General features: G+C 30.2%; 5 protein-coding genes and 1 pseudogene across 5 annotated transcripts; 4 read left to right on the top strand and 2 right to left on the bottom strand.

Moving 5' to 3' along the window:
• Positions 1–9,674: 9,674 nt before the first annotated feature.
• On the top strand, positions 9,675–10,792 carry LOC126554321 (E3 SUMO-protein ligase KIAA1586-like). Its single transcript, XM_050209401.1, has 2 exons — positions 9,675–9,894; positions 9,964–10,792. The coding sequence occupies exons 1-2, from the start codon at positions 9,861–9,863 to the stop codon at positions 10,779–10,781; spliced, it is 852 nt and encodes a 283-aa protein (XP_050065358.1). The 5' UTR covers positions 9,675–9,860; the 3' UTR covers positions 10,782–10,792.
• A 7,208-nt stretch (positions 10,793–18,000) lies between these two features.
• On the top strand, positions 18,001–18,643 carry LOC126554326 (uncharacterized). Its single transcript, XM_050209406.1, has 2 exons — positions 18,001–18,313; positions 18,381–18,643. Exons 1-2 carry the CDS (start codon positions 18,001–18,003, stop codon positions 18,641–18,643), a joined length of 576 nt encoding a protein of 191 aa, XP_050065363.1.
• Positions 18,644–19,997: 1,354 nt separating this feature from the next.
• On the top strand, positions 19,998–24,781 carry LOC126554325 (zinc finger BED domain-containing protein 4-like). Its single transcript, XM_050209405.1, has 6 exons — positions 19,998–20,094; positions 20,545–21,816; positions 21,864–21,959; positions 22,038–22,118; positions 24,276–24,476; positions 24,762–24,781. Exons 1-6 carry the CDS (start codon positions 19,998–20,000, stop codon positions 24,779–24,781), a joined length of 1,767 nt encoding a protein of 588 aa, XP_050065362.1.
• A 251-nt stretch (positions 24,782–25,032) lies between these two features.
• Positions 25,033–26,287, top strand: LOC126554322 (uncharacterized; annotated as a pseudogene).
• An 11,430-nt stretch (positions 26,288–37,717) lies between these two features.
• On the bottom strand, positions 37,718–45,210 carry LOC114125805 (zinc finger protein 862-like). Its single transcript, XM_050209404.1, has 6 exons — positions 45,051–45,210; positions 44,258–44,314; positions 43,807–44,175; positions 42,188–43,752; positions 40,577–40,611; positions 37,718–37,889 (listed from the first exon to the last, which is right to left on the bottom strand). The coding sequence occupies exons 1-6, from the start codon at positions 45,208–45,210 to the stop codon at positions 37,718–37,720; spliced, it is 2,358 nt and encodes a 785-aa protein (XP_050065361.1).
• A 12,912-nt stretch (positions 45,211–58,122) lies between these two features.
• On the bottom strand, positions 58,123–59,346 carry LOC126554324 (uncharacterized). The gene has a single exon (XM_050209403.1). It carries the CDS (start codon positions 59,344–59,346, stop codon positions 58,123–58,125), a length of 1,224 nt encoding a protein of 407 aa, XP_050065360.1.
• Between the last annotated feature and the right edge of the window lie 3,816 nt (positions 59,347–63,162).

Below are 63,162 nucleotides of genomic sequence, written 5' to 3'. Positions count from 1 at the left end.
TTAATTGATCGATAATAAATGGTTGCTCCGATATATTTACTATATTACTTATAATTTTATCGCCTTTTACTGGACTGATACTATTAGCTATAATTACGTCCTCGTTAATCTCGTATTTTTTTATCGTAATAAATTCGTGTTTAATTTGTTCGTCCGCTCTAATTTGTAAAACGCAGTTACTTCGCGGTGGAATAATTAACGTGTTATTATCGATTTCTTTTTTTTCTGGTATTATTAATATTTCCTTATCTCAATCTAATACGACTTTGTTTAATTTCAAAAATGTTATGCCTATTATACCTGCTTCAGGTATTGGAAAATCATCGTATACAATATCGAATTTAACTGTAAAAAGTTGTTTGTTAATGTAAATTGGAATTACCACAGATCCTACTGTTTCTACTGGACTTGCATTAATACCCTTAATCTTTTTTTTATCTTTTTCATTCACGATTATGTGACCTTTTAAACTTGAAATTTTTATAATGTTCATTTCTGAACCACTATCAATTAAAAATTTAATTTCGTTTTTAACAAATTTATCCGAAAAACACGTAATATGCTCTTGTGTTATTGGTGTTATAATACGAACGTTACTTCCCGATTGTATTTCACTGATAGACCTATCGTGATTTTACTGACCATTTCTTTCGACGGTTTCATTTTGTTCGTTACGTTTTAATTTACGACACTCACTTATATCGTGATTCTTTTTTCTACAATATTTACAGAATTTACTAGAATATTCGCGTTTAAATTCGGTCTTTGGACTTTGTCCATTATTCGGATTTTTAAAAGTAGCTAGCTTATGTTCGCTTGTTCTACATTCATTAGCATAATGACCAAATTTCTCACAACGATGGCATTTAATCGCGATTTTATCTCTAGTGTTTTTTTTATCAACTTTATTATTTTTATAATTCGGTGTTTTGTTATACCCGTTTATGCTATTATAAAATTCTTTTGTTGTTTCCTCTTCCATTTCAATTAAAACGGCTTCTTCGAAACCTTGTATGTTACGCGCTTTTAATAATAAACCGATAGTTTGTGGGATACCCGCTATGAATACGCTTAGTGCATGAGCTCGCACTAATTGCGCTATTATTTCTGATTGTATTGCGTCCCTACCTACCGTTAACGCGTTCATTAATTCATGGGCTGTTTCTTCAATTCTAATAGAAAAATCTTTAACTGATTCCTTTGCGTTCTGACGCATTTGACTTAACTGTACTTGTAAGTAAGACACTGAATGTGTCGACCCAAAAACGGTTTTAAATAATTTTTTTAATTCATCCCAGGTAGTAATTTTTTTATACCTCACGGCCGATAATGCTTTACCCGTTAATTGCGCCAGTATCGCTTCTAATATATTAGGTTTAATAGTATCGGAAATATTATTAAAAATGAACTCGCATTTAGCCACGAAAGAAATTAAATCGGACTCTGTTCCTCCCGAAAAAGCAGGAACCAATGCGGTTGCCCCTTGTAAACTTAATTTTTCTGGATTAATCATTTTTATTTTAAATGTTTCCGGATTATATGATACTACTTGCCAATTTGTGGGATCTCTGTCAGACATACAATATACTATAACAATATATTATTCAAATGACTTACAGAGCTTGCATCTTTATCCGTGGATCGTTTGAAAAGTTGACTTCCGTCCTTCTGGAATTTGATTTCTGTCCTACCTGGACTAGACCGTTTGATTGAATTCTCTCTGTTCTCCTTCCTGTCGTGAACGTGGTTTCGTCGGTGGGTCTCAAAGTACTTATTTTTTGATTTGACTCAAAAAATTTTCGTTTGATGAAGTATGACCCCACACCTGACACCAAATTTTATGTAGTAACCAGTGATAGTTACTGCACGCTTCTTTTACGACGAATGCACGTTCCGTCGTAGGTTGGAGAGTTGAGGTATATAAGTTAACAATAAATTAATATGACAATTGATACGTTTATTAACTTGTTAAAACAATAAATGAAAAGGCTTTCGTTAGCGTAAGCACAAGTAATTAGCTACCGGAGAGCAAGTGACAACACTGACTTAGTCTAACTGACTCTTAACTAACTCTAATTAAATCTATGATGAGGACTCATATTTATATGGAACATGCCGTGATGGAGAATCGGATGATCTACGTCTATGAAGTGGCGTGATGTGTCTAATCCAATCAGGAAACGGCATTAGTGGTCCGACTCGGTGGCGTGATATAGTCATAGGCCACTGGACTTCGGAACTACGTTTTTATACTAAAAACGTCGGTTTACTACACTGGTTATAGATTATATATGTCATCAATAAAAAGAAATCAAAATGACGGTATAATGGTCTTTATTAGAGAGAACATTAAAATAGAAATGCATGAGTATAAGCATTACATGGCTAACATCTTAACACTGAACTTCAGAGTTAACAATAATCAATTAAATATTTTATGTATATACAGATCCCCATCAGGTGATGTAAATGAATTCTTGACTACGTTTGATAATATACTAAAAGCTGAAAGTAAAGTAAATGGATATGTTATGATAATAGGTGATTTGAATATTAATATTGTGGGAACGAAAGCAATTAATAATGAATATCTTGATATGTTATCTGGTTATGGGTTTAAGTCATTTATTAATGTGTATACAAGAACACCCATAACATGTAATCACTCTTGTATTGACCATATATTTGTTAAATATAATAACTACGATAAAAACAGAATAGAGGCGGGAGTTATACAAGTATATCTGATCATTATTCAATAGTATTGGCAATCGAATTAGATAACATACTATTAAATAATAATTGTATATATAAAATGGTTAATTATGAAAAGTTAAAAGTGATTTTAACAAAAGAAATCTGGACTGGTATATATGGCGTGGATGTTAATGAATGTTATAATAGTTTCATTGATAAAATTATTAGCGCAATAAATAAATCAACAACAAAAAAACCTCGAATTTAAAACAAAAACATTTAAAGGAATGGATGTCAACGGGTTTGTTAAATTCGGTTCGCCATAAAAATTATTTATCTCTAAAAGTAAAAAAACATCCAAATAATAAAAAATTGCATTCTTACTATATAAAATACAAGCTGTCCCGACACGGCGTTGCCCGCGTATTAGTTGGTTTTTTTTGCATTTTCGTAGGCCATGTATTAGTGTTATTATGTATGAGAAAATTTAAAAGTAATAGGTAAAGTATCTAAATGTTGAAATTAAGTACAAACCAACATACAGGGTGCGGCATAAGTCGGTTCCCGCTGTTTTGTTATCGCAAAACTGCTTATCAATTTAGTATTCCTTGTCATCAGTTCGAGCATAACCAGTGATTTTTTGTAATTATTTAATAATATAAATAAAATCTATTATATCTAATAATATAGTCGGGGAACCAACTTATGCCGCACCCTGTATATATTTTCTGAATTTACATTTTATTCATCTTATATTAAATTATTGTTTGTAATCAGTGACCTACTTACAAACTATCGTTCACTGTTCGCAAATATTCGAAAGATGTTGGTCCGGGAATATTCACCAGCAATAAACGCAAAAAGAAGCATTCACGTTGTTTAGGATGTACACTGTACAAAAAAAAGTCGTCCCAATATCTTAGCTTTAAATATGCCTGGGATCGATGTATGTGGTTTTCCTTGCTTACGGGGCTCCCACTTTTTCTCTATTTTATTCCATGTAAAATAGCGTGGAACATCGGTATATAATAATGTTTTTACAAATTGGCCAAATACATCAGATTTTTGACATAATGTAAAGAATTCAGTTAGTGTCATTTTCGGTGTCTCAAATGCTCTTTGGAGAATATTTTCTTCGGTAAAATATACTCGTTGACCGTTTTCAAGATGTACTGCAAGATGCTGGACAGAAGGTTCTCTTTCGTGTATTGGAAAACTGAAAATACGCCAGATAGCTTCGCTGCTGCTTATATAGCTACCCATCTGGTATCTTGCTATTTCGTCATTTTTGTTTATATTTTGTATTTCAAATACGGCCAAATCACTTCCTTTATTAACATATTTACAAATGTACTTAATTGATTTGACGGAACTGCAAAACTCGACATTAATATGAGCCTTATACGCTTTTGACAGCAATGGTGAGTACGGAACTACCCACCGATTATCAATTTCAACTTCATTTATAGAATTCGACTTTCGAATTGTAAATGTGTGACCACTATGCTCAGGGTCTCTGCGGCGATACAATGGATAACCATCGATATTCGTAATAGTATCATTGGTAAAGAGTTTCGGGAAACGTTTCTTACACCTTCCTTCTTCCATGCATGGTGATGCCATGTTAAAGGCACCGCATGGTCCGTGGATCATGTGACTGGTAACAATATCGAACAATTCTGAGTCAGTTAGTGGATCCGAAATTTCGGCAGAAATTATTTGGTCAATTTCTTCTGGACGGATTTTATCTTCAAGCCAAACCAAAATATGAGAATGAGGCAAACCTCGCTTTTGTCACTCAATAGAATACAGCCAGCAACGTGTGTTACCAAAAACTGAATATTTTACGATTAAATTAATTAAAGATTTTAACTTTTGTTTAAACACACGTGTAACGATATCGTGACGATGTATTGATTGTTGGCCTGGTAATAACAAACTTTTTATTTCTTCCCAATTTGGATTACACGTAAATGTAAAAAACAAATCAGGTCGACCGTAATGACGTACATAAGTCATCGCATCTTGTATGTATTCCTGCATGCTCCGTGGACTGCCGATGTAGCTTGAAGGTAAAATACATGCAGTTCCGATGTCATTGGCGTTTAAATTTTCATCGATGTTTCCGGTGATAGCATCTCGTAAATGGATGTATTCTTCTGATCTTAATTTAGCCTGGTTGTATCTAATATACCGTAAACGTTCACTTTCGATCTTAGCAAACATATCCACAACGTATTGATGGAATAGTTGACGATATCGAAGGATATAATTATCTTGATTAAGTCTAATCATCAATTGATGCTCGTAGTAGTTCATTGAACTAACTTTTTTATTTATTTCATTACCTAAAAAAAATGAGTTATTAAATGGTTATAAAAATTAAGAATAAGAAATTAAAATCACCAAAATAATTTATTAAATAGTATATATTATTAAACGTACCATTGATTGGATCACGCTGTTTGATGTTGATGTGATATTCATCCTGCCCTTGCCAGAATATTAGGGGATACTGAAGTGAGTCATACGAACGATGAAGGTCTGTAATTATATGAACAGTGCTGTGTCGACGTATGATTTTGAGGTCGCTGTTGTTAACTGGATCACCAACCATAATAACAGCAACTTCATCTACGGTTGGCGCGTTGAACCTTCCAGCGTGTTCTCCTGAAGGTACTTTGTCGGCTTTGATGACAATTTGATAATTATCATTTCTTAATTGAGGCGATACTCTTTTAAATAATTGGATAAGTTGATTATAATTTTCAAAAAAGTTTTCCAAAGATTCCACAATTGCTCTCTCTTCTGCTTGTTCGATGAAATTATGCAGGCACCGAGTTGTTACGCGTTCCTCACAACTGCCCATAAAATAAATTTGGAGAAACTTTGGATCATCATTAGGCATTGGCATTAATGACCCAATCTTGTGGTACACTTGGCCTTGGATTTTGAACGTAGTTACAAAATTATTTCCATCAGATGTGAGGTCGCAAATTTTAGTTGCGCCAAAGGACGTCATTTGGAAGCAAGAATTGAATTTGCGTGTCTTACGTAAAATTAATTTCGAATCGTCTGATTCGCCAGCAAGAAATGATTTTAAAGGTTCCGGTGGAATAGGAAGAGGTGCCAGTACAACTTTTCCAGATGCATAACACATACCAATCGTTTCATTGCGGAATTTAACGCTTGACAATATTGGCATATTTTATCCATTGCACCAATTATAATTTTAGTATCTGCAGAGTAATTGATATCTGGTGCATATTCGAACGCAAGGCGAACGAATGATGCACGTGTTAATACACGGTTGGTTTGTTGTCGCTCTCTGTCAAGTTCTCTAAATGTGGCTATGTGCCGTTCTCGCGCCGATCTTGTTCTCAATATATTTTGTCGTAGACGTTCATCACGCTGTTCTCGAGACTCTTGTCTGCGAATTTCTGCTGTTCTGATTTGTTGAGCTGCGTTTCTTGCTGCAATTTGTTCTTCCGATTCATGAGCTCTATTAGCACGCATACGTCGTGCATTTTTACTATACTGATTGTGTAGGTTATATTTCCGCGGCATTATACTAAATTTTAAAAAAATTAAAGAATATTCAATACTGAACACTGCACATAATAACACAATACCAAGTATTATGGTTAGTGTGTAGGTAAAGTAAAATACGAAAACACTAAACCGATACAAATTAAACTGTATAAATAAAAATAACAAACAAAACTCCTAACGACGCGATTAACTCGATAATGACTGACTCGGTCAGATGGTTACCAAATGTTATCAAAATCCGTAATTCATTATATTATTTTATATATTACCATAGCAACCACAAATAAATAAATATTATTCTCAAATCTTATAACCCCCATAGCAACCATTTATAAACAAAAATTTCTATCGTAAATCTCAATATTCCTGTTTGAGCACATATTATTAATAATACATATTGAAAAAAAACTATTCTATATTTTAAGTTGGACCATATTATAAATGGTTACCAAATTTTATCAAAATCCGTTCAGTAGTTTCGGAGTTTATCGCGAACATACATCGTGACACGGAATCTATATACATATAGGAGACCGCCCCGATTCACTCATCAACGCCCAGACTAAACCGCTGGTATAGGGACTTCAATTTTGTACAGAGGTTCCTTAAGCAACGTATAGGCGTACTAAGAAAGGATTTTTCAAAATTCGCATTTTAAAGGGTTGCTAAAACGGGGATTTTGTGATTTACGATGGAATTTTTGTTTATAAATAGTTGCTATAACAACCTGATTTATGTGTTGATACATTTACATTTAGTCATTCTTGTCCCAAGTGGAAGAATAACCAATGTAGTATTATATAAAGAGATGCTTCAATAATAATATAAAAATATAATAATATTCACGGCCTATAAATATATATGTTATCAATAAATTGAAAAATGTACTAGTGCTATGTTTATACCAAAACATACGCACACACACACAAAATTAATTATGAATTCGACGTAATATTAGCACTATCAATACAATTAAATTAAAAACTAACACACGGCATACGAAAATGCAAAAAAAGAAAGTACACACGGGCAACGCCGTGTCGGGTCAGCTAGTTTTTATATAAATAGATAAAAATAACTTTACAAAAATTTTAAGAACCGCCAAAATTAATTTTTATAAAAAAAAAATTTAATGATATTTCTTATAGTCCAAAATTAACTTGGAAAATGATAAAAGAGATAAAAAAAAAAAAAAAAAAATGAAGACAAATTAGAACTAATACGGCATAATGATGAAAATATATATTTATCAAAGGATCTAATCAGATTTCAAACGTGTTTAATAACTTTTTTATTAATATTGGTAGCAATCTAGCATCTAAAATTAAACAATCAAATTTAAATTATGAGGAAAAAAATACTAGTGAATCATTTGATGTTTATTTTAAAGAATTAATAAATGATCATGAAATTCTAAAAATCATTTCCAATCTTAAAGATTAAACTAGCCCATCTTGTTGGACATGGTACTTTTAGGGAACATAAAATGTTTTGTTCTTTATTAATATTCTCTAAGCAACCTTTGAGTATCTGCAAACGATTAATTGATTTTACAATTGATAAACTATCTGATTTTAATTTAACTAATGACTCAAAGCTTACAATATCATTGAACAGTAGGTTTATAGAATGTGCTAAACAATTAAGAGGAACTAAATGAGGACACAAATTTTTAAGCAACATGAAGCTTTTTTGAATATTTGAAGCATTATCACCAATTAAAGTAACAAATTTCATGGGATTGAACTCAATTAACACTTTGTTGAGTTCATCTGATATGTATTCCACTGTATGTCGATTTTGACCAGTTGCGACACTTTTAACAAAAACTGGACGTGGTGTTGACAGTATAAAATTCATAATTCCATTATTTCTAATATTGGTCCAACCATCACATTGTAGATGTAGATGTGGGGCAGACAAAACAATTTCAGATACCTTTTTTTTCATTTGACTATATTGACTTTCTAATAAGATAGATGACAATGCGCTCCGAGTTGGTATTTTATATACTGGACGACAAGTTGCAAAAACTTTTTGCCATAGTGAATGTTCCAACATACTTAATGGAGCACCAGTGACATAAATAGCATTTGCTATGTGTTTATCAAGGTCATCCTTTAAAATATAGAAACCACTAATTAGTTATTACTTAATAAAACCTATTTTATAAAAATAAGTTGTTTAAAATTATTAGGAATTTACCTTTTGAGACTTAGTCATTGAGTCAAAATAATGCTCAAATTTTTGGGACTTGATAATGGCTGATGAACATTGTGAAAGTACAGTTGATCTTCCAGAATCATTTATCGTTCTAGCTAAACCAAATACACTGTTATTATCATCAGTATCATCTAGATCCAATACATATTTTTGAACTCTTCCTACTGAACTAGCTGTAGAAGTTGATTCTAGATTTTGATTAAGATCACTACTTACCAAGTCTGAAATGGAAATTATTAAAATATTTTAAAATATAATTTAAAAAAATATTACATTGCATAAAATGAAAATAGTGAATACCAACCTTCATTTCCATCATCATTTATTAAATTTTTAGACTTTGAACTACTTAGCTTCTTTTTCATTATATGCTTTCTCAAATATTTGGTTCTAATATTAGCTGGACACTTGATGCACTTAGATATATGAAACTCCATTTTGGTTGCGTTAATAAAATTATAAAAAACATTGCAATAAATACACTGGGTCCCAGAACGGCCGTTGATTGTGCGTTTTATAAATTGATTTGATTTGATGAAGACAATACCAAAAACATTTTCAGAATTGCATATTTTATAGCGAAGAACCAGAGACCTTTTACAGATATGCCTAAGCTTTACATCAAATTAATGGACTACATATGGGCCGTATCCTTCAAAAAAACAAAACCTGTGGTAATATAATTGATCATATAAGCTTAAAAATGAGAAAAAAGTTGTGTAATGAGATCGTTTTAAACAAAAGAAAACTCTGTATAATTGTAGATGAGTCTATTACCTTAAGCCATAAAACAATGCTAGTAATTTGTCTGAGGGCAGCAATAGCTAGTGATGAAGAAGTAATTACATTTTTTTTCGATATTGTAGAATTAAAAAATACAACTGCTGAAATTATATACACTAATATAATAAATAATTTATCGAAATATGGCTTAACCCATGATTATTTAAAACACAACCTGGTGGCATTTGTTAGTGATGGTGCGTCGAATATGTTGGGGAGGATATCAGGAGTTGGTATTAAATTACAAAGTTTGTAGACTAATATTATTGTTTGGCATTGTTGCAATCATAGATTGGAATTGGCGGTGTCCGACACCCTTAAAGAAGTGCAAGGAATAAATCATTTTCAACTTTTTATAGAAAAACTGTATGCATTATACCACCAATCCCCTAAAAATATGAATGAGTTAAGTTTGTGCTGAATCATTAGAAGAAAAACTGTTGGTAATTGGAAAAATATTTACGATCAGGTGGGTTGCTTCAAGTGAACAAAGGTTAAAAGCTGTTTGGAACAATTACTCTGCACTATATCAACATTTTTTAAAAGCATCATTTGACTGCCATAGAGACTCAAAAGAAAAGGTCAAGTATATTGGATTGAAAAGAATGTTGGGTTCAGTTGAGTTTGTTCATAACTTAGGTACATAACAATCAAAATAATAATAATATTATACAACAATTTTAATTACTGTTTCCATTATGTACATAGATGTTATGCATGATGGATTATCTGAATTGGCTACATTATCTTTGCAGCTTCAAAATAGAAGTATTTCACTTTGGAATGCCAATACTTGCATTGAGCGTACAATTCGCGTACTTAATTCAATGGCCAATCAACCTGGACCAAGATCTGAAGAAGCTAGTCACGCTTGTGTAAATTTAATTTTTAAAGATGTTCCATTGATAAATTATGCTAAGATACCAAAAATAAACTCTGGGCAGTTTTTTAGAAGTCTTTCAAATAATATGCACTCTAGACTTTTCACATTTCAGGCGTCAAATACCGCAAGTTCCGGCAATACTTTCAAAAACAAATACGAAGATCTCCTCAAAGACATGGAAGTTCTTGAACCTAAATCTTGGCCCGATAATTGTGATATTCAATTTGGAGATAAAAATATTAGAAGACTGACAGCTACATTTCAAGTCGATGAAAGATCTACTGTACAAGGTTTTCGAGAATATAAAGACACTAGAGTTATATCATCAATATCACCTTTAAACCCATTATTAGTGGCCATCAAAACAATTGCAATTTCATCATCTGAGTGTGAAAGGACATTCAGTGCTATGAATAACACTGTTACATTTGAAAGAAATAAACTAACTACACAACACATATCTTCACTCCTCTTCATACAATGTGTTGGTCCTCCAGTAATAGCTTTTAATCCAGCCAACTATGTAAAGTCATGGATCCTCAATGGAAGAAGATATGCGAATGAGTTGTGCTGTCCAAAAAGACAACTAAAAAATTGTGATAATTATTCTCAACTATGGAATCTTTTAAATGAAGATGTATAATTAATAATTATAGAAATAATAATAATAATTTTATACACTACATATAAAAATTTGTCGTTGTATTCAGTGGCGTAGAAAGGAGGCGGGGGCTTGTCAATTTTTTGATTTTAGGGACGCTACATTTTTAAAAGTAGCTAGAGTACTTCTACTCGAAATTATTCTAAGTGTTTTTATTTAAAAATTATTCTAAGTCCAATTAATTAATTTAATTAAACTTGTGAAAAATATTCTAAGTCCAGGAGACATAAAATATTAAACTGGGTGACGTGAAGGTGCTTGCTCTAACTCTGGTGGATCACGTCTAAAATGTGCCTAATCTGGAACCCCTTATATATCGTCCAGAAGCCCCCCCGGTACCTTCAGGTCCCTGCTGGTCATCTGCACCTGCATCCGCTTCTTCCCACGCCTCTGCATTATCTCTGCGGTGTTGTGCGTCAATCATATATCGATGATTTCCTGTGAAATCGCAAGCGCGCGTATGATGATGTCACGTGTGACCATGAACGATCCCGCTATACGGTGTGTGATAATATATTATGTTATTACGGATGCGGGGCCAGTATTTCCAAGAGAAGTTGCTTGCTCCGCTGCTTCTAATTTATAAGCGTTATAGGCCTACAGCGCCTTTCGCCTATTAATTTAACTATGGTTTTGAGTGGTTTTTTCCCTTCACTTTTAGGCATACAATTATCGACAATTACTGGTCTTTATCTACCACGAACCCGTCCATGAGTTCTAGGAATACTTCCCAATTTGGATTTGGTCATTATTATCTACGTTTTAGTACCTTTGTATATTATATTTAATGTATGAGACATCAGAGCACGTTGCAATAATTACAATCTAATCATAATTTTGTACAATAAATAATTTTGTTGAGTGAAATAGCGGTGAAAACTACATAGTGGGAAGGTACTCAGTAGTACCACCCGACAGGTCAAGCCAGCAAGTCTCTAGGCCAAGAGCGTTTCAATCTTCTTTGAGGATTGTCAGGGATTGCACGGGAAGAAAGTCTTTTTATTAATGGATTAGTGTGATGGGTTAGTTTTGAGTGAAATGAGAGAAGCGTGATTTAGTCAGATGTGAAAGTGTAGGTACTTTTAAGTCTTTGTGAAGATTGGCGTTTTTATATACCAAGGGGCAGAAACGATTTGACGGAGACATATTGATTGGAAGGCTTGTATAGTTCGCAGGTTTGAGGGTTTCGCGGAGCCCCATATCTAGGCTTATGTATGTCCATGCAGGTCTTAAAATAGCTTTGTAGATTAACAATTTATTACTGATGTTTAGTTTGGAGCGGAGAAGTGGACGGAGCAAGTGAAGTCTAGAGTTTACAGATTTCCTTTTGTTTTTGAGGTGTTGAGCCCAGGTGAGTCGTTTATCAAACGTTAGGTCCAGGTATTTGACTACAGGGGTTGTTGGAATTAAGTTATTATTGAATGAAACTGGAGGGCAGTCTCCAGGTCTTAGTGAAAAGGTAATAAAGGAGGATTTGGAGTCATTTACTTTTATTTTCCATTTTTTTGACCAGATCTGGATCATGTTTAGATGATTTTGTAACCTATTAGACACAGTTTGAGGGTTGTCATTTGAGGCCAGGATTATTGTATCGTCGGCGTATGTGCTTATGATGTATGTAAGGTTTTCGGAATGTCATGTGCAAATATGGTGTAAAGAAAAGGCGCTATGTCGCTTTCTTGGGGGACGCCAGCCAAGATAGGAAAGTTAACCGAGTAGCTGTAGTTACTCTAACTGAGAAGGTTCGATTTTCAAGATAAGACTTGATAATAAGGTAATATGGAGCAGTAAGAAATTTTTTAAGTTTATAGAGTAGGCCATCATGCCATACTCTGTCGAAGGCTTGGGCCACGTCTAGCAGGACGGCAGCACAATAGTGCTTGGATTCCATACTAGTAGATATTAAGTCAACAGTACGAAGGAGTTGGTGGGTGGTTGAGTGTTTAGCCCAGAACCCAAATCAAATTGGTGATGTGGAATAATGTTAGCTTTGTCTGACAGTGGGAGAAGTCTTTTTAGAAGTATTTTTTCAAACATTTTTGAGAAAGTGGGAAGGAGGCTTATTGGTCTATAAGAGGTGGGAAGTTGTGGAGGTTTGTCGGGCTTAGAGATAAGAATTATATTTGAATGTTTCCAGATACTATGGAAGTAAGATAGGCGAAGTAATGAGTTGAATATGAGGGTGAGAAAGAGGACAGCTTTATTAGGGAGATTTTTGACTATGAAGTTACTGATCAAGTCGTGGCCTGGGGCTTTTCTAGTTGGAAGTTTTTTTATAATGTGCATAACTTCGCCTGGGCTAGTGTGCTTAGCAGGGAGAGCCATAGGAAGGGGGGAATTTAGTGATTGCTCAATACGTGTGAGTTGGTTTGGTTTGGACTAATGTCATGAGGCTTAAAAACATTAGCGAGGTGGGATGCAAAAACGTTTGTTTTTTCGGTGTCTGAGGTGGCCCATGTATTGTCGGAATTGCGAATTGGGGGATGTGGCTGCTTGTGATTTAATAATTTTTTGTAGCCTTCCACAATGACGAATCTTTGGTTGAGAGGTTTTGAATGTAGGAGTGATAACTTTCATTTTTGTGATTTTGGAAAGCTCTGGTTAGCTTGTTTTTTAAGTAATTAAGTCTGGCTTTGTCTATGGGATATTTGAATCTTTGCCATTGAGCTCTAGCTCTACGCTTTTCGGCTATTAAACTTTGTATGTGAGCAGGAATTTTCGAGTTTTTTATGGGATGGAGGTTGTATTCTGAGGAGGCCATGGCAGCATCTTGGATTGTGGTGGTTAAAAATTGAACGACTTGGTCTATTTCAAGAGTAGTTTTTAATGAGAGTTTAAGGCTAATTTTGTCAGAGACTATGTTTCTAAATTTAGTCCAATTGGATCTTCCAGGGGTGAGAGATGGTCTAGTTAATTTAATAAGCATGGCTCCGAGCTCCATAAGAATCGGGGTGTGATCAGATGAGAGATCGTCTAGGTTTGTTACATTTGTATTGAGATGATTTGGGATTTTTGCGATGAATATGTCGAGGATATCGGGTAGTCTATTACTATGAGAAGGCCAGTAAGTAGGACCAGGGGGGATAGTACTGAGTAATTTTTTGAAGTTAGGACATAATTGAGTGTTCGACCTCTTGTACAAGCTTATCTATTTCCCCAGGTGGGGTGTTTAGAGTTAAGATCACCTCCTGCTGTAAATTGTTGCCCTAGGCTGGAAAAGTAGTTTTTAAAATTTTCAGTAGTTATTTTTGCACTTGGGGGACAGTATATGGAAGATATAGTAATTGAATTATGGTTTTCAATGTTGATTGATATATTAGTGGCTTGAAGATAGTTTTCAGAGTAGGGGGTTAGTGGGTGATGGGATAAGTTGTTTTTTATATAAATGGCAGATCCAGCATGAGTTGAACCGTCAGGGTGGCAAGCGTGGTAAACTTGATATCCAGGTATTATTACAAAAGATTTTGGAGTGAAGTGGGTCTCGGAGATTAACGCGATGTCTATATTTTTTTCTTCGAGTGTTAATTGAAATTCGTTTTTATGATTTTGCAGTCCGTTTGCATTCCATGATAGTATTGACAGGGCGAGACAAAGGCTAGTATTGGGTATCATTATTAGTGATAAGTTTATTAATGAATAATGGTACTTAAAACACACATGTTAACATATCATTATTATTAAGTTAACCTATTTGCTGCACAAAGGTATCCGGATATTTCACCGCAATTAACTCACCGCGCGACTATTCACCGCCAACATTTCACCGCATTTACAACTCACCGCGTGCACAATTTACCGCGCGTACAATTCATTACAGTTGAAAAATGTTTAAACACAGTATCTTAAAACCAATTTTTCAGTCTATAACTATATTTTAAATTACGACATTGCATTTTTGACTTGATGAGTTATCTTACTGATACAAATTGATAATTCATAATAATAATATCGATAATAATAACTTAAATTCTAAATTTAAAAATTACCAGATTGGCATGCATGTTATACGATTAAATACGTTACTGATTATTGAATTATTGTATCGGCATCGTCCAGTACGTGTATCGACGTTTACGAGAGTGTTACAATTTTTAGTTATGGATAATATTTCGTATATAAAAAGTGAACGGGGTAAAAATAAATTTATATTAAAAGGGTATATTTATATATTTGAAAAACAAGGTTTAAATAAATTAATATGGAAGTGCGAAAATTATCAGAAGATAAAATGTAAAGGACGTTTACATGTTTGTAATGAGGAAGTTGTTAAAGAATTTAAACACAATCATGTTCCGGACTGTGTAAAAGTTGAAGTATGCAAAGCAATCAATGAATTAAAAGAAAAAGCTATCGAACGACCCGATTTAAGAACACGTGCAGTTTTAGGTTCAATTTCGACATCTGTAAGTTCACTTATTTAAAATACTTATTTTATTAATTGTAAAACTATTGTATTTTATAATATTATAAATCTTGTAGTTGACTACTTCAGCAACAGCGCATTTACCTAAATTAAGTTCTCTTAAACGAACAATTCGGCGGATAAGAAATGAGGAAGATACTTCACCACCAACCCAAAATCACTCAGTGATTTAATGATTCCCCAAAAGTACCAATTGACGAACGATAAACAACCATTTTTGTTGTATGATAGTGGTCCAGGAGAAGACCGAATACTTTTATTTTCGACCGAACGAAATTTACGTCTTATGGAAAACTGTAAATATTGGTATGCTGACGGAACATTTTCGACATCGCCTTCATTGTTTACTCAAATATATACGGTAACTAATTTAAATTATTTTTAATTCAAGTATATTTTAAATAAAAGGCTATGATGAACACTAATAAAAATTTTTTAAAAAAATGCACTAAAAAACTTTAAACGTGTTATTAAATTCGATAAAAACACAATTTAGTGTATATATAATAATTTTATAATAATATAATCCCAACAAAACATTTATGTAAAATGATAGCCAAGTTCAATTAAATAATATGCTTTGGTTGTTGATTTCAACGACAAAAGAAGTGAGATCTAAATGGATGCCAACTTCAATGGTCAGTCCTTAAATTTATTTATAACAACATAAAATATAATTTCTTCTTATCACTTAGGATAATGTTTTGAAGCCTTAGGTCTGACTTGGCTAGTTGTCATATACGAATTATTATTAAGTACCAACCAAAACAGTCATGGAAGAGCACTGTGTTCGATAGCTAGTTTCTACCAGCAAGCCAAATTTTTAGAAGGATAAAAAAGAACTTACAACTTTAGAACTTGCGAAGGCTATAACATAATTCGTATATGGAAACTAGCCAAGTCAGTCCTTAGGCTTCAAAACATTATCCTAAGTGATAAGAAGAAATTATATTTTATGTTGTTATAAATAAATTTCAGGACTGACCATTGAAGTTGGCATCCATTTAGATCTCACTTCTTTTGTCGTTGAAGTCAACAACCAAAGCATATTATTTAATTGAACTTGGCTATCATTTTACGTATATGTTTTGTTGGGATATCATTACTTTTTTGTAAGTAAATTATTAATAGCTATTAAATCATATTAAAATAATTTCCAAATGGTTTTTAATAAACTATTGTATTTTCCTACATGTACGGGTTATAGTTTTTTTTTTGTGTTTTATTTATATTATCCTACGTTTACGGGTTATAATTTTTTGTTTGTGTGTTTTTATTTATATTTTCCTATGTTTACGGGTTATAATTTTTTGTTTGTGTGTCATTATTTATATTTTCCTGAACTTTTAAAATGTTTGGGTAAATTGCCCATTCAGTATCTGGAATTTTTTTTTATGCGTTTTCTACTTATACTTAATTTGGCCAAGTCGGGGCGGTATAGCGTGCGCAGGTGGTTGTACTCTACAATAGAGCTTTCTTGTGCCTTGATTTGACAATATCGACACATATTCGGCTGTACGTAGGTTAGCGGAACAATTTAAGTCAACACTACATTAAATTAGAGGCAATTAATTAATTAATTGAAAAATAAAACATCATAGATAATTAATTTCAAAATTATAATAAAATCAATTGATAAAAAATTAAAAATTAAAAATTAAAAAATTTTAAATTAAAAATCTTCCAGTTTCTGATTTTTTCCTTTGTATTAACCTAACTACCTATCTGTATGCCAAATTTGAACTTTCTAGGTCATCTGGAACTGGGTTAGAATTATGATCTATAGGTAAGTCAGTCAGTGATAAAAATGACGATTTTGGGACGTTAATATCTAAATAACGGTTTGAGGCATATTTATGAAATTTGGAAAACATTACGTATGTATCTCGTAAGTCTCAATATATGAGCCAAATTTGACATGTTTATGTGGAATAGTTTTTGAGTTATGAGGGAGTCAAAAGTGGCTCCAAATGGTTCGTGTAATATTACACACGGTGCTGCTCGCTAGTTCTGTAGCTAGAACTTGGCTTGACACGCTACCGCGTGTCTAGATATTGTTATAACTTAAAACTTATAAAAAATTCGAATCTAAAACGAATCTATGAGTGACCTACTTATAATCGGAAATCAATTAGTTTTGTAACCTATCGTAATGTTAATATTCGCGCCCAGAGATAGGGACATGCACCTATCTCCTCAACCACCCGCCTAGCCAGCCTACAATATAGGTCAACGGCCTATATTTTTCACCGGCCGTAGCCCGTATCTATTATCTTATTATATTATTATATTATTACTATTATATTATTATGCTCCCGGCCCGTACTTATCGAGATTATTTGATAGAAATTACGTATATCCGTACAGATAGATACAATCAGCCGGTCTTCGTAAAATAACTAATTTACAAGACAAAACGAAACGTTTAAAACAAATTTACATTTAATGTATATTTTTAAAAATTTTATAATTCCAAGCAACAAATATATACCTATAAAAATGACCTAAAAATGAATAGATTATAATTTATAATCTATTCATTAAACGTGATTGTTTTTATCATAGTTTATATTTTATAAGTACCTATACAAGTATAAAATATTTTTTTTTCTAACTAAATGTGTAAATTAATATATAATTTTACAGATACATGGTGTACAGTACAGTAATGTTTTCCCATCGGTGTTTGCATTATTACCAAATAAAATGGAATCTACATACTGTCGTCTATTCGAAGCATTGAAATCAATAAAACCGGCATTGAATCCGGATACAATTATGATTGATTTCGAGAAAGCTGCCATGAATGCCATTTCAAAAAAATTTCCAGTTACAAAAATTCGAGGCTGTTTTTTTCATTTTACTCAGTCTGTTTGGAGACACGTTCAACAAGCTGGACTTCAACAACGGTACACTAAAGATTCAGAATTCGCTCTTCAAATAAGAATGATGACCGCCCTTAGTTTTGTACCTGTAGCTGATGTTGAACAGGCTTTTAATGATTTGATGGATACTAGTTACTACACAGCACACGAAAAACTTTTAACTCCAATGGTTAATTATTTTGAAGACACGTGGATTGGTCGAATAGGTTGGTAGGAATAGAAGAAAGCCAGCCTTATTCCCGATCAATTTGTGGAACTGTTATGCTTATTTAGAAGAAAACATTCCAAGAACAAATAATTCTGTCGAAGGTTGGCATAATAGTTTTTCATCCACATTAAATGTAATTCATCCATGTATTTGGAAGTGTATTGAGGCATTTAAAAAAGAAGAATCTTTAAATAAAATCCACGTTGAACAATTAATAGCTGGGTATTCTATCGGTGTTAAAAGAAAATACAAAGACTTTGCTGAAAGGTTAAAAAATGTGTGTGATGACTATAATAATAGAATAACAGAAGATTATTTAGAGGCATAGCCCATAATTTTCAGTTAAATGTTTGATTATTGAGTATTTATTTTTTGTATTATTATTTATTGTAATATAATTTTTTTTTTGACTGACAGTATATAAATGTATTTGTATGAACTATTTTTTAATTTTTAATTGAATGTAATAAACTTTACTATATTATTTTTTTTTTGGAAAGTATAATATAAATGTATTAATTGTATTAATTAATTTTTAATTTTTAATTGAATGAACAATAATTATTATACTATTATGTTAGTAAATAATATACATTTTACTATATCCACGACAAATTGTAGCCGCAGTGAATTGTACATGCGGTGAATTGTAAATACGGTGAATTGTAAATACGGTGAAATGTTAACGGTGAATAGTCACACGGTGAATTATCACGCGGTGAATTATCCGCGATCCCTGCACTAATACCTAGAGGTGGGCAAAATACATCGATTTTTTAAAAACATCGATGTTTTTGATCGATACATCGGTAGTCGTCATCGATGCTTTTATTTCAATATATCGAGAAAAAACCCGATTTTTATCCTGATGTCCGATGTTTTTTTTTTTTTTTTCTTTAAAAACGTATTTATTTAAAAAATTTTAATTATATTCTTAGATTGACGATAATATTATTTGATATTATTCACTTTGACACATACTTTTAAATAATAGATAGTATTATTGAATAAATACATATTATTATTAGCTATGCGCATATGCGTAATACTATGACTTTTAGAATTTCAATTAATAAATACCTGGAACACACGACTGTAATAGATCACTATTGAATTCTTATAACCGGGTGCGGGTCCATTTATATACTATATAGGAACCTGAAGATTATTGTCCCTTTAATCTTTATTGACTCTTTTATCTCTACTGAAATACCAAGAAATAAGAATACCTAAGAATATTCTATTAATATATAATTTGATATCGTACTATCGTAGTTCATGCAACGTGCGTTGTGCACTTATGCGTCGCTCAGTTATCGTTTGTATTAAATAACGTTTAGTATTCGTGATTTCTGTGTGAACTGTTTCTGGTTTCAAATACTTTTCAGTTTTCTCTTTTTCTTCAAGCATCAGAGAACACAGTACAATTTGTTACTACTTATTTGTTATTTTAACAACTTAAGTATAATACCCAAAGGTAAGTAAATAAATAAAAAAAAAAAAATAATAGAGTTAGTTTAAACTTTAAAGTAAATGAGCAAAAGTTATTATATTAATTGTTGTATTGCAGGGGTTTACCACAAGATAGTTAGTGCAGATAGTTAGTTTTTTTTTCTTTATATTGGAGTACAAATACAGGGGCCCTATAACATTTTTCACATCAGGCCCCCACAAAACCTACAATGACTAGTAGAACTAGCAATGTGTGGAAGTTTTTCATTAAAGACAGTGATAAAACTGCAACATGTTCAATATGCCAAAAAAAGATAAAAACATCAGGTAAAGTATCTGAATTTTATTGTATAATCAGAAATCTTATGAACACTAGCTTCCTGCTTATTTAATCATTTTGTGCATTCTTAAATTAACCAATTTACTTTTTTTATCTCGGCTAATCTATTTTTTCTATGGAAAATTAATTTACATATTTAAAATAATTTGTATTTTAATAATATTAAATATGTGTATTTATTATATAGATGAATAGTTATATTTTTTTAATTATTCATCAATACTTCTTGTCTTTTTAAAACGATTGTTGAATATTATGGAATGTAGACTAAATTAATAGGTGACAAGTAACAACTCTAATTAACTTTTTAATTGAATAATATTATTATAATAATATTCAATTACATTTTTAATAAAAAATATCTTTGTTAAAATAATTAGGTGTTTGTAAATTATATTATAATGTTTCAAATAAATTATATTGTTTAATGATTTTAGGTAACACATCTAATTTGAACGGCCATTTAAAAAGGAAACACCAAAATACTTTGGCTAATATTGTTAATAAGGATAATCTGGATAATCCTGAACCTGAGGCATCGACTTCTAATATCCCTGATGTACCTAGTACACCTGGTACTAGTGAAAAAACTAAGGACAATCATGTATCAAATGAAATGTTTATGGGCAAATTTAATCGTCAAAAAACAATTGCTGAAACGTTTGGTATTATGACAAGTTTCAAAGAAGGTGGAGTAAAATCAGATAAACTTATTCATGCTATAATGTATATGATTTGTAAGGACAACCAGCCTATAAGCATTGTTGAGGATGAGGGATTCAAGTACTTAATGAAAACAGTATCACCACATTTTAAAATATTTAGTCGAAGATACCTTTCCAGCAAAATTTATGAGAAATATGATATTATGAAGGAGATTGTTATGACAAAATTAAAAAATATTCAACATTTTACACTTACAACAGACATTTGGACTGACATTCAAACCAGGAGTTACATTGGTGTTACTATTCATTTTGTTGAAGATTATACACTAAATTCTGCTTTGTTAGGAGTTTATGAATTAGATGAAAGGCATACAGGTAAATACATAGCAACCAAATTACTTGAAGTATGTAAAGAATGGAACATTTCCAAACAAAATATAATTGCTGTGGTAACTGATGGAGCAGCTAATATGTTGAAAGCGATTGATTTATCATATGGAAAAAAACGCCATATATTATGTTTTGCGCACACGTTAAATCTTGTTGCACAACATGCCATTTCAAGTGTCCCTGAACTCACAAATTTAATTTCAGATGTAAAAAACATTGTGAGATGGTTTAAACAAAGTGTTGTAGCAAGTGATGAATTAAGGAAAGCGACCAAAGGTGAGGGAAAATTACTCCAAGAAGTACCTACAAGATGGAATAGTACTTTTTACATGCTTGAACATTTCATTAGTTTAAGCAACATAGTTAATGATATTGTGCATAGACACATTGCAGCTCCACCTATTATTTCAGCCAAAAAAATTAAAGATATTTCTGAAATAATCGACATTTTAAGACCAATAGAAGCAGCTAACAAACAACTTTGTGGCCAAAAATTTGTGACAACCAGTATGGTTACTCCCATGATCTACATGATGACAAAAAACATAAACGAATTTAAACCTACACAGGAGATAGGTACTCAGCTTAAAGCAGGAATTTTGTACAACTGTGAACAGAGATTTTGTGAAGTGGAGGATGTTGCTCTTTTAGGCATGTCAACAATTTTAGATCCACGTTTCAAAAAAATTATTTCAAAGATCCATTAGCTTTATCTAACATGCTAAAATATATTTCTGATGAGATAAAGCAAAATAATTATGTTAGTGAGAGCTCTTCTGATGATGACATCATAGGTATGAAAAAATCATATTAAAATAATAATAAACTATTATAATATGTTTAATATATAATATATATATATATATTTTTAGAACGTGATGTGGAAAAACCATTCGATTTGTGGCAAGATCACGAACAAATTGTACAACAATCTTCTGGTCGTAGAGGACACCGTCAGTCAGATGAAATAGGATTCCCAAGCGAGCTTAATTTATATTTAAAATCCAGTGTTGCACGATTATCTGACAACCCACTCCAATATTTGGAAAGAAATGTCAAGCGTCTATACAATTTTATCAAAAAATGCGTTCAAATACTTATCAACAGTAGCTACTTCTGTACCTAGTGAGAGATTGTTTTCAAAAGCTGGGCTGACACTAATTAAACAAAGAAACCGTCTTACTTCAAAACACCTGAATAAATTATTATTTTTGCAATCAATTGATAAAAGATTATGGTCATTATGAATAGGTAATTGTTTTGGTTTCACAAATTTGTAAATAAGATAATGTTATAATTCTTTTTTTTTAATTAAAATGTTTTTGTTATTTTAATAAATTTATGAACAACCAGTTATGTTTTAAGTATAATAGTGTATTATCTTTAAAAAAAAAATGTATTTGTTGTTTTCTTATAAATTTATATTCAAGGAGTTATATTTTGAATATTATGTTATATTTAAATCTTTAAAAAAAATGTATTTGTTGTTTTCTAATAAATTTATATTCAAGGAGTTATATTTTAATCTTTTAAAGAATTGTATTTGTTGTTTTCTTATAAATTTATATTCAAGGAGTTATATTTTAAATATTATGTTATATTTAATCTTTAAAAAAAATGTATTTGTTGTTTTCTAATAAATTTATATTCAAGGAGTTATATTTTAATCTTTTAAAGAATTGTATTTGTTGTTTTCTTATAAATTTATATTCAAGGAGTTATATTTTGAATATTATGTTATATTTTAATCTATTAAAAAAATGTATTTGTTTTTTTCTAATAAATTTATATAAAGGAGTTATATTTTGAATCTAATATTATATTTTAAACTAAAATAATAGTGTTCTTTTTTTTGTAAATTTATAAATAAGGCTTTTCAATTTGTAAGAAAGTGAATTTTTGACTGATTATGAAACGCAGTTTTTAGATACAAAATTTGAATTTAAACTATTATAGAATTCTTAAAATTTTGATTTTATGTGCATTTTTATATAAGTAAAACATCGATGTTATTCCTAAGAACATCGATTATTAAAATCGTCGATGTTTTCAATATTAAAATCGATTTCAAGAATTAATGGATGTTTTAAATTTCGATATATCGATACATCGAACATCGATGTTCACAAGATGTTGCCCATCTCTAAAAAATATATCAACTATTGAAGATGCACGTAATGCGGAATTCGGATAAAGTAGATCTGAAATGTGGTAGTACTTCATCAGTTTTTATTATTTTAATACTTACGTATCTACTTGATGTATTTTAATTAAATAATCTTTTCTATCAATAAATATATCTATATAATCAAACAAATTTTATAATTCTTTGAGTATAGCGAATCTCAAAGCGGTATATGTCGATAATAACAACTATTTTTATGAGACTTCTATAAAAGTTAGCTCGAAATAATATAATAATCATAATTTTTGTCAAATGCTGCGTAAACAACACGACGGCACGGTATGCGTTATATAACATGTTCTATTGTTAACGGAATGGCTTGTCCCAGTCGGCCTTTCGTTCTATTGTGCTCTACACGCGCAGGTCAGTTTCTAGAATCGGTAATGAAATTTTGTCCAATACATTGATACCCAAAATAGTTCAAATCTATAGCGATGTACACAATTATCATGGTAAATACCCAATTAATATTTTACCTAGCCCTGGCTTAATTTGTCTTCATCACCGCAAATGCTAAGACACTTGCTCCGTTGTCGACCGATGTACAACCAGTCTGTTCTAGACATCTATAGCGTTTACTTTGCCTTTGCTTTCTCCCTGTTTTCACAGTCCTTACACAACAGTATTATCAATTTTTCTCAGTGTAATTTTTTCCAAGTGTTTAAACACTTTATTTTCATCCGTTTTATCTTAAACATTCACATCATGTTTAATTGCGATCAGTGTCAGTCAGTTTTCACCATGAAGCATAATTTGGTCGCCCATAAAAAACTCATCTCGGAATTCGATTCCCATGCACTATTTGCCCTACGACATTTAAATACAAGTCAGATCTTAATAGACACCAAAAAAATCTTCATGGTACGTATTTATTTAATATTATTTTTCATCATTCATGATATTAATTTATAATAATTTTTTCAAGATATCATTAACGTGCCCGCACATAGTCAACCCGCCGCACGAGAGAGCGTTATTCGGTATGCGCCTCCTGTCGCTCCTCAGATCCAGATAGCGCCTCAAATTTTTGTACCGGATGTCCCGGCTGGCGGTTCGTACGTGTTAACTGAAGATGATATTTGTATGTTCGCAATGGATGCATATGAAATGCAAGACGCCGATACAGGTTAGTTTTATTTATTAGCGCTGAATTTATTAGATTTTTAAAAGACCCACTGATGTTCTTCCGTAGATTTTTTTTTTAAGAAATATCGTAAGATTTAAAATAAATTTTTTAAAATTACGTGTCGTTAAATTAGTTTTATTAAATTATAAGTCCGATAGTTATATTCATTACTTGTAATAATTTTTAAATAAATACATCAGACGGATGATACTTAGAATTTAATAGATTCAACATTAAATTTAACGCAATAGATATTAATTAGTTTTTTTTTTTTTTTTGTTAAAGAATCTTACACTACTGGTTAAAATGGTAAACGCGTTTCGACAGCCAATATCGTGTCGGCTTAGTCTGCTGTGGTTAATTTAGACATCGAAACCTACAGCAGGCGATTGAAAATACTTATAGTTGAAAAGGTAAATATTTATATTTTATATGATTTTTAAACAGATTTTTTAAAAAAATTTTCTTATTTTTACAGGTACATAGAGTAATACAATTCAACCAGTCTGACTGGCTGGCTAAATATATTGAGTTGAATACCGAGATGAGGAAGAAGGCGAAGAATGATTTTGAGAAAGACTTTTAAATTAATGAATAACGCTGTATTTGGTATGTCACTTTATTTATTAAATTTATTCTATTTTTACTAACATTTTTATTTTTACAGGTAAAACAATGCAATCGAAGAGGAAGGAGATGAAGATGGAGTTGGTGTCATGTGAAAGGAGGTTGCAAAAACTTATAAACAAGTGTACGTTCAAACACTGTACAAATTACAATGAGAACCTTAATGCTGTCGCCCTGGAGAATAAGATTATTAGATTTGACAAACCTATTTATATTGGTAAATATACTTTTTTTAAATTACATTTTTATCATTTATTAACACATTTATTATTTACAGGATTTGCAGTACTAGACATAAGTAAGACGCTGATGTACGACTATCATTATAATGTAATGAAGAAATTCTACAGAGACAAAATTAAATTAATGTACACTGATACAGGTAAATATATTAAAACTATACTCATGTATATAATATATTAATTTAATATCATTATTTTTCCAGATTCACTAGTATATCATATTGATACCGAAGATTTTTATGTGGACTTGGCGGCTAATCGTAACTTGTTGGACCGGATGGACACCGCCAACCTGCCCAATGACCATCCGTGCTATGTGGCAAAAAGAAAGAAGTCTTCGGGGTACTTTTCTGATGAGGTGGATGGGAATATAATCACTGAGTTCTGTGCGTTGAGGGCAAAGTCCTACGCTCTAATGTATATGCTGGAGCAGAGGACAGAGTTGGTGGTGAAAAGATCAAGGCAAAGGGTATCAGAGCTCATGTTGTTAAGAACCACATGACGATGGAAGACCATAGGAAGTGTTTGTTTGGTGAAGCTGGAGTGGAGGCATACAAGGAGAATGTATCAATACGGTCATTCAACCACCAGCTAGTAACGATAAAGACCAGGAAGCTGACCTATAACAACTATGATGATAAGAGGGTGGTGTTAGAAGATAAAATAAATACACTGGCCCATGGCCATTATAGCATAGAGTAAGTTATTACAAAATAAATATTTAAATTATTTTACTAATATTTTCTCTTAATTTTACAGGAGAGATGAACCCGAGCACGATTAGATGAAGGTTCCAACCTTCTACATTACTTTTCTTGATTTTATATATTATATTTTTTTTCTGTTAATTAGTTTTATTGTAAATATTATACGTTATATAGTCTGTTATATTTGAGATAGATTATTGTATATAACCTTTGTATTTAGATGTTACGGGCAGATACACCGACGATTGTAAAATAACTCAAATTGAAATGATTGTAAATACTGTCTAACAGAATGTTTTTAAGTTAGATTAGTGTATAAACTTACAGTATTTCCCCCCTTTATAATGTATAATTGATAGATAATTAAGTTTTTTCATATTTATAATGTATAATTGTTAGATATTTAAGTTAGTTTACAATGTTTTCTTATAATATTTTTTTCCTGTTAATAATCATGTTGTTTCTGTTTCAGGTTGATGGAAGCCCATACATATTTAATTTAAAAACCTGTGTAAATGCTATCATATATAAATGTATGTTAGCATATAAATAAATAAAAAAAAATGTTAAAATATGTTCATGTTTATTCAATAAAATGTATACAATCTTTAAGAATTATTTATAAACCATTTCCTTAAAGCAAATACTTTATAGAATGTCCATTGTTTAGGATTTAAATCCTTATGAAAAATACAGCAAGGTAAAGTTTCTTCATCACAAATTTGTTCCAGTCGAGGACAGCCCAAGTCTTCAATGTTGATGATTGTGACGTGAGGTATAAACTCCATGATAAGTTGTTTTTTCTGTTCGCCTTTGATGTAAATGTATGTAGACTTTAAAGAATTCAATATTCTACTTAGCTCTTCATATTCGATATTACCATAGTCTACAGATATCTGATGATAATTACGTTCTAACCACTTGTTAATTTTCATCAAATATACCCGATATGCGTTTTATTTCGGCATTTACATTGTCTATAGAAGAAAGTATAAAAGAAAGTTTTGTATCTGTTTCTATATAATTATTAAACAGCTCCGACATGCGATTTTCCAGCGTTAGTAGATGAACAACATTACTTTTTATGTTATAAATTTCTTTCTGCTGATTATTTATTTCATTTTGTAATGTTTTATTACTTGACTGAATATTATCTGATATAATTTTTTTTGTTTCACTAGCTTGAGAACCTCCAAACACGTTCATGGTTATATTACTACCGACACTATACTTTAACATCGCGTGTATTTATCCAACTATTATGCGTGTTATCAAATCCGAGCCACTTGACAAGCATCTGATTTTGCTTTTTACGTATAATTTTTTCGATCAGATATTCGTTCGGGTGTTTGGTTTTATGTATTTCAGCCGAGTAAAAACAACCGGAAATCGGTTTACCCGTATAATCTTGTAACTGATAAGTGACGGGCAATGTTCTATTTATTTTGATAATCTCGAATATTTCCGTAGACCAATTGGGTAAATAACCTTTTGTAAACACACCTTTTTGTGTACTGATACGGACGTTATCACCAACTTTGAATTTAATTTTCTCATTATTAATCTCACGTTGTTTTATTATGACTGACAAAGGATTTAAATCTGCTTGCGTCGGAGTCATTCCTATCGTTCTATATTTTGAATTGTTATATTCGTTAAGCAGCTTTGGTAAAATTGAAATCCATTCGTGTGAACCACGCGCCGTAAATTCTCTAAACAATTTTTCTTTTAATGTACGATTAAACCGTTCGGCAATGCACGCTTTCATGATGCTAAACGTAGAATATTTGTGAATATTATATTTGGTCATCAATGTGTCGAAAATGGTGTTGTAAAATTCTTTACCGTTATCTAGTTGTAAAAAATTCGGTGAGCGGTCTAGTAATATTTTAGACATTGCGTTTGTGAATTCTTTTCCAGTTTTCGATTTTAATGGCACGGCCCACGCAAATTTAGTAAAACAGTCTATCACGCATAAGATATACTTGTAACCTTTATTTTTCTTTGAATACGGTATCATTTCATCCAAGTCGGCCTGCCATAAATCATTTTTTCGATATACGTTGACTCTGAGCCTTACGAAAATTTTCCGTGACGGTTTGTGTAGTTCAATAGCGATATCGCGTTTAGACATTTGGTATTCGTTTTATTAGCCCAGCTTCAAGTAATTCTTCGAAAATCGATATTATTTCATTGGAGACGCCTATATTACCGGCAGCTTTCGAAGCGAAAAGTAATAGTAACCGATCGACTAACTCATTCGGATTATCCCAATACACTAAGTTATTTTTCTGCAATTTCATAGATAGTCGGCCACCGGAGGGAAATAATTTATGTATTATATCCTTATATTTAGAACCACTTTTTTGATTTTTTTACTTTTTAAGGTCAAATGTGCCGATGTCTGAATTAATATAGATTTATATACTTGTAGATCGTTTTCGGTGTAAATAAGTGGATTTTTCTAAAATAATAACTGGATTAGACCCGAGGTTGTTGAATAAGTAGTACCGTCGATAAGAATAGAGTTTTCAATAAATTTTACTTCTTTATCGCCCAAGATAATATTTCCATCTGAAAGTTTTTTCGGACCATAGGTTTTGTCTAAATCTATAGAGTGAAACCGATTTTCAATTTCTTGTTGATACTTTTCATTAAGATCGTCGTTATTTTTTTATTTTGATCGATGACGATTCGGTTGTATTCGATAATTTAGTTAAGGGGTCGATAATAGGTTTAAAAGTTTGTGACATTAATTGTTGAACATTTGCTTCTCCAGTTTTTAATGCAATATATTTACGTTTAATATTTTCTTTAGCCTTAAATAACTCATCTAATATACTACCTTCATCCTTCATGACTGCGTTTTAAATGGAAAATTTAATTTTATACATCGCCTTATATAACGACAAAAGTATCAAAACCATAACGATATCGTCCGTTCTCGCGCTCGCTATCTTTACAAATAACGACGAATGCAAATCTGTCACGGTTCCAACACGTAACGCAGAAATGTTTAAATTGTATGTATGTCATATCGCCCGAACAGTGTTCATTGTATACATGTTTTAAATTTGTCTCGTCTTGTTTGAATAATACTATCAAATTTGCATTGTCGCGGATCAACTGCTTTGGTACTTTTGAATAACTCTGAGCCAGATAAAATACATCTATTTTATTGTGCCGCCCTCTACAAAAGAATTCACGTATCACTTGCTGATGTTCTCCAATAACATCGTCCATGATAAATATAGAGTTTGGTAAAACTTTTTCACCGTCAGTATCGTCGATTATACGTTTTAATAATTTATATTTTGGTTGTTCTAACGTTTTAGAGTATATGTAAACGTTTTCAAAACGTAGACCGTTTTCGTCAACAAGTAGAAAATATATTAAATTTGTTTTATTACAACCGGAACTCCCCAACATCAATGAGCGTATAGTGTTTGGAAATAGCTCACCATGTCTAAACTGTATTGTATCCGGAGTATCAATGTTATAAATTCGTAGTTTTTTCTGTTGCTCGATGAAGCGCATTTTTTCACTATAAATATCAATGCTATGTACTTGAAAGCGTCACACGATGTCTTGCGTTCGTAAGCGAAACAACAATAAAGGTTCTGGTCTTATTAACTCAGTTATAAATCATCTACCTGTGGAATTACATCTGCCTGGCTATAGGTAAGTCACTAAAATATATTATTATTATTAAATCCAAACTACGTTTTTTTTTTTTTTTTTGTTTGTTTTTTTTTCCAGATTTGCTGGTCCCGGTACTAAATTAAAAGAAAGATTAGAACGTGGTGAACGGGGAATAAACAGACTAGACGAGTTGGCCAGAGCTCACGATATCGCATACGAAGAAAGTAATTTGTTAACCGATCGACAAAGAGCTGACGAAATATTAGAGAATCAAGCTTGGGAAGTGTTTAAATCTAAAAACACTGGTATTAAGGAAAAAGCGTCCTGGTTGGTTACTACAGCTATGAAGGCGAAACGCAAGTTGGGCGCTGGTTGCGGATTTAAACAGATGGTTTCGGCAGCAAAAAAATCAATCAAAAATAAAATTAACGAAAAGAATATAACCAAGTTAGTAAGGACATGTCTGTCGGCTGCGAAAAAAAATCAAAAAAAATCTAAAAATAAGAAAACTCCAAGAATTATACCAATACCGAAAAAGGGCGGTGTTCTACTTTTAATACCTATTTTCGCTAGTTTATCGGCGTTGGGCGCTCTTACCGGCGGTGTCGGTAATATAGTTAAAGTCGTAAATGAATTAAATTCCGGTAAAAACACACCTATTCATTTAGGGAAAGGTTTATATCTTACACCGCACAAGGGGCAGTCTTATAAAATTGTTAAAGGTAAAGGTTTATACCTCGCACCTTACAAAGGCGGATCGGTAAAGAAAACTAGAAAAACGATAAAAAAACTAATTTCCACGTTACCCAAGAGAGCGTTGTACGACTATGAGATTATAAAATACGCTGACATGTTGAAAATACCTCATTTCATCGGTGTGTTTTCCAGAGACAAGTTGCCTCCAGAGCTAAGCATCAAGAGTCTGCTGTGGTTAATTTAATAAAAATAAAATTAACATTGTGTATTCAGATACTGATTCGTTAGTTTACGAAATAAGAACTTCTAACTTTTTCGATGACATAAAACGAGAATTATTTTCTTACTTTGATACTTCAAATTATCCGAAAAATCACTATTGTTCTAGTGATCGTAGAAAAAATCAACCCGGTTATTTTAAAGACGAATTAAAATCTGAAATCTTATTAGAATTTATTACTTTACGTCTTTACGTCCTAAACTCTATGCATATAAAACAAATAAAGATGAAGTAAAAAGAGCTAAGGGTGTTAAAAAATATGTTATTAATAATCACATGAAGTTTGACGAATATTTAATTATATTAAATGCATATATCAATAATTCAGCTAGTCAACAATTATGTAATAATGCATCGACAGGTCCGAGTAGAAATATGAGGAATTTATTTCAGTACATCGACATGTCCGAGCAGTCTTTTGTTATTTACATCTATAAGATATGTATTTACGCCCCGAATTATGAGTCACATGTCCATCCTTTGTCTTTAAGGAATTTACCCCTACCAATTATTGTCTGAAATGCACATATGCTTGGCTCTACAAGAGCAGACAATCATTCAGTCTGTCCTCAGCCTTATACTGTTTCTCACGTCTCAACCGTTCTCTCGCAGTTTTTATATTTTTTCAGTGTTTAATATTTTTATAAGTGATGGCTTGATTAATCGCTGACAACACTAGAGTTGTTGTCCGGTTTGTGTTATTAACGTGACTAACGGACTTTACACGCGCAGTCCTATATATATTAAAAAATTGCAAACCCATATCACGAGTCTTGAATTTATAAGCGTACCGATATCGGCTCACCTCGTAGATCGATCAACTCGTCGTTCTGATTTTTAAAATTATACTAACATGCGTTATAGATGTAGAATTAAGCGAGTAAAATACCAAATGCGGTGGTACCTCAATTATTTTATAACCTGGAGGTACAGTAGGGTAAAACTCGTGTATTGTATGGCACTGCTTCCCGTTGATGAATAAACCTGTAGCTAGGTTTGATTCGATATATATACAGTTTGTTTTTGTAATATTAACCACCGTATCAGATTCATGTTACACATTACCAGCATATTTTCGATTTTTGAATCCCATAAACTGACCAATGTTATTAGGCATGGTAAAATCTACAGCTTCGTTACACCAGATTGTACTTTTTAGTGTATTATTATCAGCTTTCAATTCGAATATTATATCTGTATCATGTAATATGCGATGTATTGCTGACTGTTGGGGTTTCAAACAAATAACTCTATTCCAAATATAAACGACAAGTGTAATAAAATAGGATTCGCATACGTACCGCGATGAAGTTAATAAATGAACAACGACTTGTAATTTTCCACTCGGGTCAAAACCAATATGTACAAACTTACGGGTTGCAAAGTCTAGTGTGTAGCTAGTAGATTCGATGAGTTCAGCTGGTGGTGTCGGTGGCACATAAGTAAAGGTCTTCTTTCTATACAAGACAGAGTTGTCAGCGATTGATCCAGCCATCACTTATAAAAATATTAAACACTGAAAAAATATAAAAACTGCGAGAGAACGGTTGAGACGTGAGAAACAGTATAAGGCTGAAGACAGACTGAATGATTGTCTGCTCTTGTAGAGCCAAGCATATGTGAATTTCAGACAATAATAGGTAGGGGTAAATTCCTTAAAGACAAAGGATGGACATGTGACTCATAATTCGGGGCTTAAATACATATCTTATAGATGTAAATAACAAAAGACTGCTCGGACATGTCGATGCATGTCGATGTACTAAAATAAATTCCTCATATTTCTACTTTGACCTGTCAATGCATGTCGATGTAATGGAATATTTCATATTTCTACTGACGATGCTTTTTAATTTGATCAGGACGTTATTTGTTACCATAAAATGCATTATTTATAACAGTTTTAACAATAATTATCAATGGAGTTAGAGTTGAAGTGGGCCAAATATGTACGACAGAGGTAGTACATACCCGGTTCGATTCTAACACCAGATTATTGTTATTTTTTGCATTATGTGATGGAAAAACGTTATTAAAGACGTTGTTAGATATATAATGTAACTGGTGACTGAAATATATGTACGGTAAATGGTGAATGTACAATATGGTGCATGTACGGTAATATGGTACGTTTACAATAATATGATAAGCGTAATTGATTACCACGGCGGCGGTGTAAAAATACGTCACACACGTAGTGGCTTGGTCTGCGGCAGGAGGCGGAGGTACACGATGGTCAGGGGGCAGCGGTGTAAAAATACGTCACACACGTAGTGGATCAAGCGGTGTGGCTCATGCGGGACATACGTCACTCACGTAGTGGGCAGAGGGGTCTACGGGGTTGGTAAGGATCAAGGGCTCAGTAAGGCTCATGGCTCAGGGGCTTATGTTTCAGAATGCCCTATTATATACTACTCATAACAACAACTTCATACAAAAAAATATTTACAGTTTTTCGACCAGAAATAAAGACAGGACGCTGCACTACTCCTCCAGTTGCATCGATATTGATAATAGAGTGATCATTTTGTTTGATATATTGCCCGTAAACATTTAACTCATTACCAGACCAATAATGAATGAAAAAACGGTCATATCCTATATCACCTATAGTTGAATTTAAATTATTTGTTTGCTTTAAAATTGAAATCGAAAATATTGGATCTTTGTGGATATTTTCTTGTTGTAATGTTTTAGATTTTAATATTCTAAGAGAATTTAATGTTGGTATATAACTGTGTTCTTTTTCTCCAAAATGCATTATTCCTTTTGCTTCCATTCTTTGTATGTAGCTAGGAGACATATTTTCTTTTATCTACTTATTTTTCAGCTCATCGCGTTTTCTCCTTATCAACCTTCTTTTATTTTTTCTTTTACACTCTTTATGCATTCCTTGATACTTACATGAAATTATAATAAGTGCATTTTCATCAGGTTCGTTTTCAATTTCTCCAGTGAACTTATTGTTACAAGAAGAGCAACTTCCGACAATTTTTAGATATATATTCCCTCCAGGATGCACATTAGCTCTTTTATATGATATTGCACACGGCAAGCCACAGTATGCATGGAAATGTTTATGTATAACATTGGTCCATTGATAAGGTTCAAGGACATAATAACTTTTTTTAATAATTTTTGAAAAATTTTTATCCTGGCAGTTGTATTTCTTAATTTTAGGGCCAATCTCTTTCCATTCTTCTACAGCAGTGTTTCCCAACCTTTTTACCACCATGGACCACTTTGATAATATTTTATATGTCGCGGACCACCTCAATTTTACGCAAACTAGGAAGACCTTTTTTTTTTTTTGCTCATTAACAAGAATACACAAAATTTATCAAAAAATGTTAATTTTTATTATTTTACTGTACCCTTATTACCCTGATATCTACACACTTATAAAAATGGAAAATACTTATCGGTCGTCGGCAGAAACAACAATAAGATAACCGTATATTATGGTGAAATAAAATATTTTTCGCTGTTTAAAAAAAATTAATAATTTTTAATAGAAAACGAAGAAAGGTACCGCGGACCACCTATGACTGGCCCACGGACCACCGGTTGGGAAACACTGTTCTACAGACAAAACTGTATTAAAATTCATGATTTCTTCACTTTCATTGCTATCATTTTCAGACTGTTCAGAATGTTCAGATGATAATATATTCTCAATCGGTAGCTCTGGTTCTTTTGTTAATACTCGTTGTACATTATATACATTTTTTTTCACTATAGTATAAAAATGCTTTGGTGCTAAGATGTTATTTAATGTGTTGGCTATTTTCGTCGAACTGAATCACTTGGTATGGGTATATTGATTATTATTATTGTTTATTGATTATGTGTGTTTTATAGTTCTATTATATTTATATATTATGACTATGTATGTTTTATAATTTTTTTAGCAGATGTCTTTTTATTTTATCTTCTATTTTGAATTTACCCCACCTAATAGTGTTTCAAGTGAGAAATTCTCCACCACCTAATAATCGGTAGACATTTGACTTTACAAGAATACTAACCTTGAGGTTTTTAATTTTACAATGATCGAAAAATGACATTGCTTTTGTGGAGCTGTTTTTCCTATTTGTCTGAAATCCGATGATAACATATCGTGGTTTTTCCAATTTGTTGGATGTTTTTACTTTCCAAGAATGCGATGTATTTTGAGGTAGAAACGGATATTCACACAACTCCCACGATCTAAACGCACAGTTTAGTGGCTTCTGATTGTTTACTACTTTCAGCAATCTAATTTTTTTTTTATCACTAACTTTTACTATATGCATTCGCCATAATATTTTCGTTATATTTATTTTAACGTCTTGTAGTTTAGGCGCGTTTGTGACAATTACATTATCTTTGTACTGTTTAACAGCATTTATATCTAGCGAAGCTCTATTTAATATAAGTTGTTGGTTACAGTTTATTAAAATTCGCTTATAATCTTCACAAAATCCGAACAAATCTTTAAGATTAATACATCCGTTAAACATATTACTATTAATAAAATCTTTATTTGCATTTTCAATGTCACTATCCCAAGTAGCGTTATGGTGAGATGTAATATTGAATTTATTATAAGAACAATATCCTTTTAATGTGGTTGTTACACCTGGATTGGTGAGTTTCTGAATTTAAATAACATTTATTTCATATTTCATATTGGAGAAAATAAATGCCAGCCCATTGTTTATAAATCGAATATCATCAGTTATTTCTACAGGCTTGGTTATTTTTCCTTCGATGTAAATATAACTTTCACATGGTAGAGTATAACACTCCGTGTCGTGCAAAGCAATACGCACTTCATCGTTATTGGAGAGAGCTGACGTGGAATAAGGTAAAAACGAATGATAATCAATTTGTTTTATAATACAATCGTCAACGTATTCAGCCGTTACATCTAAATACATATCGCCTATGTTAAATGGCGTTTAACGAACGTAGAAAAGCTAAATTTTCAGCTGTTAGACTTTTCCCAACTTGTTTTCCTTTCGAATACTTTAGAGTTGTTGTCTTGTTAGTGTTATTAACACGACTAATGGGTTTTACATATGTAGTCCTATACACATATATTATGAAATTTTATCACAAGTCTTAAATTAATAGACGTATTGATATGGGTTCACCTCGTAAATCGATCCAATCGTTGTTCTGATTTTTAAAATTATACTTGCATGCGATATAGATGTAGAATTGATGGAGTAAAGTACCAAATGTGTCGGTATCTCTATTATTTTATAACCCGGAGGAAAATTTGGATAAAATTCGTGTATTGTATGCTACTGTTTTCGGTTGTTGAATGAACCCATAGCTAGATTTGAGTCTATATATATACAGTTTGTTTTGGTAATATTTACCAACGTATCCTATTGATGTTTGATATTGGCATCATAAATTCGATTTTTGAAACCCAAAAACTCTCCTGTACTATTAGGAATGGAAAAATCTATAGTTTTCCTGCACATGATTTCACATTTTAACGTGTTATTATTGGCCTTCAACTCAAATGTTTCATGTTTGGGCAGTATACGTTTAATTGCTGTCTCGATTACTTTCAATTCATAAGAACCTATAGGTATTGTAAAAATTTCACTGACTTCATTTGATTTAACATTGTATGTGAAACCTATTTTATTACACTTCTCGTTTACATTAGGTATAGAATTGTTTGTCTGAAAACCTAACAGGCAAATCTTGGCATTTTTACTGACTTCTATCGGTGGGACAAAGTCACAAGACAATACACTCGAGTTTCCAGTCAAGGTTAGGACAACAATTGCAAACATAAGTGACCACAGTTTGTTGTATTGTATTTTTGATGTCTATCGTAATTGTATTCGATATTACTACAACCTTTGAAATATTTCTGTATTTCTAACGGCGGTGGCAAATTTCCAAAAAGGTCGTAATATTTAACTTGTTTCCCGATTTTTTTTACGCTACCCAATGCGTTCCTGTTCCGTTTTCGACGTCTAAATTAACTACGTCTAAATTCTCGATGCTTTACTCTCAGAGGCAACTTGTCTCTAGAAAATACTCCTATAAAATGAGGTACTTTAAACACGTCGGCGTATTTTATAATCTCGAAATCGTACAACGCTCTATCGGGTAACGTAGATATTAGTTTTTTGTCGTTTGTCTAGCTTTTTTTATTGACCCGCCTTTATAAGGCGCCAGGTATAAACCTTTACCTTTAACAATTTTATAAGACTTTCCCTTGTGTGGTGCAAGGTATAACCCTTTTCTTAAATGAATATGGGCGTTTTTACCAGAATTTAATTCATTTACGAATGTTATTATATTTCCAACACCTCCGGTAAGTGCGCAAATGCCGATAAACCAGCGAAAATAGGTATTAATAGTAAAACACCACCCTTTTTAGGAATAAGTATAATTCTTGGAGTTTTAGTTTTTTTTTTTCGTTTTTTTTTTAGCTGCTGTCAGACATGTTTTTGTAGTAATCCGGCATATTACACTATTATTTAATTACGTCATTCCAGTTACCCTGAGCTGATATTAGTTGTTTAGATTTAGAACACTGAATACTAATATATTATATTTAATAATAGATAATTAGATAATTGGATTATGAACATGGTTTTAATAATCGTTTGTATAGATTTTTAGGATTAAAATTACGTATTTAAATAATTGGTAATATTAAACATGAAATAGAAGCTTATAGTCGAATTACCTGTTTACCATGACGCGTACGTATATTTTGGGGACTACGCCCAAAATAGTTTAATATAAAAGGGGTTGTGGTAGTATTAAGAATTAGACTTAGTTAAGCCTCACTCACGCATATACTTAACAACACATCGGGCTAGCTTTTATTATATACATTGTCTCAGTGAATAAATAACTTTTAATTCAAACGAGTTGTTTATTAACTTCAAACTTCCTACGCTCTCTGAAGAAGACATACGACAAAGTGGACTTCGTCGTTAAATCGTGTTGAGCCATCTTTACCAAGACCGGCTCACTACATTTTTAATAACTTGGTTATATTCTTATCATTAAGTTTATTTTTGATTAAATTTTTAGCCACCGAAACCACTTGTTTAAGCCGCAACCAGCGCCCAATTTGCGTTTAGCCTTCATAGCTGTTGTAACCAACCAAGACGCAGCTTTTTCCTTAATACCAGTATCTTTAGATTTAAACACTTCCCAAGCTTGATTTACTAATATTTCATAAGATCTATGTCTATCCGTTAGCGAATTACTTTTTTCATACGCTATATTTTGAGGTTTGGCCTACTCTTCCAGTCGGTTTATACCTTGGTCACCGCGTGCTAATCTTTCTTTTAATTTAGTACCAGGACCAACAAATCCAAAATATAAAAAAAAAAAAATGAGGTATAATTAATGATGTAATGTAGTGACTTACCTATAGCCTGGCAAGTGTAATTCTACGGGTAAATGTTTTATAGCTGAGTTAATAAGGCCAGAACCCTTATTGTTGTTTCGTTTACGAACGCGAGACATCGTGTGACGCTCTTAATTATGACATTGGTATTTATAGTGAAAAATGAAGTTTATCGAGCAAAAGAAAAAGCTACGAATTTATAACATTGATATTCCGGGCACAATACAGTTTAGGCATGGTGAGCTATTTCCAAACACTATACGATCATTGGTGTTGGGAAGCTGATGTGGTAAAACAAATTTAATATATTTCTTACTCATTGATGAAAACGGTCTACGATTTGAAAACGTTTATATATACTCTAAAACGTTGGAACAGCAAAAATATAAACTATTGAAACGTATATTAAACGTAAATATATCGCATTAAAAACTGGTGAAGCAAATGTTCAGCAATTAATGACGCAGACGCTCAAACCTATTATCGAGCCTATAACTAAAATATCGAATACGACTCGGTCGCCATCTACCAAAATTAATAACGACGAATCGAAATATTTAATTAATGACAGGAATCAACAAGAAATTGAAAATTTGTTTCACTCAGTAGAATTAGATAAAACTTATGATCCAAAAAAACTTTTCAAATTTTAAAATTATCTTAGGCTAAAAAGAAGTGAAATTTATTGAAAACACTATTCTTATTGACGGTACTATTTATCCAACAACCTCAGGTCTAGTTCAGTTATTATTTTTGAAAAATCCACTTATTTATGCCGATAACAAACTAGAAGTATATAAACCGATATTACTTCAGACGTTTGAACATTTAACTCTGGACAGAAAAAAAATTAAAAATAACTACGGTATTAAATAACTATGCACCTATAACATAAAAATGTATAATATCAAATTTTTGAGTAAAAACTGAGGAACGTATTAATATTTGTCAATTATAATTATTTATAAATATACTCCCTTTTATCATTATTTCATTGTTTGGTAGACTTAACTATAATTTATAATAATTATTTAAAACGTTTAAAATATTATAATGTATGTAATAACCAAATATAAACCGTATATCATTTATGCGAGATTTTGTTATTGATAATAGCTTAGATCATATACTATGGATGTAGTCATGCATATAATTGCTCTAGCACCGAATTGTGACCAACATCATCCACACCATCTTCAGAATTTCACGGTACACGACACTAATGCGCATGCCCGAAAGCCAAAAATCGGTATCAACATTCAACAATGCCAACTGATAAGTAATAACACGTTTATAATTTTTAATTTTTATTGTTTTAAATTTTAATAATAATTTTTAGTATTCACGCATAATAATTAATAAATAACAGTGAAAAATAAAAATTAACAATACTTCACATTTTACAATAGTAAACAATCATTAAATTCAACAAAAGTTATTCTAAATTCTAATAAATAAATAATAATAGGTAGGTAATCACATTTGAACATTTCTAAATTATATAAAAATAAAAATTCTAAGAATACAAAAGGTACAACAAGTCAACATCAAACGTATACATTTTTTGTTTACTGATTTCAAGTTCCTTCGAATATTTTTTTGGTGATTGATAAAGTAAGCATTTAGGCATAATGATGCAGTCTGATAGTGACATAATGGCGGATTATTAAGGGTATTAATTGTGATCTATAATTATTGAAAACGTCTTGGTCCATTATATGATTTTTCATTATGTCACTATTGAAGATTGATGTTTCAAAACAAACTTAATTCATGGATTTTATACATAAATATTGACTTATATTTTTTTTGGTAAGAAGTAGATGATTATTCATTCTAATAACATGTTCTGTAGCTATACATATTTTTTTATACATCTGCAGATGTCTTAATTAATTTGCCTTTATTTTTAATTTTTAGCAGTAATGATATATATTCATTGTTTTCATCAACTAATTGAGATTCACAGATTATACAAATATTGGTTTTCCTTTTGATTTTACGGGCAATGATATTGTAAAATAAGTACCTAGTTAATTAATGAATTCATGTCAATTTTTTCAATCAATACGTTCAAACTCAGTATTTTTTACAGTTTAATAATAAAAATTTCAACAGTTAAAAAAGTTCTTTCCTTTATTTCTGTTGGAAATTACATAATAATAGCATTTGATATATGACTAGCTAAATCTATAGTCATAGTACGATTTTTTTGATTAAATCATTAATGATGAGCTCCACTAATAGTGTACGACACAATTCATTCAATTTTTTATTTTTAAAGTAATAGTCAACAACCATAGAACCTTGTGAACTTTTTGTCAGAATTTGACTTAGATCAAATATATTTTCATTTGTTGGAACAATATTTTGTGCTGTAGATACTGGAATTGATTTTGGTTTTATGTATGGAATTTGATGCAGTTCAACTTTGTTTTGATAATCATGAATATATTTTTCAAACTTTATTTGTATACCAATAGGAAAATTCACCGGCAATAATCTAATGTTTATAATTCATATACTTCATCTCTTCGGTATCAATCCATTGGTCTATATTCTATAACAAAAAAAAACAAAAATATAATATATAAATTAATAAAAAATTAATTCAATAATAATTCTTACCTATACATGTTTTATACAAACATTCTAGACTCCATGATTTCAAAATGTTCCAAACTTTCATACATTCATGTATGACATGTTAGGTATTGACAATGACATCTAATCTCTGTTTATTCATATCCAGTATATTTGCTGTTTCATGTTGGAATTCAGTGTAATTTAAAAGTACATCATAATTTTCCATATCATCCATGATCATCATCATCCTTTATAATATTATAATAATTATTGTAATAAATTTATGTATTTTATTTTATGTGTTATACATTTGAAGTTAGAACATTTAAAAAAAACTCAAAAACTCAGAAAATTATGTAAAACATAAAGGGTACCTAATTGTTATTTACATTAACCATTAAATTAACCTCAATACAATAATAATATAATATATAATTATACATTTCAATATAGTAAAACATTAAATAGTAAAATATATCTACGTACAGTTAAAACTTAATAGTAAATAATAAAATTTAATTAAAAAATAAAAAATTATAATTTACTTACATAAAAGTAATATATCTTTTAATCGTACAACCAAATCTCCATTAATAAGTGTACTAATATTAATTGGTGGTCCACTATAATTTTCAGGATTTAATACAGTTTTTAAAATTATATTTTTATCATTATTTACTTTATATGATTTTAAATTCGGGCAATAGAAATCAATTTCTATTTGATTAACTACAAATATAACAGTTAAATTATTTTTGTCAATGATAATTTCTACAATTCCATGTAACAAAACTTAACTCGTGTGTTTTGGTTAATGAAATGTTAACTTTTATTATATCGAATATACATGTTATGTACTTTGAACATACAGATAATAGGATACATTTACAAATAGTGAATTGTAACAAATATTAACAATATAAAATCAGAGAATATAAAATAAATAATATTACAATAGTGATATTTATGATAATGACATTAATACGGTGTACAAATAAGCATATATGGAAGATCGTCATACTCGTACATATATAATACAGAAATATAATACGAACATCGATTGCACAGTAAATATTACAAGGTGTATCTTCCGTAAAATAATTATCCACCGGAAGATAGTCGTAAATCGGACGTATGGTGCTGCTACGGTGGTCCGTAGCCCATACGCCGATATAGACGTAGGGAACGGGGGGAACGCCGGACTCGGACGCACGGTGCTGCTACGGTGGTTCGTAGCCCGTACGCCGACTAGGCGGAGACAGGTGGAGAGTGAACTATCGCGGTGCTGCTACGATAGATCGTAGCCCACGGAGCCATTCACTTACGTTCAGTGTTGAATTCAGACATTTTTTCCAGGGGGGGCAGTATGAGATGTGAAATTAATATAATACAAATTAACAAATTTTACTTTATTTACCTGATTGATATAATTGAACATAATTGAGCTTATAAAAACAATTGAAATTATTTAATATTTAAAAAATGTATAATTAATATTACTATTTAAAGCGTATGCGGCGTGTTTTCTTTGTTGCATATAAATCTATCACCTCGTCGACATATTCAATTGACGGATCTTCATCACCTTCTATACTTATTTTCATACAGTATTGAAGAGTATCTTGTCCCATTCGGTTGCGAAGATTTGTCATAATTCTATTCATCGCACTGAATGATCTTTCTACGGTAGGCGTTCCTATTGGAATACATAAAATGGATTCTGATAATTTTTTCAGATGTTCATAACCAATATTTGCTTCAAGAAGGTCAGTTATTGGATATCCGTTTGTTTTAACTTTCTGTGAAGCAACAAACATAAAAGACTTATAATCTGATAATACTCCATCTTTTTCATTTTCATTTAAAGAAAAACAATCACATAACTGTTCAATAATTTTTTCTGATGAATTTGAAAATGATTTGTAATCTTCGAATATTGCACACCCTTCGATAAGTGTTAAAGCTGTGTCATTAAATCGACGGTTCATTTCTTTGATTGTTTGTTCCAAAAACTGTGAAAGGCAAGATATTGTTTCTTTGAAATAATCGTCTTTTTTTAGTGAATTAAGTTTACTTGAAATATCAGTAGCATTTTTAATGATGGTACTTTTATTCACTGAATCTTGTTTTAAACCTTCTAAAATTTTATTTAAGTGACATGTAGTACTTTTAATTAATGTTGGCAAAGCTGAAATACAAATTGTAGGACCTTGCAGTGTTAAACTTAAATTAGAGATTGCGCCTAATATTTCATCCAGTCCACACAAAAGTACTATAAAACTTTCTTCGCGGAGACTTAGTAAAATTCCACCGGCCAAAGATGCTAAATCTGCGCCATCTTGATGAATGTGTTCACAAGTAGTAGTTATAGCAATATATGACTGTTTAATTGCATGAACTATTTTATAATGACTTAACCACCGAATTTCAATAGCCTCAGGTATTTTTAATATTGGATCATTTAAAATCGCTTGTATTTTATGAAGCAGTTCTTCTCGTTTAGGAGATTGATGAAACAGTTTATAAATATCTTTCAATACATGGAACACACGTTTAATTTTGGGAAATTTGTTGCGCATACTAGTTAATGCAAGTGATAATACGTGAGCTCGACAGTGAATATATGGCACTTCTCTTCCAACTTTATCGGATACAAATCTACGAACTCCACCTTTATTTCCGGACATGTTTGATGCCCCATCAAAACCACAAGCTATAATATTATCATAGGACAAATTATGCTTAGTTAACTCATTGCTTATTGCATCTATGATTGTTTGAGCTTTAGTATCAGATAAAGCAACAATATTAAGAAATCTCTCAACTGGTTGATTATTTTTAACGAAGCGAACACATATAGATAATTCAGATTTATTATTTATGTTTGTACTTTCATCGGCTAATAAAGAAAATTTTTTCCCGTATATTTCTTTGTCTAACTTAGCATCTAATATTTCTGAAGCACAACATAATAGCTCACTAGCTGTAGCTTTACTCGTGTATGTTGAGCGGTCACTATTTGCATTAATCCAATTTTGAAGTGAATCGCTGGTTTTCACAATTAATCGCTTAATTAATGGCTCATATTTAGTTGTATGAGCTATTTCTTCTTTCACTAAAAAATAAACAGATCGGAAAAGGTATGATAAATGTTTGCGGTTTATTTTACATTCTTCAGAATTTTGATTTAAAATTTGATTATATACAGGGTTTTTTAAAGCTACCAAAGCAAGTTTTTCTAGTTCTACATTACGAATATGTGACGCAGAATATGTATGTTTATTTAATTTTCCATCTTTTCCCAAAGCATTTTTATAGTTTTGGAATGGTGTTTTAACAAAAATTCCTCTTGAGCTAGCAAATAACGCTGAATCGTTGATTACATGTTTTTCACATAATTTACAAAAAGCACCAAATCTCTGATTATCAAAATAAAGCCAAGGATAATCTGCTTCCCATTTAGTGTTATACAATCGATTTACTTTACCTTGTTTCGATGAACTACTAGTTAATGTAACTGGGTTCTCTGGTAGGTTATCTAAAATAAAAATTATAAAAACATTAAATAATAAAATTAAATATTTCTAAGTAGAATGTAGATTATCCAAAATATATTTTACCTTCAGTTGAAGAGTTAGTTACAATATCTTGATTTATGTTAATAGAATCTGTTGAATCTACAAATTTGGTTTTTTTATTAGATGAAAAATAATCTTTGATTGATCGTTTTGACATTTTTAATTTTATAAACAAAAGAAGCGTATTTGCCACAAAACTATTACAATCACAAAATACAAAATAATAATAACTAGGTAATTTTTTCTACGTTAATATTGACTATAACAGAGACGCGTGATTTTTAAACTGCGAGGTGGTGTCTACCGTCTAACATTAGGATTAAGTAACCCAATAAATTAAATAACATTAATATAATATCTATTATATATATCTATATAGGCGGTCTCAATTTTGTTATTGTATTATTTTTATCAATTGGGCCTGGTGCACACTATGTATTTATAAACGCACGGTGCCGCGATAACAAGCGTGGCATACTCGTAAATTGATTGCGTAATGCACACGTGTGTCTATCTTGCGTACAAGTATCGGACAACAGCAAAACCGCGGCCCGCTCACGCACTTGCGGCGCACGCGTTATAACAACGTTAAAAATAGTCATAATATCTTAGACCTTAGTCAAATGTCAACGATAAAGACATTTTATAGTGACTAACCGATTAGAATTTCCAATTATATTATTTTAACGGGCTGTGTAATATGCACCTAGACCATTCAAATTGTTTCATTAATAAATAAATCATTTATTTACTGACATTTAACCGGGGGGGCAAACAAAACTTCAGGGGGGGCAGTTGCCCTCCCTGATGTATACCTGGATTCAACACTGCTTACGTTTACTGCTGCCATGCCGTTGTCTTCGGTCGATGGTGTTTCTAATTAACAGGAACGCTTCTTTTCGACGAAGACTGATTGATGTCAAGCTGTTTATCGATGGGTGGTATATCTGCATGTTGCGGACGGTCAGGGTCTGGTAGTAGACCGTCGGTGACATCTCCTTATTTCATTCACCTCCGATCTTATTCTATGCCTTCTAGGTCTCGCCTTATGCGTACTGATACATTTGTCGGTGTATTAAATCATTGTCGCGAAATATATTGTATATATGCAAATGTTAATATATTAAATTAGCAAAGGTGTGGTGGTGTTTATATCATCATGCGGTAACGCGCGCTCTTGTGTCAACCAGTTGTGGACGCTAAACAGATTGTCGCCAACTGGTTCACTTTGTCACCGCTAGTGACGCTATTCAATAATCCCGATCGCTGATTATTTTATCTGATTACCACCAGATGGGTTAGTGTCGATAGCTGTTGTTTCGTTACATCCATAAAGACAAACTTCTTCAATAAAATTTGTTTAAAAATACCCAATGTTATGTGTTGTGCCTTTATATTCAATTTGAGAATAACTTGAAAAATTATCAGATGGAAAACCAAAAACTCTCTGTAAAAATTCTATGCCATTACCTACTTATTATTTTATATTTTTCATTAAGTTTAATATTTATATTATTTTTACTATTCATTATGTTAAACGCATACTTGTATTGATATTTTTTATCTAATGACATTGTAATGTTTTTCCTAGAGCTTATATTTCGAACATATATTTTTAGGTTTTTGTGCTTAGCTTCATATCTGAAACACCGAAAATGTTTATGAGGTCCAGATTGTCGAATAACTAATGGACAATGTAAAAGAATGTGATGTTTAGTTTTTAACGTACCTATCTTGAAAAAGTAAAACGTAATCTAAATGATGATTTTTTATAAGTTGTTCTAAACGAATTATTGAATTATTTTTTATTTGGTTTGAAAGTAGAACATCTACTATTTCCAAAAAATTTAAAAAAATAACCATATAGGATCATCATCTGGGACTAAATCACCTATCATTAGAGAAAAAATGTAAAAAAGTCATAATTTCTGTAGAACGAGGATTATAAAATGGATCGACAAAAGATTAAATATACAACACAATTAGTTATAATAAAAATACGTAATATTTCACTATAACTAAAACACATAACTAAGTATGAAAAGTAAATTGCCTTCTAACAATGTAAGTTCTATGCTTACGAGACATGCATGACGTACACCTAGACAATACTAGAAATGCCGTCCATAGTACACTAATACACAGCCTTATATACTAATGATCTATTAACCCATGGTTCACGCCATTTTATAAGCTCTCTTACTTGCTAATATAATATCACACCATATGTGGTGTAATTTAACAAATTATAATAACAACTTACTATGTTGTTGTTATTGCACATACTGTGAGTGTATTGCCTATTGTGCGGTAACGGTTATCCAACACACAAACACATACCAATTCATACAAGTCGTGTTTTGAATAATGTTAACTGAATCACGATTCTTTTTAGTTATAAATTATGTGATCATTTTTATATAAAGATAAAAATAAAAGTAATAAAGTTCTTGTACATGATTATATTCTAATGTCTTAAAATCTGAAAACACAATAATAATGCTACTTTTATACAATATTAAATTATATTCAACAATTTCTTTAGCAGTCATTTTTAAGTGAAAATTTTGTATATTATGTAATTGAATATCAGGTGAGACATTACCAATTTCAATAGAACCATAATTAAAAATTTTCTTTCTTAGATTTAAAGTTTGCAAAGTGAATATTTTTACACTATCTGTGTAATATTTTATGATGTGGCACGTGTTATAATAACAGATTCCTTCATAAATGTCATGCATTAGATCAATACTATAGTTTTTAGTGGCATGAAAAGAAGTTAATTTTTGTAAAATTGTTTTTTTATTCATCCCAGTTTGTTTGAAATTATTTTTATTTATGTCTTCATAATAATTATGATATTTACGAAGTAGTAATACATTCTCTATACATGCTTTTTGGGTAATACATTTTTTTTCTTTACAAAATCGGCAAAAATAATTGGCAGAAAAAGACTTACTGAACTCTAGAATACAGTTTAATCCTAAATTATCTCCCACGACTAAACCTAAAACAAAGTAAACTTGTTTTATTCCTTCTGATGTTTTGATTGATAATCCATCAACTTCAAGTTTATTTATTTAATTAATTGTTTTAAACATAGATCATTGCCAAAATTTTTAACAGAGTAAAGCTACGATAAATATATTTGTTAGCTTAGATTGGTTGCTTAATGGAAAGCTGTAATAAATTGCACAAATAGAATGGCAAGATGAATGCGAACTTAAATAGTTGTTTACCTTAAAATTATCAATATATAAGAAATATGGTAATACAATTTTATTGTTATAAGAAATTATTTTTTTCTTCCATAAAGTTCCCTGAACAAAATGTTCCAAATCTGTGCCATTAGAGTTTTTTTTATCAAATAATCGTAATGTGTTTATAAAAAAATGTGATGTAATCGTAATGTGTTTAGTTTTAAATAAGTTATCAATTATCATTATGTTCAAAATATGATTTAAATTGAAAATCTATTGACATTAAAATACCTTTTGTAGTTTGTTCACTATATGTAGTTTCACCTAAAGCAGAAACTAAATTAATTTCATTATTAATAGTGAATTGATGAATATCAGAATATAGATTATTATTTGTTAACCATTTATTTAATATATATTCGGAACTGCACAGTTTAAAAGGTGTAGAAAAAGAGAAAACGAGAGTATGAAATGATGATAGTAATAATGGGTCTTTAATTTTATAATTTACAACATTTGTTAATAGATCAGTTATAGATTTAATCAGACTTTGTGAAACTTCCTTCTGTATATTAACTGCATCTTTTCTGGAAAAAATATTATTATCGTGTAGTGATATTGTACAATTAATTGCTGATTGATACACTAAATGAATAGTATTATCAACACTAAGATGTTCACTATCAAGTTCATTTCCACACTCAGTAACAGGTAATACATTTTGAAATACATCTGGTTTAATTGAATCAGAGTTGGTTATTTTGTTAATGTGTTCAAGTATTGCAGTGTTATTGATGTTTTTTACAACAGGAGTTAATTTTTTTGAGGTATCTTTTAAGTGTTTTCTCATTACATGTTTTTTTTTAAACTATCTAAGTTTGGAAAGGCTTGGGTACAGTGATTTTCAATACATTCATAAGTAGGTACTAGAAGGTTTTAACATATGAATCATTTTGTAATGGACTACCAATGATGATAATAATGGAAAATTAGTTTTATATATAAAACAAATCATATTTAATATATTACCTGTGCGACGGTTGCACATCAAGCATATTGACGCGTGTACGCGTGTGCGATTGCGGCTACACGTAGCGTGTCGCTTGTGACTGATCTCGTCGGCAACCTATCGATAACCCTGTAATGTGGGAGTGAGTGGACTGTATTAAAAATAAATAAGTTAAATAAATAAATAAACTAGGAGCGGGCTGAGACAGGAAACTTAACACTGTAACGACAAGACGATATTTAACCTACTGCGGTAACGCAAAAACAAAACAGTTGTTTGCGGTCTCAAGTATACAAATAATTCTGTGGTGCTCGGGTAAAAGGTCTTAAGTACAAAATGAACAATTTCAGGAAAATTAAATTAAAATTTTGAATAAAATTTGAGAAAAAACTTTTTATTTTAATACACTTTAACACAAACAAAAAAATTATAACCACTTGTATAAAATACTCTTATATGAGAAAACATAAAAAATAACAAAATTAACTTGTTTAGTAATATATAAACTTAAAAAAAAAACAAAATAATAAGACTTAAGTCATATTTCACAATAGTTTTTACTGACTTAGATTATTAGGAACATAATTAATAATTCATTCTGAGTTCTTTTCTACATCATCAACTGCCAATGTATCTTTTGTTTGACTATCTGTAGGTAGTGCTTGATAAAAATGATGAAATACTGTAGGTATGAGAGGAAGTAACTCAATCAAATCTGTTTTTTTTTTTAACAGAAATTGGTACTGGTTTGGTATAAGTCAATGGAGGTAATAAATTAGTGTGGCCAGCAACTAAAAATTTATGATCTATGATTTCTATGTTTTCGTGATTTTTAATACAAGACATGTACATGGCCATCATATGTGAATTTTTATTCTGACCTCCACATATGTCTGAATATAATGTAACTTGCTTGACGGAAGAACTTATATTACTTAAATGTTTCATTATACAAGATGCTATTTGGTTTTTTCCACGACCTCCATCCACTTCACTCCACATATAACAATATGTCTGAATATCATCACAATCATGTACAGTTAGATTATACACCCACAGTTGTCTTTTGTAGAAAACCACATTGGTCTCTATTTTAGGTGTTGGAAGACACTGTTTCATGTCAAATGTTAATACTTTTAGATTCTGAACGGAGTGAAGAATGTATTGATTTTACAATGATGTGTGTTTTTTTTTTTTTTTTTTTTTTTTATTTTTGTGTCTGTCACCACGTTTTAGAGCAGTAAAAGTGCTCCGATTTTAAAAAGTGGACCCTGTTTCGGATAGGAAAGTGAATGTAGTTTGTACTTTGGGGGGTCAAAAGTAAAAAATTTCCAATAGTTTTCAAAAGCGCCGGGAAAAACCAAAAAAAAAATGACGGAAAAACGGGAATTTTTACGCAAAACCAGTTTTCGACCAAATCGATTTTTTTTTTATGGTTGTAATTCAAAAACTAATCACTGAAAATACTTGAAATTTTCACCAAATATTAATGTCAGTGGTATCCGTATATAGTTAAATTTTCAAAAAATTTTGACTTTTTTTGAGTTTTTATAGACCACTGAAATTTTCGATTTTTTGAGAAATTTTTTTAAAGTGTCGATAAAAAATTTTTGGATGACCAAAAAGTTTTGAAAATTTAATACAAGGTTCCTTATGAGTTGTTTTTAATGTAGGTAAAAAAAATTTTACAATTTTTTTTTATAAGAGTTTATAGTTTAAATTTTTACGAAATCTGTCGAAAACGCGAAAATTTGCAAGTAATTTTGAAGTTGAAAAATCATAAAATTTTTTTCTTTTATAACTAAGTTTTGAAAATTTGGTACAAGGTTCTCCATAAATTTTTCTACAAATATCTGTAAAAAAAACTCTACCGGATTCAGACAAAAAATTTTTATGAGTGTTTGAATTTTAAATTTTTACGAAATAGCGTAACGATAACGATTTATCCTCAAACGATTTTAAATATTTGTTATTATTCAAAAAGTATAAGTCGTAGATACTTGAAAATTTTACCAGTTATTTAGATTGGTGTTTCCTTTACGTGATTTAATTTTCAAAATATTTTGACTTTTTTTGAGCTATTTATAGACAACTGAAATTTGAAATCATGAATATTTGTTAACTATTTGGTAGTTAAAAATTTATAAATGTTTTACTTACTATCAAAAGCTAAGAATTGAAAATTTAATACTATGCTGTCCATAAGTTAAGCTTAAAATAATTATAAAAAGTTTGAGGATTATTCAATTAAAAAATGTTAGGAGTGATTAAATTTAAGTTAAGTTAGGTTTTAATTTGAAATCAAAAATTAACGTGTCAAATAACTTTTTACTACTAAAATTTTTCGATTTTTGTTATTTATAAAAATTTACTGATCGTAGGATCTTGAATCTTTTACTTAAATGTCTGAATTTTCTTTTTTTTACTCATTGTCTAAAAATCCGCGAGTATAGTTAGAATCTTGAATATTTGAATTGCCGCTTTAATTTCCCTCCGGAACCATGTAAGTTATGTCTGATAGTGGGCAGTGATAACGAGGAAACAAGCAAGTTTGTTTATGCTGACAATCGTGAATTCAAAAATATTATATTGTATAATTATATGGAGGAATGTACTATAGAGTATAGACCCATAGATATGTATATAAATAATATATAGATATATATAATAAATATATAGTTTATATTATATATCTATGTATAGACCCTAGTTTCAACAACCACGGACTAAGATATATATATATATATATATAATATATATGTATATGTTTATCTTGGTCCGTGGTTTCAGCAATAGAAAAAGAACATTGGTATTCACTATTCACTATTCTTTTCTATGTTATCAACTATCAATTAATACTTACGTTAAAAGTTAGGTTAGGTTAACACATTCTTGCATACTATATAATATTATTATTTATTATTACCGAATGGGGAACTGTAATTATTGTTTTCTAATTCCTCGTCTTGTGAGTTAACTTCTATTTTTTTTTTTTTTTTTTTTTGTTATTAATAATTACGCCGCAGTTGTTTTTATTACATAACATTGTTTAAATTGTTAGTTAGAATACTAAATAACCAAGTGATTGGTTTAATTTATCAACGTAGGTAGTTGCTTAATAATAATTTATGTTTGAGAATAAATATTGGTCAGTCATGCGATTGATGTAAGTTTTTTTGAAATTGTTAATCTGGGTCCATATTATACCATGTTGTGGAGAGTTAAATAAATTCAACTTGTAGGTGACATGTTACCAATATTTTTATTACCCGTGTATCAAATATAAAATACGTGACACGACATTTGAACTCGACTTAAGTTGTGTCTTCGAAATGAAAAACATTTGGACCAACACCTTACAAAACATCTCTAATGAATATCCAACGCAAACTGTTGTGATTATGGGCGACTCTGCGTTGGCTCGATGTAAATTTAGACATTGCAATACAACCATTCAATTTATTACTAACACTTGTAGTGTTTTCGGTGAGTATTTTCTTGATATGGTGGTATACATTGAGTTACTTAACAAAATGCACCTACATTTTCAGTTCCTACAACCCTGACGTTAGTCAAAGCTGCATTAATGTACTATGTACATATGTACCTATTATGCAGTAGATATTAATCATACTGTGATAGTGTGATATTTGGGCCAAAATATATTATGTGCCTGCTACAAACAGTAAAACTCAATCCTAACCTAACCAGGTATAGTAAAATTTGGCATATGTTTTAGAATTTTTTTTTATAAACCTAGTAATATGTATTTTAAAAACTAAAATGAATAACATTTACAGGGTTTTTTTTTTTAATTTTTCTTTATTACAAATGTATTTTTTTTTACATTTTTTTTTTTAAATTCATGACCATAGGTGATATTATGGCCCTTACCGGTCCCGGGTTTATCTCCATTGCATCCATGAGACTGGTGATTGGAGTAGGAGTATCTGCCTATAACATAATTTAATAGTATTTGCATTAATTGTAATTTAAAGCAATATACAATCGTTTTAACATAATAAACATAATACCTACTAATTGACTATGATAACAAAAAGAGTTTTGTACACTTTTAGCTTTTTATGCAAGGCTTCTGCAAATTTGAAGTACCTACATTTCTAATATAAACTATCTTTTAGTATCTTATTATAATAGTATCTTTTAAATTGTAGGTAGTTGATAAAAAGTTATGATGATTTAATTAGAATGTAAGCCCCCCAAAAAAGTCTCTCCCAATACCAACATTTATTAAATTTATCAACTATCATATGTTTAAATAAATATCAATGCTGACAGTGACCTATTTATTTTGGCTATGTACTGGTTTGGGGTTTAAATTAAAAAAAAAAAAATGATTGTTTCATTAATAAGGTTATAAATATTCTACAGATACTATTGTTCTATGCAGACACCTATAACATTATAACCTTTATAAGCCACAACCCCGGTAGTAATTTACAAGGGCTCTCTTATAAAAAACAAAAAAGGTTTCTTACATTTATAATATTTATAATCATATAAAATAAAGGTAATAATTGCATTTCCGTGTACATTTAATATGAATTTACAATTCTTTATCATTAAATAATTAAATAAAATATACAAATTTAAAATAATACTTTTAATACATTTTAATAATATTAAAATATAGGTACCCAGTAAATAAATAATATAATATTAAATACTAGTATTTATAATCAATGGTTCAATGTTTACAAACTGATTCTATGGGAATCCGAGTAACCTAACCTAATCCGAGTCGCGAGTTAACTTAATATTCTTTTCCATTTAGATATGGGCCCCTAATATATTAAACGTTCAGTGGCCCCCAGGAATCGCCGGGTAGCTGGGTGGGCAAAACCGACACTGTTAAAACCTAAACTTATTAATTAGTTATTTTTGTTCTTTTGTAAAATATTATACCTATCATTTATTAATATTTCATGTAAATAAATAATAACTTAGGTATCCTGTTAAATCGTTATGACTAAAGTCTAAATGCATTAGGGATTGCTGATTCAAATAGAAATTGTTTTTAATTTTAATTGTTCTAACTCTAAAAAGCAGAAATTAAATAATATGAGTTCAAATGATTTAGTTCCAATTTCGGTAAGAAAATAAATGTGTTAACCTTTATACTGATACATTTGTTATTATTATTTTTTAAATATTGGTACCTAATTGCTTGTTGTTTAAACAATAGGATATAAGCTCATAAAATGACAATGCAAAAATGACAACCACTAATGCACATATTTGAAAATTTAAAAATACTGTTATTTGAATGTTATATATTTAATTTTTTTTTTTTTTAGGTTTGATTACTCTATGGTTATAGAAAATATAAAACCACCTTGTTATATGTGTAATTGCAAATAATATACATAGGTAAGTACTGAAAACTTACTTTACGTCTTTGTTCGTTAAAAACGTCCCTCAAGTCATCAGTCACATGTTTTGCATCCTGCCACCAGCAAACACCAAAATGCCACTTACAGCAAACTTGGCATTCTAGTTAAAAAATAATATACATTGCCATTATTCTTTAAGTATAATAATCATTTAATCATTAAAATACATTTGTCCAAATATACTTACTTTTCTTTATTTTTTTTTTTTGGTTGTGTTGTGACCTTACAGGGCCCTCTGTGTTTTTTTTGCAAACATGGCATTCTTTAAAATAATTTAAATCAATTTAATATGAGAAATTCATTAATTTTAACACTATATTAGTACACTTATACATACTTGGTTTGTAATTTTTTTTTTTTTTTTTAATGGCATTTGCTACACTTGTAGCATTTGCAACAACAGTTTCTAAAAAAAAAAATAAATTGAAATTAAAACACTATTTATAAAAAATAATTAAATTTTGGGCTTGCTTACTCTCTGGCGTAGTTTTGGGGGGCTCCATCCCATAATAGTTGTTATGGACAATTGTATATGCCATCTAGACAAATTTAAATAACAGTGTTTATTGTAAAATTACAGAATTAATAATGTAAATTTGAATATTATAATGGTGGTTATTTGTAAAAATTCTAATTCGGAATAAAAAGCCGATGCTGTAGGCAAATAAAATTCCGGAGAAACAATTAGTTTTAAATAGTTTAATTTGGATTAGTCAATAAAATATGTAGGTACACTAGTATAATAAAAAAAGTATTATTTAGTTCATCAGTTGGTACTGGGCTTTTTCTCTGATGGCAATGTCACCAGATATTTTTCACTTATTATATTTAAATATGGTTATAGGTTTCAAGCAAAAAGAGTTGTTGACTTTTAAAAAGCACTTATGTTTTCCTATGTTGCTTGGCTACCTATTTAAATATTATTTACAAATTGTATTCTTAAGGGTTACATTAAGATTTTTTTTCTGTTAATATTAAATGTATGTGTGTTACCCATTTAGCATTTATAAAACGTTTTGTGCAACGGTGGGCATAGTGGTTGGCCGCCGTCACCGAACAGATACCGCGGTTAAGCACCACCCGACGTCGCTAGTTCCCGGATGGGTGATCATTCAGGAATTTTAGCGACAAAGCCATGGCACAAATACCCACACGTGTTTAACTTAAACCAAACCTGGGCAAGTTAGTATTTTTTTTCAACTAGTTGAATTTAAGTTACTTTAATAAAAAAATTAATTAAGTTAGAATATAAGTTAGTTTCTGAAACTGTCAAAATTTCTAACTTAGTTAGAAGTTAGTTTGGTGAAAATAGTAACTAAAGTTAGAGTAGAAGTTAGAAGTTAGTTTTTTATAGATTAAAAAACTTTTTGTTTTGTTAAATTGTAAATAATAAGTTATCTAACTTCAATTATTGATTTAAACTGAAAAATTGAAATAAATACCTAGTAGTTTGGTCAAAATGTTCTAATTAAGTAAGTAATAATTTCAATTTCTTGAAAATAAATTGGTATATCATTTATTGGTTATTAGAACATGAAAGGTGAACAGCTTAAAATATTAATATTAAATAGTAATACATAATATAATACAATTATAATAATAACTAGGTAGTTACTTTATTTTCTAACGAGCTAGATTAGACTATTTTACACATTAAATTAAACTAGTTAAGTTATAAAGTTAGTATGAATTAAAACTAACTAGTTAGTGTCCAGCTTTTACTTTAACCCTATTGTTTCAACCTTATACTTTCCACCCTTACCGCCAATAATGGCCATAGTTAATTAATAATAATAAAATTTTAATATTCGTATAATACATGTAGAATTTAAAAAAATTCTAATAGTAATACGTAGCCAGGTGTAAAAAAAAAAAAAAAGTGAATATTTTACTTACTTTTTATTTTGTTCTGTCGAGCTTCGTGACACGAAAATGAGATTGAGCTTATAACAAATTAGTAATGCCGCTGACCAAACCACCACTTCCAATATTAATAATTTTCGTTATATTACGTGTGTACTTAAATAAATGTGTGGTTTGTCCCTCAATTAATCTATATAACTAGATCACTTGTCAAATTTGTACCTAATACAACATTATCATCGAGATTATCATATAATTTATTACCGTCAATCGCCATATAATACTGGTCATCATTAAATAACAAGTTTTTCGTACTTTTGAAATCGCAATAGTTATCTTAAGGAATTGCGGAGACGCGCAAAGAAATGATACCGAATACCGAATTAATGGGTTTTATATTACCTATATTATCTTCCTACATATATAGTGATCGGCAGTATTTCGTCAAGTACATATTTTATTTTTGATTTCGATTCAGGCTGTTTTATGCTGTTTATGTGGCAGGTACTCGTGTCTCATCATCCAGTTTTGTCTATACCTATCAAATTACATCGTGATTCTGGTGAGTATAATACCTAAAGTTTATATAATGTTAATAGCACCCAGGTATTTAACGCTTGTAATTAATAATTATTTTAATTTATATGTTATTATTTATTACGCAACTATCAATTTGCAATTTTGATTTGTTCCTGAATTGTATTTATTGATTTACTTTTATGTTATACACTTATACTTTCATATAGTTATGCGTTCATTATACGTTTTAGGTTTTGAACAGAGACGATGTGTGAGCCTAATATATATTATTTGTTAGTAAAGTGTTAATAAGTTTCCCTTAATTATGGAGTTATGACGACTTAATAAAATTTCCAGTTTCAAACAATATAAAAAAAAAATGGAATATTTAAAATGTCTATAAATAGCTTAAAAATAAGCGAAATATTTCGAAAATTAAATTATGTAGAAAAAAATAACAAAATATTCCTAGAAACGTTATATTCACATGCATTTTTGATATCATGAAAATAAACATTAAACACTCATAAAAATGTTTTGACTTACACTTGATTTTTTTTTTCATAATTATTGTAAGCAAAACTTGTAATAATCGTTTTTTTGATAAATTGTTATTTTACGCAATTTTGTAAACATTTTAATTTCAGACGTTTATAAAAAATTTTCCGAATCTGACACTTGAGTTTTTTTTTTAGTTATTTGAAGAAAAACTTAAGGATAACCTTGTTTTGTATTTTTTAAGTTTAGGTATAAAATAATAAAACTGGATTTTAAACTACAATATTACTTTCAAATTTTACCGATTTTTACGATTCCTTAAAAATTTAAACTTAAAGTGTTTACAAATAACATTTTTTTTTTTTTTTAACTGCGATAATAACGACATAAGAAACCTATTACATTTTCAAGACATTAGGTGCCGTGTGGATCACTATATATATATATATATATAACACGACTTATAGAAAAATTAATTCAATTTTTATGAAAACTTAGGTCTATGGTTTTAAAATTAAGGGTTAAATACATTTGACAGTATTTGACTTATAATAATTAAGTTAATTTAATACAATTACTCCTTGCACTAAAGTATGATACTGATTTTTATTACAAACATAAGCTATAATAACATAACCTATTAATGTTACATCAATGTATAGTCAAAAATGACTATATAAATAAGTGATACTACTAATATTTAATTATTTTTAATTTATATTTATTTTTGCTAACATACATCATTTCGATTTAGATTTGATACATAAGATACATTGCTACTCAAATTCCTCGTTGCAGATTCTTTGGATCGAATCATAGAGTAATATAGAGGCGGCATTCTGAATAAAAATTGAGTCGGCGATAGACTCCTTCTGCAGTGTTACCATTTCACCAAAGTTGAAATACTGTAACATTATTAACACAGAATTGAATATTTTAATTTGTTTGGAAACATCAACTTTACTTAAACTAATAAACTAATAATCATTCATAAAAATGTTTAAAAACATTTTTTTTTTTTCTTAATAATAAATTTAACATAATATTGTAAATTGTGTTATAAAAAACAGCATTTAATTTAATAAATTGAAATAGTATTTATTGTTTTTAATAGTAGCTTAAAAAAATTAAATGTAATTGTCTTTTAAATTTAAATACTTTTGAAAAAATATCAGGAGTAGTTAATGTTTTTCTTTAATTTATTAAAAAATTTCATTATAATTATAAAAGTAAATTACTATACAATACAAATATTATATATTACAATTGAAAATCTATATTTATATATTATAATTACAAATATTATATTATATTACAACTACAAATGTTATTTATATTAATTACAAATATATATATTACAATTACAAATATTATAGGTATATTACAAAGTAAAAAAATAGGTTACTGTCCTTTAAAAAGTGTCAATTTGTTGTACCACATTCTAAGAGATGTGGTTTCGTTATGAGATTTTAAATTATAATTAACTTTAAGTTTAATGTATGTTGATGAAATTGATTTTATTAACAGAGTTACATGGTCTGATAGAGGACTATTACTTTCTGAACTATGGGATTTTAATGAATTAAATATGTTTGAGTTATAAAAATGATAAAGAACTTTAGATTGTAGATATAATGAATTGATTTTTTGGTTTTCAAAGTTGTAAGATTTAAGAATTTTTTCAGTTTGTAAACAAATAATTATGACGTCGTCGCTCGGATAAATTAGACCTCCTTTATCACCTCCACTATTTTTAAGATGAATAAGGGAGTTGAATAATAATTCTTTGTTGTTAGAACACAATGAATGTAAACAAGTTTCACAGTTAATTGTTGAAGATAACTTATGTACAACAAACCCGGCAATATAAATAGTAACTTCTTTAGAGAAATTAGATGTTATATTTTGAGTGAATATATAGTCATGATCGTTTATATATGAATCAACTTCTTGGACATTTTCTTCCCGGGAAATTGAATCAATGTTATGGTTAATTGTATTAATATTGATTGTTTTTATAGGATCAGAACTCGAATAGTGTAATATGTCTATATTTTCTAGAGGGATACAATTGCCTGTGTTGAAGTTTTCAATGTTAGTTGAATGGACAACTAGTTTTTTGTAAGCGGATTGAAATTGACGGGATGTAGGGTTATTATTAAAACCTCCCAATGCTCGTACTGATCCAAAAAATAGTTCTAAGTGGTCTTGACTTGTTCTGTACATTTTTATATGGTCTACTTTTTTGGGTTTAATTAAACTTTCATACAATGATAATGCTGAATTTAAACATACAATAAATCCAAAAAATCCAGTTCGCCTGTTTGAGTCAAGTATAGGTACAAACATTTCTTTTTCCTTAACTTTTAGCCCTTTAATATAGTTGGTCATCAAATCCGTAAATGCAATTATCTGCTCAATATTGTCATCACAAATGGCTTTTTTGTTCTCAAAGCATCTGATTGACCTAGAGTTAAGAATGTCAAAACCAGCATTAAACATTTCAATGAATTTTACCGTTCCATCAACATTTTCGAAATCTTTAAGTCCTAAATTGTACTTGCAGAACTTTAAAGCATCTGCCACAGATTGACTCAAAAGTTGACTAGCTAATTTGACTTTCATCTTTTGTTTGAAAAAAAAATGTGGCTCTTCCTCAACTTATTTGCCATGTGGCAACCTTCATTTTCCTGGAGTACAAAAAGTTGTTTTACAAAATTGAAATCTATCAAGTTATCATCACTATCTTTAAAAATTTCTCTATCCCCAAAAGCGTTACGTACTAACTTAATCATGTGGGCGGCATCTAAAAAAATAACTACATCATCAAATTTGGTCTTTAATGTGCTTGTATTAAGATCGCAACCTAAAAGCCGAGCCATGGTCAAATTTGATGAGCAACCATCAAAAGTCAAACTAACTACAGAGATACCTGTATCTTTCAATAAGTTAAGTGCATGCTTTGTAAGTTCAGCCTTCTGTGATCCATTCAAATTGGTGATAAGAAAATAGCCAATAGGTATTTTCCAATTTTCATTTATTGATACAACCATAAATACAAGACATTGTTTGGCTTTTTCTAAATTATCGTTGTCCATCCCTGTTCCTAAATACACTCCACCATAGTAAGTCTTTCCATCAAACTCAAGGTGTTGCCTAATTGCCATTTCATCTAACATCAAGGTGCAAACTACAGGAACAGTTGAACATTTAACTTTCAAAGCGAGGTTTTTTAAGGATTCATTAGTGAAGCCAGGCTTAGCGTCAACATGCGAGTACCATTTAGACAATGTTCGTGCATGCGGCAGAATCGTATTGAATTGGTTTCTAACGTAATTGTATGCTTTAGCTGAGAATAAATGTAAAGACAAAGCAAATTGTCGTACAGTTGGGCTGTACTTCTTTGGACATTTTTTGTTAATGTTTTTTTTTAACCAATTAGTGATTAAGTCTTTATACTTACCAAACGAATCTAAAAGTATATCAGACGCATCATCAGTAAGAAGATTTTGATTTTTCAGCTGAACAATAATAGATTTCAAAGTTGCAATTTTTTTATTCGCTCGTTTTAAACTTTGTTGCAATAATTTCAATTTTTTGTTTTTTATTTCAACTTCACTAAATAATTTACAAACACCACGCTTCAAAAACAGTCGTTTTGGTGTATCCTTATCAGAAACGGTACTAGCAGCTGCCAAATAAGAAGACTTCATATCTCTCTAAACACACAAATGTATTTATTTATTTATTTATTTATTTATTATTAAGTTTAACGGGACAAGCCCTTTACATAGGATATAATACGTAATAATCAAGAACAACCATACATACAAAATAATTAATACAGTTTGAAAGGTGAATTAAAACAAAAAATTACATAAATATATAAAATAAATAGTAATGGCCCTAAGTGAGAGCCCTGGGGTATTACTATGAATCAGTATTTTTGTTAACAATGTATATTTTAATTAGTATTATTATTTTAAATATTAAATAAGTGCTAATATAGAAATTTTACAGAGAAAATTTTTTTTTAATTTACTATTATACTAAAATTACTTGTATTGTAAAATTTTCACTGTTAGTTTTTGACAGCATTGAGATATTTGACTGTAATAATTTGTCATCTAGTAGTGCTAATTGTTCTGAATCACCTCAGTTACTATGCAACTAAATTGAATTTAAAAAATCATATTATATGAATAAAAACAAACAAATATAAAAAGCAGGTTCTTATAGCACAATTAAATTGTGTAGTTGTAAGAAACTCACATTGACTGAAGAATTTTCCAAAGACATGTCAAGGTTTATATTAGACTGCAAAGATTCATCAAACTGTGACACTCCTTCACAGCTTATGTTTTTACCAACTATTGCGATAGATCTTTCTGCAGATAAATGTCTAGAAGAACTAACTGTGAAACTATTATTTGACAACATTGATATATCTAACGGTGACAATTCTTCAACTGATGTCTCAGATTGTCCACTATCAATTGTGTTAGTAGGCAACTAAAAGTTAATAAAACCAAATATTAAAAAATATAATAAGTACTAACATATTTAGTATATAAACTATTACTTTAACTAATTTTCTTTCAATATCTACATTAAATGGAACAGAATAGCTTTGACCAACCTCACTAATTTCAGGATATTCATTTTTTGACTGAAATTTAATTAATCAATATTATTTACTGTGTTGGGTAATTATAAAAATATAATAAGTGCAATTGTCATATGATTTGAATAGATATTATAGTACATAAATAATTTATTTGACACTAACGCTTTTCACTCTTGATATCTTGATATTAGGGACTGCGGTTTTTGATAGTCTTCTAGTGTTTTTATGATTAATAAACAGAGATTGATCAAAATGACTTGAACATAATAGACTATGCTGAGTAATATTATTTACGTCTGAATTATTTTCAATGACAAAATTTAACCATTTATTCCTGACTGTCTGATCAGAAGGGAACCTATAAATTTTACATTTTTATTTTTCATTATCTATAAACAAAATATAATAATAATAGTAATACTACAGAAATACACTCACTTATGGAAAGTTATATCCAATAACTTTGATGACGAAGTCCTAGCTCGATTGCATACAAAACAACTAGGCATTTTGTATGGAGATAAAATAAATTCACAAAAGCAAAAAAAAAGTAAAAAACAGGTGAGACACAACTAACTATTACAAAATCTCAACAAAAAAGATGAAAAATTATTATCATACACAGAAAAGCCGAACGGGTTATCACTTATTATCGAACAAATAATATCAATGTTTGTTGAAATACAACGCAATCTAGCGGAACACTTTTTTGTAAATAGACTCCTTCTTAGGGTCAATGACCGACGGTTGGTCTTCAATTTTGTTACACGCTGTGATAGGAAACGCCGCCTCTATATTACTCTATGGATCGAATTAAGGTAATTTTATGTTATCACGATACATACATACTCGTACATCAAACTATACCATATATTTCATGGCACTTTTATATGAAGTTTTATACACATGAATATCAATAATAATTAAATGTTCTAAAAATTATACAACCAATTATTTTCATTGTAAAATATATAAAATATATTTTAAAACTAAATTAGTTTAAAAATGTTCTAACTATAACCAATAATCAATGTACATAGTGATATATATACTATGAACAGATAAATATTCAGTATGTTTAGTGTATACTATAATTATATACTATGTTAATATTTATTATTTATTGGATTGGATGATATATATAATACAGGATGTAACAGAAATAACTGATTGATGTAACTTACCAACTTGTGATATATTTTTTCTTCTTTTAAAATTTTTAATTGAAATGTTATGTTACTGCATACTGTTAATTCTCTGTTTTTCATGTGTATTATTGTTACACTCTATATACATATAATTTCTGTTATATTGTGTTTCACGGTCTGTGAAAAAAGTTTATTAAAAGCCATGAGCTTAGGCGACATTGTCAGATCAAGGAATCCTATGTTTCAATTATAGCTTAGAGCAGGGATTCCCAACTTTTTTATCATCGAGTACCACCAGACACTTTTTCAATCAATACGCGTACCACTTCAATTCTAAAACTAAATTAGGAGTCAAATTTTTTTAACGTATTTTTTATGATTCATTAATTTCTTAACATTTTTTTTTATTGTTGGATATTTATGAAAGTAAAAAAAAATTTAAGTTAAAATTTCTTTGCGTACCACCTACGAGCTTTCCACGTACCACTAGTGGTACGCGTACCACGGGTTGGGAACCTCTGGCTTAGAGTACTTTTCTAACACCATCAATAAGTTAATCGACAAATGTATTATTAAATGTTTAGGGGGTGTTTATTATGTCTCATTTATAATCTTTTAGTTACTTTTACATTTATTTGTTTTTATCGTATGGGTTTTTATTACAAT

This window comes from Aphis gossypii, unplaced genomic scaffold, assembly GCF_020184175.1.
Source record: "Aphis gossypii isolate Hap1 unplaced genomic scaffold, ASM2018417v2 Contig00466, whole genome shotgun sequence".
In the NCBI taxonomy this organism is placed as follows: domain Eukaryota; kingdom Metazoa; phylum Arthropoda; class Insecta; order Hemiptera; family Aphididae; genus Aphis; species Aphis gossypii.
This window is presented reverse-complemented; position numbering and strand designations above follow the sequence as displayed.

Excerpts from the sequence above, each read along its gene's own strand:
- LOC126554321 (XM_050209401.1), top strand. The coding sequence starts at position 9,861 with ATGTTGGGTTCAGTTGAGTTTGTTCATAACTTAG. Across the intron at positions 9,895-9,963 it reads TGAGTTTGTTCATAACTTAG|ATGTTATGCATGATGGATTA; the intron begins GTACATAACAAT and ends TTATGTACATAG.
- LOC126554326 (XM_050209406.1), top strand. The coding sequence starts at position 18,001 with ATGATTGATTTCGAGAAAGCTGCCATGAATGCCATTTCAAAAAAATTT. Across the intron at positions 18,314-18,380 it reads CACGTGGATTGGTCGAATAG|AAGAAAACATTCCAAGAACA; the intron begins GTTGGTAGGAAT and ends ATGCTTATTTAG.
- LOC126554325 (XM_050209405.1), top strand. The coding sequence starts at position 19,998 with ATGACTAGTAGAACTAGCAATGTGTGGAAGTTTTTCATTAAAGACAGT. Across the intron at positions 21,960-22,037 it reads TTCTGATGATGACATCATAG|AACGTGATGTGGAAAAACCA; the intron begins GTATGAAAAAAT and ends ATATATTTTTAG. Across the intron at positions 22,119-24,275 it reads TTCTGGTCGTAGAGGACACC|ATATCATTAACGTGCCCGCA; the intron begins GTCAGTCAGATG and ends AATTTTTTCAAG.
- LOC114125805 (XM_050209404.1), bottom strand. The coding sequence starts at position 45,210 with ATGTCACCGACGGTCTACTACCAGACCCTGACCGTCCGCAACATGCAG. Across the intron at positions 44,176-44,257 it reads AACTAACTCTTCAACTGAAG|ATAACCTACCAGAGAACCCA; the intron begins GTAAAATATATT and ends TTTTTATTTTAG. Across the intron at positions 40,612-42,187 it reads CAATTGAATATGTCGACGAG|AATATAGACCAATGGATTGA; the intron begins GTGATAGATTTA and ends TTTTTGTTATAG.
- LOC126554324 (XM_050209403.1), bottom strand. The coding sequence starts at position 59,346 with ATGAAAGTCAAATTAGCTAGTCAACTTTTGAGTCAATCTGTGGCAGAT.